General features: G+C 44.8%; 1 protein-coding gene across 3 annotated transcripts; it reads left to right on the forward strand.

Moving 5' to 3' along the window:
• Nucleotides 1-24,358: 24,358 nt before the first annotated feature.
• Nucleotides 24,359-47,278, forward strand: ANXA5 (annexin A5). 3 transcript variants are annotated; one of them, XR_012587138.1, is made up of 13 exons: nt 24,359-24,495; nt 24,578-24,617; nt 31,509-31,593; nt 32,693-32,787; nt 33,604-33,717; nt 36,158-36,248; nt 37,184-37,263; nt 37,704-37,760; nt 40,728-40,821; nt 42,626-42,721; nt 43,269-43,327; nt 43,430-45,540; nt 46,713-47,278. XR_012587138.1 is itself a non-coding variant. In XM_074588395.1 (13 exons), the coding sequence occupies exons 2-12, from the start codon at nt 24,609-24,611 to the stop codon at nt 43,490-43,492; spliced, it is 843 nt and encodes a 280-aa protein (XP_074444496.1). In that variant the 5' UTR covers nt 24,359-24,495; nt 24,578-24,608; the 3' UTR covers nt 43,493-43,511; nt 44,515-44,700. The 3 variants fall into 3 exon arrangements, 2 of the variants coding, with proteins under 2 accessions (XP_074444496.1, XP_074444494.1); XM_074588395.1 differs by lacking the exon at nt 46,713-47,278 and having other exon boundaries at nt 43,430-43,511; nt 44,515-44,700; XM_074588393.1 differs by having other exon boundaries at nt 24,360-24,495; nt 45,418-45,540.
• The last annotated feature ends 23,613 nt before the right edge of the window (nt 47,279-70,891 follow it).

The following is a 70,891-nucleotide window of genomic DNA, read 5'->3' on the forward strand; positions in this document are numbered from 1 at the left end:
ATTATTCCTTCTGCTTATTCAGCTTCCGAGTGTCTGTTACAAACCAGAAATTGATCTTGGCCTCCTGGTTACTTTAAACTTGAACTCTTTTTGTTGTTCTATACGGGCGGCCTCTTTTGAGACTAATAATGTTAATTTCAAATCAGGAGATAAATTTTAGAAAATTAATGCATATGCCTCTTCTAAGTAATTTTTTTGCCATTGCTGTGTAGAGCCTTACTGCCTCCATCTACGAGGAGTAAGGACTGGGGAGGGATTCTAGCATTCCTGCTTATTTAGGTTGCATGTTATACTTTCTTGCTTGGACTATAAGAAGCATCCCTCATTATTTAGTTATAGGATTATAAAACATTTCAATAGTAAAAGAAGGTGAACTATTTCTCTTCCGTACAGCTGTAAGAAATTTCAGAACTCTGTTTTGTTCATAAACCCCCCCCAGATGATGCAGGGGGGGTTGGTTCCAACCAGATGATCTTTAAGGTCCCTTCCAACCCGAACCATTCTGTGATTTTATGACGTATCTGTTGATTCAGCTGATTTTAAATAGAATTTCGTATTTACAACTGCATCTTAAAACGCAGTCACCATTAAAGGTTAAAAGCATGGTTTGGAAGTATCTGCTATCATGTACAACAGCCACTCACAAGGCGCTGTATCACTGGTGACTCTTGCACAAGAGTAGACTGTGTCTCTTACGGAGCTTTGATCAATATTCTGTCCATATCAAATGCAAGCGTTAATCCTGCCACATTTCCCAAAGACCCTAGTTCTTAATTCCTTGCAAAGAAATGCTGATAAGAAAACTGTGCTTTGAGCAGTTCAATTCCTCGCTAACAATACAAGTGAAATGGGGAAAGTGCTAATTATTGTGCCTGAGAGAACAGGGAGCTGGGATGCGTGAGCACGGGAGAATGATGGACGCTGGCCTTTCTTTCTTCCATCAGATAATGTTTTCTACAGACTTGATGAAGACGTCAGAATGAAGTTTTGCTGTTTCGCGAAAAGATGAATGACCATTGTCCCAAATTATTTCAAATTGTTTATTGAGCATTATTATGAAGTATTATTCTAGAGGTCCAACAAGGGTAGAAGATTCAGTGTAAAATGGTAACTCAGTGTGTAGTTGTCTCCTTAGCTCAAACTTGCGGTGACGCTATACTTACGTTAAGAATTTGGGAGGCTTTATGAAGTAGAATTTATTTTTTTGATGTATTTCTTCAGGAAGTAACATTCTTTCTATGGCCCTGACAAAATTTGCAATATATGCAGCAGTGCTTACGTTCACTCTGTGAAATCTCAGTTCTGATGCATATAAATCCACAGAGGCGCTGGGGATATGACTTGAGCCAAGATGAATCATGTGGGCAAGCAGACAGATGGTACCCAAAAAGCGCACATACGGTTTTTCCGTGAGGATAGCAGCAAGCTGACAGCCCTCCACCCCCTTCGCCTCCTTGGCTCTCCTGCAGCCTCGGTGCAGCAGGGGTCTGTGGGGAGCAGGGAGAAGTAGAAGGAGATTAGGTGCAATAGTTTGAGAGTGTGAAATACGTCTGATTTTTTGCATTCCTCAGTAACCTGTTGAGTCTGCACTGAGCAGAGCATTTCCGAAAGTGAGTGCGGGAGCCAGATCTAACCCTGGTGTGTCCCTCGGCTCTAAGCGTAGTGGCTCTGTTACCCGAGCGACAGCCAGGTGTTAGCGATACAGCATGACAAAGGGCATCTGGTATTTTTAACGTGTGATTTTTTTCATCACCTTCAAAGCAGAAATCATGGCGGGTCCACCACAATTATTTCGCTCACCAAAATCTGAGTCAGGTGGCCAAAACTTCGATGAACTTTTCTATTCCCATGGCAATATCTGAGAAGTGTTTTCACTCCTGGCCAAGGTTCTCAAACCTCTTCAAGGAGAGGGATGTTTTCTCATACCGATGAAGTTCTGAGCTGGTTCGCCTGTGCTCGTGGAGCTGTGTGAAATGTGGGGTGGGGAGGTGGGGAGGACGGATGCTGCTGGTGGATACCACTGTGTGGGCCCTCCGCTTTGGATGGGAGGCTTAGTTTCGAAGCAAAGCACCCCAGCGAGCTTCTCTTGGTGGCGACGGCTGCTCTTGGAGCATCCCTGCTGTAAGAGGGGACGTGCGCCCAAGAAGCACGGCCAACGTGTCCCAGCTTGGACCACGGGCCCAAAAGTCGAGGCGGTTGCCACGGTGCGCTCCGCACCCCTGGCCCCGCTGCCCTCCGGCTGCCCGGTGCTGCCCCGAAGTGCGGCAGAGGCGGGAGCTGAAGGCAGGACTGGCTCGGCAGGCTCCCGGCCCTTTCCCCTCCGCCCGGTGCCCCTCTCCGCCCGCCGGTCGCCCTGCCGCAGGGGAGGAGGCTCCGGGCGGCGAGAGGAACGGCACCGGCACCGGCACCGGGCGGTCCGCGGGCAGCCGTGCCGCGCCGCGGGCGGCATGGAGTGGGAGCTCAACCTGCTCCTCTACCTGGCGCTTTTCCTCCTGCTGCTGCTGCTGTTGCTGCTGCTGCTCTGCCTGCTCCTCCGGCAGCTGCGGGGCTCGGCGGGCAGCGCTCCCGCCGTCCCCCCGCGCCGCCGCCCGCCTCCGCGGCAGCCCCGGGTTGCCTGCCGGGAGCCGTGAGTCGCCCGTCGCCGCCGCCGCCTCGGGTCGCCCCGCAGGTGAGTCCGCCGCTTCTCCCGGCGGCAGGAGGCTGGGAAGGACGGGGGGGTGGGGGGGGAGCCGCCCCCCGGAGGGGCCGGCGACGGTTCATCGCGTCCCCCCCTCCCCGCCCCCGCGAAACGTCCTCCGGTCCCCGGCTCTCTCTAGGGCGGCTGCGTTTGCAGCGCAAAATCCAGGGGAAATTTGAAGGTGAGCTCGCCCCGCAGCTTCAACTCTCAAATGAAGCATTACAAAACTCCCCTCTTTGCCGAAGAGATTACGTTGGCTTTACGTTGGCATACAGAGATCTGGATTTGGCCCAATTCGAGCGTTATTAAATTTAGCGTTTTGCAACACAGGAGATGACACTTACCTTTTTACATGGCTTTTTTTGAACTCTAACCACATCTAACCCAGTTCTCCTCCTTTTATTCCACAGGAGTTATTCCCTCATGTGGCTTAAAATGCTAAATAGGCTTCACTCCCCCTAGGTGGGGACAGACCAGGCAACATCACGCAGCTGACCTCTTCCCATCCCTGGTGTCCCCAGGGATCGCTTTGGCCCCAGCACAGCAGCTGCTGTTCCCCAGGTGCTGCCTGGGGCTGATGTCCACAGGGTGCAGTTGGGGAGCCCTGGGGCATGGTGCACCCTCCTGCCGGCTGCCCCCACCCCGTGCCGGGCATCGGGGGGTCACAGAGGGAGCGACTTGGCCGCTGGGCCTTCAGGAAAGTCATGCTTGAGGCAGACCTTTGGTTGTCCTCTCACAGGTTCATTTTTGATAGCTCTCATAGTGGCTTTCAAATGAGAGCTCAAGCAAGTGTGAGTTCTGTGGTTGTGTATGACCTCCGCCTTGACACAAGTTTTGATCCAGTCATTTATTGATGAGAGCCAATTGCCATTCCCACGTTTATCAGTACAAAAGTCCATGAGAGGAGGATTTGGGAATGATGTTTGATGGAGGTAAAGCTCTCCAGTGAGTTTCTGTACCATGGCAAAGGGCGGATGCAGATTTGTCCTTACAGGAGGGACAAGTGGAGAAGTTAAGGACAGATGCTAACAGCTGTGCAATAAGCTCGGCAAAAGGAAAATATTTCACAAGTACTATAGAGATGGTGGTTTTGCTTAAATATGTGGGATTTGGGGGTTCTTTTTTAGGTCGCTATAGATGGCAGCTGTGAGGGGCAGTCTGGCTGTGGAAGTGCAGGCAGCTGAGTCTCCAGCATTGCCGTGGGGTGTATTTTACGGGGCAGAATGCTGCTCATTCAAACAATTGCCTCTTGGTATACGGTCTGCCTTATTCACGCCTGCCGTGCATTTCTCTGTAGCAAGGCAGCATGCCGCAAGGACGAGACCACTGTTAGAGGCAGCAGTGCCCATACGGTATTCTTTGCAGCAGTGAATCTGAGCCCTCTTTTCCTTCTGTTCACTGCTGAGTAACTTGGGATGGGGGGGAAGAACCCCCGGTGAGAGTGCAGGGGTAAAGTTAACAGCACGTGGGAGAGGCCCTCCTCCTCCGGAGGGTGTTGGCATTGCTCTGGCTCTTTTTATGTCTGCCTGGCCCTGGCTTTTCATTGCAAGCCTTTGAAATTGTCACACACTCTGTGCTTTATGTCAGTCTCTCATTTGCATCTTTATGGACCCCGTCATCTCCTTTATGGACTGCCCCAACAGTCCTGCTTGGCAGGGACTTTGCAAGTCATAGGACATTTTATTTGGGCTACTAGTATGAGAGGCTTGGAGCTGATGCCATTCTGCCTCATATCCTTCAGGCCATGAGGATTTGCTGTCTGTAGCCAGCTGGTAGGAGCTGGTGAAGTCAGGACTGCGGCTTCCACTGGCCATGGTGGCCTTTCTGTGGCTCTTGGACCCTGGGGCCATAGCAGGCCACGCAGGCAGGAATGGCAGCGCTCTCCCATGTCCAGTGTGCTCCTGTACCAGGAGGATTTCTGCGCACAGGGTGACAAGGACAAATTCAGCTCGGTTGAAGGAAACTGTATCTGTCAAATTCCCGCAGAGTGGCTTCACGGGGGAGGGCCAGATCCTCGATTCTCTCTAGTCCTGCCATGCCTCCTCGTAGTGCCTGGTGGCCCAGCTGCCCTTCTGCACTTCTGGGTGGGCTTTTTCCAAGTCCAGAGAAATGGTGAGAAAACAGTACTGTGTAGGTTTTCCTGCTTGTGACCAGTCAATCTATACGGTTTTCTTATTCTTCCTCTGTGAAAATGGTGGGGGTGACTTTGGCCTCACATCAGTGATTAGAAAGAAGGCTGGTTAATGGTTTTGCTCAATTAATATAAGTAGCCATAAAACTGTAAAGCGTATTCTGCATGAGAACAAAGAGATTACCTTTATACCCAGCTGACTTTGCAGATAAGAAGCCCTGAAGTATTTCAAACAATGGAAATGGTTGGGGCGCTTTTAATAACTTGATTTGCAGAAGCACTTCGTACTTACTGTATCGCATGAGACAGAGAAGATCTGATTTTTGTAATAACTCTTCACAAAGAGTGAAGACAGGGCGCAGGCTGTTACCTTTATTTGGAAAACAGAAAAACAAGCAGATGACTTTCCTCTGACATAGATGCATTTTACACCAACGCAATGCAACAGAAAAGTTTGGGGAGGTTACTCAGTTAAACACTTAGAAGTTGGAGGATTATCATTCCTTTGTTTTGTCTTGGTTTTGGTACTAGTGCTGCACCCCTAATGTCCTAATTTCACAAATACCTGCAGTGTAGGAATAAATACCCCAAACTTCCAATGCAAGTAAGATGAGTGCTCCTTGGAAGTAATCTCCATGCTTCAATGCTGTCACCTGCAGCATCATTTGAAAAGATAACCAGAGGAGTTGTTTGAGGTCACACACACAAGGGGCATCAAACATCTGCACCATTCAAACGCATTTCCAGTTGTTGATATGGATTTTAGGGCACAGCTGTGGAGGCAACACCTTCCCCTCTGGTGGTGTGATCACAGGGCAGAAAGGTGAATGGAGGGCAAGCTCTTCTGCGTTGATGTTGTATCTGATTATTTTTCCAAATGAAGACTGATGCTGCCGATAGCCCCTTGTCCTTTCGGTCAGAGAGGAGGACGGGCCATCCCACCTGCAAAGAGTGCCTGTCCCACTGTCCATAGCTCTTCTGGGAAGTTTCTAAATTCCCAGCGTCCAACTTCACAATGAAAGACGTGCATCGTTTCGTTTAATTAGTGAGGAGAGTCAGAAGTAAGCCGAAGGCTCTAAAAGATTAGGCAGATGAATCATCTTGGGAAGACGTAAACAAATAAACTGCACGGTGTGAGAAATACCAGATGTGGTCGTTAGTAGTAAATTAATCCTGAGTTTGGAAAGCAACAAAAGTGTCCTGCATGCTGCTGAACTGCACAGGTGTAGGTATCCTGTCCTAGGAGGGGGGAAGGTCTCCTTTCTTTCTGTTCAGCCCTAAGGTGCGGGGTGCTGTCAGGACACCTCATTACTAGACCATCGTTGATGGGAATTCAGATAAGAACAATGAAAAGCCTTTGGGGAATTGAGAAAGAAAGAATGAAGTAGTTAAATATGTATGCTTTTGTTCGCTGGCAGCTATAGGGGAAGGCCACCATCCGCAAATAGTAGAGAGATATAAACAGTGAGGAAAAAGATGACTTATTTAGCATAATCCATATTGACACAGGCATAATGACAGAGAATAGCCATAATGACACCGAATACAGATAGACACCAGTAAAACTGATAGCGGGAGTAAGTACTTGACTCTAAGGTGCGTTAAGTCAAGAAATAATCTCCCAAGGAAAACACACAAAGCTCAATGTTTGTAAAAAAAAAGCTAGACAGCGCACAGAGGGGATAAAGCTGCGCTTTTCTGAAGGGGCGCTGCCTATGTAATCACCTCTTTTCACATCTCGAGATTAAAAGACACAAAGGCTCGGTGAACCGCAGTCGTTTCCGATGAGACCTGAAGAATTATGCCAGAAATGTCCTACTTTGGGCATTTGCAAATACCTTAAAACAAATACAACCACCGAGTTCTTTTTCTCGTGGTTAATCTGGTACGAGTATTTTCACAGTGACACGTAGCGTAGCTCTACTCGCAGCCACAGCTCCGCAAGACCCGCTGAGTGGCTTTAATTTCTTGACAGGGCAGAGAGACTATTTATTCTTTTGCTTCCCTTCAAACGTTGTTGCATCTGTGAAATTTGGCTTTGAAAATCCACCTCTGTGGAGGGCCATCAAAACTCTGACAGTCATTTAAGACCCGTTTTGAGGTGCCTTAGTGGGATGTCAGCCAAACAGGTTTTCCATTCAGGTGTACTGGCACATCTGAGCTGAGCCCTCCACTCCTAGGGCTTGTGTCACGCTCAGAAGACTCGGTGCTGTTGGAGAGTCCCAGCTCGCTCCTGGACTCAGGTGGGCGGATACAAACCCGTTTCCCTTTCCAGAAAGCTCTTGAGATCCCATGATGCAAGGAGGAAGTTTGAAAGAGATGAAGGTTGTCGTCAATCACGGTCTTGTGGTTGCATCTTACCCCTTGTGCAGAAAAGACCGGATCCTTTTTTTCAGATAGCTGGAAAGGACTCTGAACGGACAAAGCTTTCAATAAGGAATATGATGATCTGCCTGATTTGGGCTTACGGAAGAATTTTAATTTCGTTGTTGTTGTTGTTGTTGTTGTTGTTAGATTGATATTTTAGCTTCCCTCGTGGTAATGACTGAAAGTTTTAGAAAATGGGGAATATGTTACATGAGGTAGTTACAAAAATTGAAGTACGATTCAGTTCTATGACAGACCTAGGTTGTTGGAGGAACAATCGGAGGACTTGTTTAAGGAAAGCCTCACAAATCCAAATTTTATTTATTTTCAGGGTGACTTCTAGTGCAATTCAGCAGCACGTGCTTCAGGTGACTTCCCTCCGAAAATACCTGTACTTTCTTTCTGATTTCAGAAAAATAAACTTCTTCAGAACAGAGCATGTCAATAGTAATGGTCTTAAAATTATATTCCATTTTTTCTGGATAATTTTTTTGTTTTAATAATCGAGGATAAAATGTATGTCCTCAGTCTGTTTAGTCTATTGTTTATGTATTTATGAGGGTTTTTTAGAAATTAATTTTGTACTCTTTTACCGAACCTGCCTTGACAGAAACAGCATTCTGCAAAATGAGTTAAAAGACCGAGTCACGGCTTGCTGAAGATAGCAGGAGACAGAGAAAAACAAATTTACTTTTCATTCCGGTCTTTGTACACAAGGCTTTACTTAATCACTGTGTTAGTAAATGGCGCTTCTTCTCTTCCAAGAAGATTCAATATAATGTTTTCAGTATCTTTAAACGCTGAATTAACTGCAAGTCTGCCGTGATCACCAAGGCGTACTCACACCTATTTAACAGGGGGGAACGGGCGTGCGCTAGCATGCATCTCCTGCTGAACGCTAAATCTTGCTTTCCTTGCCATAAATATTTTCCTCGCCATAAATATTTTCCTCGCGCTTATATTTTCTAGAGCAGTTAGTGGAATACTTCCTAACATGACCTCTCCCTCCAGACTGCTGCGACGGGGTGATCACAAGCTTGGCGTGTTCCTGTGCTGGCGAGGCGTGGCTCCAGACCAATGTTTCTGTGAGCTGCTGCTTTGTTGGTGTTATCAAGATGCCAGAATTTAATAATCACTGTGCCTGACAATATGGTACAAGTCCTAATTTTACAATTGCTATAGTACTGATGTTTGCAGAAAGCTTAAAAGCATGTCATCTATATCAAAACTTTTGCACGAAGTGATCCATAACACAAAATGCACCAAGATTAAAAAAAAAAAAAAAGGAAATATAATGCTAAAAATTAATTCCATTGCTTGGCTGCAATGTCCATGTGTTGACCTAAGAAGCACAGAATGACCTAGAGTTTTTTAGTTTTTTTCCTTATCTCCTTATCCTACCAAGTACCTGTAGAAAAAAAAATATCCATTGCTCCTGACCTTAATACTGTCCCCTTTTAATAGTGTTTTCGGTACCCAGTTAATGATTCGAAAAAGCAATTTGGATTGTCTAAGCGACTTTGTAGCAGCCGATGTGAGACAAGTGATTATTAGAAAGAGTGTGATGGATGTAAACTGAAAGCCAGACCCGGAGCCTGCACGCGCGTGCCGCTGTTTCCCCCTCGCGTGATTAGCAGAAGAGTTTTTCAGCAATATCAGGACACAGGAGGTGAAAAGGAGCCATGGAGAATTGTTTCCCTAAAGCTCAGCGGAGTCTGTGAGCTGCACGGCACCGCGTAGCTGGTCGTTTGTGCACACCTGATTAAAATTTATGCCGCGTTAAGGAGACTGTCAAGAGGCAACTCTTTGTCTTAATGAATGGTAATGAAGTTTTCAGAGGTGTCGGTTCTTTCACAAAAGATCGTCTGTCTATCTTTGGAACAGGTTTCGCTGGAGCCTTGATTGATTGCTGAAGACAAGTTTAGCTATTCTGCTTGGCGAGAAAGGACCGCTGGCATATACTTTTCCTCTTTTGTTTTCTCTTTCTTTGGGGTGATTGATGTACTCAAACTGGTCCTTTCTACATGACGTGAATGCCATGTAACATCAGACGTGTGATGAAAACTTGATGTTCCCATGCCGAAACTGATAAAAGCTTCCCAAAACCCAGCTCAGGCCTTTACGTTACGACAGTTTTGCTGGCTTGCTGACTCTTTGGGATAGCGCGGGGCTGCTTCTGTGAGCCCTGCAGGCAGAGGGAGCTGCGTGGAGAGCGAGGGGTGGGCAGGAGGTGGAGGGGACCAGGATGAAACACAGATGTTGCCAGTAGAGAGGGGATCTGGCTTGTTTACTCGCAGGGGAAGGTGGAAACAGAGGTCAAGAGGAGTGGGAGAGGCAGCCGGGTGGGTTTCCTGGTGAGAGGTGAGGGCTGGGGAGGGGTGTCCCAGGTCTTGCCTGCTGATCCGGGCAGTAGTGATGCCCTCTGCAGCGCTTTGGTAGGTAAGGATGGGGGGAGATGGAGGGGCTCCGTGCAGAGGAGATCCAGAAAAAGCAGGTGGCATATACACATATTTTGCTATATTTGGTTTCTGATGTGTAGGAAGGAGCAGAGGCCCTGTATAGTGATGTACCTCTATGGAGGGAAGGGAAGCATGCTTGTGAGTTTTTGGGGGTCTTTTTTTGTCTTCTTCAGCCAACTAATTTCCAGGAAGATAGATTTTACAAAGCGTTAGGTAATGAGACCTCTTATGCTTTGTCAGATGCATGAGACAGACCCTGGGGCTGTGCAGAAGACTCAAAGGGAAACGAGGAGGAATGGGAAGGGAGGCCCTTGACACCCTTGTAGGTGGCGGGGGGACCCCAACCCAGCACATGAAGAGATCTGGAGGTGTCTGTTAGCACGCTCCCCAGCACTGCTCTAGAGCTTTCGGTGCCTGCACAGAGGGTCTTCTGTCTGACGGTGAGCACAGCTTAGCACCCTCCTTCCGGAGAGAGGTGCATCTGACCTTAGAGTGAGGTGCCCTCTTTTACTTTAAAACTGGGGAAAAGAGAGTTTATGGTCTTTTCATAAGCCTCTAATGAATGAAACGATCTCATTAAGAGCCACTTCTGGCAATTTGCCAGTGGTTGAAGTGATGTAGACCTCTTCTGTGTTAAAATGCACCGTTTGGTTAAAATAGAAGTCCCTATATTTTGTAACTCTGATTTACTGAAGTCTGCTTTAACTGAGCTGTTCGTGCCTGTTGCCCCGATTCAAATATGGAATTCCCGGAGGATCTTCACCTGTCAGAAGATTACGGGTGTTTAGCAGAGGAGTTAGCGGTCTGCAATACATTATTGTGCAAAGAATAAGCATGGAGGGAAAGAAAATTCACCACTGCTAATACACCAGCCCTGTATTCACATAACTCGTTTAAACTCAGCTGAATTCCATCACCTTGTACCGGACTAAAAAAGCCGGGAGGGAAATGTGCTGCACCTAGTTTGTGTGTGCACTGCTCATCCTCTCCTGGCTCCCTCCTACCCTAATCCCTCGTATGGGGAAACTGAGGTATAAACTGCCTCTGACCATGCAGAAAGTCAGAACGGCAGGGATACAACTCAAGCCTCTGGTGGGGATCATCAGTGGGGAGCTTGTGTGCCTCCCAAAACCTGAGCGTGGGATGAGGTGACCCCCCTGCCTCAAGCCCCTCGGTGGCTACAGCCAAAATTTTGGGTCCCTGGATCCAAACCTGAATGGGCTCCAAGCTATGCCTGCGTGCGCCTTTATCTGCTGCTTAAACGCCGGTCAGAAACCCAAAAGACTGCCAAAAAGTGTGTCATAATGCCGGGTGAACAAAGCTTGCAATTTGGCCTTTGGTTCAGGGAAAAAAAAAATGCAGCGTTTTTTTTCCCCTTGTGCTGTTGCTGTGTGAAGGGCGGGTGAAACCACTTTAGGGGGAGGGGAGTGTTCACTGTGACGCGGGCTTGTTTTGCCACGTGGGTGGCTGGTTACTAGGAGCCGCGTTGGGGAAACTTGCTTAATGAACCCGCAAAAGTCCACCCCCTTTGATAGCAAGTTGGTGGCTTATACTGATAGCACTAAAACTCCCCACACCCCAAGCAAATTTCCTTTTCAACCTTCGCTTTCTGCTGCCAGCACCCTCAGCGACGGCAGGCTCCGTGGAAAACCTGAAGGTGACAACATTTTAGAAAGTAAAAGACCCCAAGCATCAACAAATGCTTGTGACCAAGCAGAGCAGTTTGATGTGAGAACGCGTGTAACAAACTGATCTGTTTGCTTGTCTCAGCCGGCAGCTCTGAGAAGCAAAATATTACCTGGGAGCTTCTGGAGAAATACTTCAACTTTTAAAGTAAATGCATCACCCCGGAACTGTGCAATGTTATTTTAAAGAGAAATTAAATTAAAAATTGTACTTCTTTTTTTTTTTTTTTTTTAATCTGGTATCTCCAGGTGAGTCCGGTCCTTTGAGCACAGCCGAAGCACGACCAGTTTTCTCCTTCGCCATTTGAAAGCTGTTTTGCTTGACGACCTTTACGAATATCAAATTCAAAAAAAAAGCTTTGCTTGACTGAAATCTGACTCGACTGTACAGACAGCTCACTGTTGGGAAAATCCTTCTCCCTTCAGCTTTCCTTGGAAGGAAGTTATGTGAATGCTAGAAAGTGCTGAAACTCCACTCAGTGGTAGTACACAGGGAGAAATGAAATGCTCGTACGAATTGTGATGGGTTTGGTTGCAGTCTGTACTGAAGTAACCTGACGGATCTACAGGCTTTACTGTTTTTTGCCTTGTTTGTTTATCACTACTGTGGGATTTGCTAGTGCGCGGTTTCTCGGGCACGAAATCCATTTCCTCAATGCGTACGATACGATCCGAACTTAAATGCAAAGTCTTATTAAGGACTGATGACAAAAGAATTGAAAACCTCAGGACTTTTTATATTTTTTTCTCCATTGACCCTACTGCATCTGTGTTGGGCCCGTTTCCAGCTCGGGAATTAGCTTTCCTGTGTTTAAGACAAACTCTTGGCATGAGATTATCTACCAGTACGGAGCGTTTTACATATAGAAACCTGCTCGCAGTTTCATACTGAAAAGAGCAGAGCTAGCAGGGGATCTGCTTATAGCTGCTGGGAATGCTGAATAAACAAAAGGTATTCTGGGATCAAATACTAGGATTTGAAGGGGATAGTGTAGGTAAACAAAGCCTTTCTTTTTCCCCCAAGCCAGAGCACTCTGCTTTAACTTATTACAAATAAGGGCAAAACCGCGGTATTTTGAAGCGTGAATTCATAATCTTGATGCAGCAGGATGGCATCATGTAAACCTCTTGACTGTTTTGGGGGCAGAAAAGGAAGGAAAGTGAGCAAGTGTGCGATAAAATAAAAACCCATCAAGCGGAATACCTGCCTGATCACTTGGTGGTATTTTGGGGTTTTATTTATTTATTTATTTAGAAAGGGAAATTGTTGCATGAACTCCTGGAATAAAACGTTGTCACGTGCCAGGATTTTGGAGGATCCTTATGTGCCGTCACTGTTATTTCTCTACTTTGTCATAGTCTTCACAGAAGAGGGTTCGAGGAGTCGTGGTCTCTCCTCCGTGCCGTGATTCCCGTGTGGTGCCACTAGATGTCCCGTTTTTGATAAGGTTTATGCCGCTTTCAAAATCACTGGTGTTCGTGTTCGAAATACGGGAAGGGATTTCAGCAAGTCAGCGTTTACATTATTCATGTTTTCGCTTCCCCTTGGGCTATTACTGTAGCTGTTTTTGAAAAATTTGCCCCTAAGAGTGCTTTAATGTGGTTCTAACTAAAATTCCGAAGGCAGCTGAGACTGGGAATGTGGGTCTGACAAAACGAATGCATCCTTCTTCTGTCACTGTATTCAGCAGAGTAACTTCTGATAACTTGGTTTTGAATCGCTGTACAGCAGCGCTGCTATGCTGGCCTACACATCTCAACACAATCATTGTGCAAAACCCAAACCCTTGGCTCTGTAGCTACTAACAGGGGGAGGTGTTTGGCATAAAGTACTTTTTTGTGTGTTCCTTCCATTTAGAAATAATTTTGAGGCAAAGGTACGCATGAAATGTGCCGTGTGTCCCGGCTGTGTGCAGGTCTGAGCAGAAGGTTTGTGCCTCTGGGCAGCAGTAGATGAATTATACCGTGAAATACCACCAGGGCATGTTAAGATGGTGACGTTCACCGCCGCCTTCATGCAGATTATATACGCTAGGGCTCCAAAACCCGGCAGGCACAACCAATATGGGTTTCTGGCATCTAGATCCAAGAGGAGTGTTTATCCTCCTGCCGTAAGCCTGTGGAAGTTTGTCCCAAGACCCCTTGGAGCAAGTGCCGAAGTTGCCTCCGTGGCTCTGACCCACGGAGCCGCGGTGTGGGGCAGGAGGGGTGTCGCTTGGCCTTAATGACTGTGCGGATGGAGGCTGGTGTTGCTAGGAAGCTTGTGTGTTTACTGGTTTCCTCCCGCGGTTAGAGGCACAGCAGCTGCTACCCGTTTCCGGGCCGGACGGCTGCTCACTGTGCTCGGCTCAACCTCCCCGCGTTGCCTCTTATTGCAGCAGTTCAGCCAGGTGAACAACAGAGAAAGGCAAGTCCTGATTAGCCATAAATATTTATTTATTTTGGCTGCAGGGGAAAAAAAAAAAAAAAAAGAAGGTAATTTATGCCTGCAGCTGTCTTCAGCAAATAACGTTAACACCAGGAAGCAAACCCGTTAGGTATTAAAAGAATAAAATGCATCTGCTCATGTTTGGTAGCTTGGATGGTACCGAGTGCCATTGCACAGAGATGAATGGTCCACGACAGCCCACAGCTGCCTGCTGCTGACCCTGCCTCTGCCGGTGGGACCACGAGGCCTAAGGATTTGAAGAGCGTTGGAAGGATCAGGGCAGGAATTCCTGCTCTGTTACTTGGTCTCGCCAGTCCAGAGCTGGGAGGTGCGCAGTTATGTAGGAGCAACATTTTGCCATGTTTAGAAAAGCTATGTGTCAAAACTTCAGTGCTCTCTAACCTCAGTTTCACTGAGCCGCTGCTACAAGCGCAGTCAAATATGCAAGGGCGTAGTGAGGTCTGGGTATTTTTCTTTTCTCACTCTGGGAAGGTGATTTGGCTGGCTTCGTCGTGGCATCTCATTCCTTCTTTGCTCCACGAATGTATCTGGGTGTTTGCTTTTTTTTTTTAAGCACTGACCTCCAGACCTGAAATGAAATAGCCATTTTATTTGTAGCCTTTCGATTACCTGGGACGTGGGCAAGTAAGCGGTGTTGCAGGCAACCCACAAGAAGTCATTCAAGCCGCTGATCGGAAAGAGATGCAACAAAAGGAAGAGCTCAAGATATACAAGGAGGAGGCAGGGAATGGCATTTAACATAAGGCAGTCTGTGGTTCCCCTGGCAAATGTGCTCGTTCTGTTGTATCTGAATGCCAAAAACCAGTTTGGTTTGTGGTCTGGTAATGAATCGGGGTACGTGGCAGCAGCTACACGCACACCACAAAAACAACGCTAATCTGTAGTTTAGGATTTAGTGCTTGTTACTAGTTCTCGCGTAGAGATTTTTCACCAAGGCGCTGTTATGAAGAATAAATATTACTTTTAACCGTATCACTCCTGGAGAAGAGAGACTTGGGGTTTCGTTGTAGCCTAATAGAGGATCTTGAAAAGGACTCACAGCCCCTGCCTTCCAATTCATCATTCTACTCTGGAAAAATTAGCTGTCAATATGATCAAGAAAACCAGGTTTGCCCTTAAGAATCCTTTACCTGAATAATAGCTCTATATATATATGTTCTTGCCTGGGGCAGGGAATCTCCTTTAAGTAAACAGCACTGCAGTTTGCATCAGCATGTAATTTGTTGCTTCGTTCCTGGACCCTAACCAATCTCTAAAGCTCTCCTGTGGTTGCTGCTACTGGAAGCTGTTGATGTGCTATATTAATTGTTTTATGCTTGAAAACGCAAATTAAGGTAACAAAAACGCCACCAAAAGTCTCTGAGATGCAGAGGCACCAAGCGTCTTTAGAGCATTCTTACCACGCTCATTTCTCCCAAACTAATAGTTTATTTTCAGGCAAACAGCTAGTTTAGGAAGAACAGAAATACCGCGTCATACAGCCAGATCTTAAAAACGTGATGGGGGTGAGAAGTTTAAAATACTGACAAGGTGGACTACACATACAAATTTGTCGGAAGTCCATTATATTTGCTGCCACGCTTTGCTAAAACTTGGATTCCTTGAACCACATTATCACCTGGAAACCTCACCTTTCATTAAAGCAAAGCAAACAAAAAAACCCCAAATACCCAGCTCTCGTTGCTATAGAGAAAGGGATTGACAATATGATCCAGGGTGTTACAAAAGAAATGCATATCACACTACTGAAAACCTAGTCCTATTTTTGAACAGTAGGGCCAGCAATCCGTGGAGGAAAAAACCCCCTGTGCCTGGCAGTGATCGAAATGGAAACAGGAGAATACTAAGAAACGCTATTTAAAAGTGTCCTTTAATTTTTTCTTGAGGCTTTAGACTGCGGCAGGCCTTTCAACCTTGTATGAGAGTGCACGAGAGAAGGTTTATGGAATTTTGTCCTAGACAAAGTCTTACGTTTGCATGGCTCTGTCTGTGGATAAAACTTTGAGTGACTTGCTCGTCTTTTAAAGTTGCAAAATTAAGTAAAGAAATGGAGCATTTTTATCTAGAGTGCCTGGGTCTGACGTGGAATGGCGATGATTTCTCAGGAGCAATTAAAACAGACTTGACTTACGTGCTGGCAGTTTAGGTAGGTTTGCCCTAGTTCAGGTGTCAAAATGTGTCGTAGAAACCAGGAAAGGGACTTTAGAGGTCTTGAGCTAAGAGCTAAACGTGTTTCTTGTGTTTACAGGACCACTAAACATCCAATGTCAGGGGAATATATGAAAAGTTAATGGAAAGAAGGAATGGAAGTAAGTTCCAGACAAATTATTGAAGCTCTATAAGACACTAATGCTTCCCGATAAAACTGCTGGGTTATCTAGGTGGTGGTGTGGGCTGTGCACAGTCTGCAACTGAAGCCTCTGTTATTCAGGGTGTTGATGAATAGTGGCTTGGAAGATTGAGATCAACGTGTTTTAGAAACGTAATGAAAGGCTGAAGAGAAAAACAAGTCAATGTAGGCTTCGTTCGGTTTTGCCTCCAGACTTATTTCCTCATAATCAAACAAAAATTTGGTGGGCTCTTCCTTGTGGGTGTCAAGGCTTGTGCTGTTTCAGGTGAGAACAACCGTGCAGGATGCAGAGGTGGGCAGGCGCTTCTTCTCCCAGCACCTTTAGAATAATTTATGGATCCTTTTCTTCTTCATCCGTCGATACGTAAACCAAGGAGGTAGTTTTCAGTAACACTGAGGCCCTTCGGCAAAGTAAAGAGAGAAAGAACAGAGCCGTGCAAAGTCAGTAGCTTGTGACTTGAAACCTGGCTTCAGTTACCAGTCACCGGCTGCGACCTTGGGGAAACCACTGAGCCTCAGCTTACCTTTATTCTCCATTTGAAAATGAAGAAAATAGTGTTCCTGTATCTCAAGACTCTCGTGGGGATGCTAATGGTAGGCCCCTTGATGAGAAATAGGTCTTGTTACAAGACCTCAGTTAGAAGTATTTGGGAATAATAAATGCAAAGGCCAAACTTGTTCAGTGACATTATGCCAGTCCTAGCAATCAAGATCAGCACCCAGGGCCTGAGCCGAGTACTGGAATCTGGCTCAAGTGATTTAGCTTTGCTTGAATTGAGGTTATTGCATTGATGACATCCTTGTGATGTGTCTTCCTCTAAAGACAATTTCAAAGAAACCTGCACCTCTTCTGACTACAAGAAAAGAAAATATTTTTCCAGTAAGATGAATTCAGCTGCCTGATGCTGCAACTGGTATGAATGCTCTTAGCTCCTATTAACCTTTTCACATTGTGCTGGTGCCCCAAGAGAAATCAAGAATCTGACAGAGCATTGTTCTGTAATGAGTTGTGGATTAGAAGGAATGAATCACTCAGAGGAAGTTGTCTTTGCTGGAATATAAGCCAATCTTTAGTTTCCGAAGCAAGTCTCAAAGTGCTTTTAAAAAAAAACCAAAACAATCATCTTCTACTTTGTACTCTTAGCCTATCCTTCAGCAGCCTCCTGATGCTGGCGCATACTGCATGGAAAGAATTTGATAAACTTTTTGTCGGTATTAAAATCTGAACTTTTTACCCTCCCTGTAAACCGGTAGCAGCCTCCCCTCCTCTCCGTTATTTTAATAGCGTTACTGCTTAGCGCCCGCCTTGTACCTTCCACCTAAGGTGCAGCACAAAGCTCCCTTCGTTTCTGCTAACAGATGAACCGTTTCCCTCTGCCTTACACAAGGACAGCAAACGAGGCACTGAGACATTTCCATTCATTGGCACCCGGTCTGGAACAGAACTGATTTCTTCTCTGTCAGTATTAATCAAAGCATGAACTTGAAATTGCTCTTTTTTTTTTTTTTTTCTTTTTTTCCTCCCTCGCCTTCACTTCTGAATTCTGGTTCATCGAGCAGTTTTGACTGTTTCGCTTCCAAAGAGACGTGAAAGGGTTGAAAAGCATTTAAGATTGGTCTTCAATTAGAATTTCATAAGGAAACTGCCTGCTCCCTGAAATTTCCCCAGCCTGAAAATCTCCCTTGGTAAGCCTATTGCACTTCAGTGCTTCTTCAATAGGCTTTTAATATATTTTGTAATGGGTTGGTTTTTTTTTTTTAAGGGAAAATACTTTAACTGGGACACTAACTGTCCTTGGCCTTTCTGTATCATGTGGAAAGGGCTCTAATGTGATTACTGTACTCCAACTCTGTTAGATAAAGCGAAGGACCTTTCTCTTTTCAGCAACCATTGGATACACAGAGGAAGCAAACTTTCCTTTAATATGGGCCTTGCTCTTTTTTTCTCTTTGGTGATGCCCACAAAGGTAGCTACGCAGTGTCATGTAATAGCTCAGGAATATTATTGGTAGCGAAATGATGTATGCTGCTTTGGGGCAGGAGATGAGGATACCCACTGGAAGACTGTCTTGATACAGCGAACCATCCATCTTTCTGCTTGTTTGGTTTTTTTAAAATTGAAGTTATTGGTCTTTCTGTGATCTAGCAGTCTCCCCTGGACAGCAACTGCAAGAGGGCATGCTTTTGAAATTAACTGCTTTTGTGCTAACTTTTCATCCTCTAAGACTTTTACATTGTTCCTGGAAAAATGTGCAGATGCATTTTAGTGCTACAACCAGACTTTGAAAATATTTTTCCACCCCCTTATTAGAAACGCCGTACCAAATTAATTATTTCCCATATCTGATGATTCTTGTACGCAATCTTTGCCTCCCTTCTACAGTTGTAACGGCTCTGTTGCGTAACCGTGGCGTGATGGCAATTTTGGGGCTTTATACTTTGATCAGTGCTCACGAAAAATTTGCTTGCTTATTTATTTTAAATAAATATGCCTAGACCTACTTGCATATCCGAATTTCATACAGAAGTGACAAGGTTTATTGAGACCACGCTTCTTTGAGTAGCATGTGCATACTAGTTTTGTCCTATGTAATTTGCAATCCTGCCTACAGGCTCTTGAACCTAGGCCAAGAGGTGCAAGTTATACTGAGGTTCTGGATTTATTTTTTTTTTTTTTTTAAAGGAAAACAATATACAGGGCAATAACTTTGAAGAACAAAAGGTGGCTTTTGAAGCACTTATTTGGGAGGCAACAAAAACTGTGTTCTCCCAAAAGTAGAGAAGCGTTTGACAAAGGAAGGTGGGTCCCCATGATAACCTTCCGCTCTTCTCTCCTGTCGCTTCCTCTGCAGGAAGACGCTGTGAAGTCCCATAAAGCGGGGTTTCAGGCTGACCACTTGTCTCCCAGGGCCTCACCTGGTCGGGAGGAACAAAAACACACAACGAGCAAGCCCTGATGGATATTAATCATCTAATTTTCTCTTTTTTTTTTTGTCGTGATGCAGTTTTGGATTAATGTGTAGCTTTTAAAATCCCTTTTCAAGATCTTAAGTCAGGGAAATGGTAAGCTGTGACACAACAGCACTAGCTCATGTATCTCTAGAGCAAAAAACTGACCCCAGAGTGTATCCCCAAGTGGATGCAATCTCATCTTTGTCTCCTGAGGAAGTGCAAGTTTGCTAATGATACTTGTGCTTCTGAGGTTACTTTGGCTTTCTGGCTGCTGAACGCTTCCTAGTTGCTTAATCAAGGCATGTTTGGTCTCAAGGTGATATTTGGGCACTTGGTTTGCTTTTGAAAGTGCGACTTTGAGACCAACCTCAGAATTTCACTCTTTGTGGAAAAGTCGCGCGCCTTGAAGCGGATTGGAAACCGACAGGGGTCTGGTTGCAAAGTCCGAATGCGTGCCGGAGCTAAATGCATCATTAAGGCACTGCCACTTTGTTTCTCATGATATTTTATTGCTTTTTATTGTTCCAGGTGTTTGCAGCTCTGTGTTAAGGAAGGATTGGAAGCGCACTGTGCCGGCAGCAGCACTGGGAAGAAGCAGACTTACATCCTGGTACGATTCTGTTAATATTTGAAGATGCAAAGAGCAGGGAGGGGCTTGGAGTTTTTTCCTTGTGTAAGAATTTGGCTTCATTTGAAAAAAAAAAAAAAAAAGAATTATACTAAATCTAGAAAGGTTATTTGTGGCTTGTGGGTGAACACTGTTGAATACTAGAGCTGCTGTCAGGTTAAATACTTGTCCATGGTGACCGTGAAGGTCCCACATGTGATGCTTGTGAGTCTCCATATGCAACTGTTTTAGCCCAACTTAAATTGTCTCCACTGAAGGCAGTCAGTGCGATATGCATTTCCTCCGGTTGTATGCTCGTATCTTCAGGTTCATTGCGGATTTGCTGGTATAGCTATTTCTGCCTCTTCCCTTTGCATTCAAATCGATGCAAAGACTGAAATTCTGTGATGATCAGGAGATTTTTTTTTTTTTTTTCCCAAATATCTGCTCTTGCCAAATGGACTGGCAAATCTTTCACATGGTTTTACTCTAACATTTACCCTGCTCCCCCAGGCCTCCTTGCTCCATGAAGTTATGCAAATATTTGCTTGCTTAAACAAATATTGATAACATTTTAGACTGACTAGAGGAGATTTTACTCCTAACTTCATCTGTTGGCAAGAAGATCGTTCTCTTCTCTGATGTTTAACCTTTTCCTACTGTTGTGGTTCGTCATCACCAGAGTTGTGGTGAATGGAGTTAAATCCAGCTGACGGCTGGTCACGAGTGGTGTTCCCCGGGGCTCAGTAGTGGGGCCTCTTCTTGTTTAATATCTTTATCAACGATCTGGACAAGGGAATCAAGTGAACCCTCAGTAAGTTTGCACACAACACCAAGTTGGGCGGGAGTGTTGATCTGCTTGGTGCTAGGAAGGCTCTGCAGAGGGATCTGGACAGGCTGGATCGATGGGCTGAGGCCAACGGTATGAGGTTCAACAAGGCCAAGTGCCTGGTCCTGCACCTGGGTCACAACAACCCCATGCAGCGCTACAGGCTTGGGGAAGAGAAGCCGGAGGGCTGCCTGACGGAAAATGACCTGGGGGTGCTGGTTGACAGCTGGTTGAATATGAGCCAGCAGTGTGCCCAAGTGGCCAAGGCGGCCAACAGCATCCTGGCCTATATCAGGAATAGCGTGGCCAGCAAGACTAGGGAAGTGATTGTCCAGCTGTACTTGGCACTGGTGAGGCCCCACCTCGAGTGCTGTGTTCAGTTTTGGGCCCCTCACTACAAGACACTGAGGTGCTGGAACATGTCCAGAGAAGGGCAACGGAGCTGGTGAGGGGTCTGGAGCACAAGTCCTCTGAGGAGCGGCTGAGGGAGCTGGAGGTATTCAGCCTGGAGAAAAGGAGTCTGAAGGGAGACCTTATTGCTGAGTCACCATCCCTGGAGGTATTCAAAAGATGGGTAGATGTGGTGCTGAGGGACATGGTTTAGTGATGAACTTGGCAGTGTTAGAGGAACAGCTGGAATCGAGGACCTCAAAGGTCTTTTCCAGTGTAAACGATTCTATGATTCTACATATTTCAGACCCTCTCCAGAGCAGGAAAATATTCTGTGTTCTCACATCCAAGATTCTTTTCCCTGTCCTTCACTGATTAGAAATCCAGAGGTTAGCTTCGGTTGACTGAACATTACCTCATGTTTGGCTGAGGGTAAGACTGTGTACAGAGATTAGAATAACAAGCTATCATGTGTAAGCTGCTCAAAGGCAGAAGAGTGGGAAACCATTTCCAATACCTTGAAATGAAAGAAAGTAGACATCCTCCACTAGAAATGAGAAGCAAAGTGAACGCAGAGACACTTAGTGCGGAGCAAAAGGCATGCGTTAATTTGATTCCAAATCCACAACCTCCAACAAGAGAAAAATGGAAATTAAAGACATCTGTCAAAATTTCCTTAAACTTGAGAGTTGCATAGGAGTGGCATAGGAAACAAAAATCCTGTAATCCAGAAAACTCCATCCTCACAAATCAGAAGGTTGCAGACGAGGTGGGGAGGAAACAATCTTCCCCCCCCGCCTCCTAATGTGCTATTATACACGTGACATACTTGCAATGTTTTCATTGAGCTAGCAGAAATTGTGTGTCGCATTGCCTGGTTTAAACTATCCTTGCCATTACGAGAAGCTGAGAACGCAAAGCTCGTCTTGCAGCCCCGGGTGCCGGGGGGGGTGGGGTTTGCTGCAGCGGAGGGGAGGAGAGGGAAGGGGCAACTGCTGTCTTACTGAGGCAGTGCGGTTGCATTCCAGGTGGGCAGATGGCTAACTGCTAAATAATTTGTTAGACAAACGCACACCTTTTTCCAAATTATTCAAGGGATTGTTTTATTTGTGAAGTTTAATAGATACATTTGTATCAGTAAAGGTAAGGTACCAATCTTTGTGTATGCCACTTGCTATAGTAGAGTGATTCTATTATCATATTTCAAAGTGATGAGGGCGACAGCTTTATTGGTTTCTAGACACCTTATTAGTTCTTCACATGGTACTGATAGAGCCTTTTTTAAAATTTTCATGTTACCCAGTAACTTCTTCTTATCATACTCCTGAGTCACCGATGAGGTTTGAATTCCATTTGGCTGTGCTCACAACTGTGTTATTTGGCGCTCGGTGTGTGGTTACTGCCATGTTTATGTGCCTCAACCTGATGGACAGAATTTTGGAGTGCGTTAAAGAGGGCAGATTTAGATCCCGCTGCATTTCTTTGTGTGTGTATGTGTGTGCGCTGTCTGGATAGTAAAGCTTGATACATGATCGCAGCACAGCCTGTATCTGCTCTGCATATAACGTGTAAGGAGAAAAAGACTTACTTTTGCAGGAAGAGGTGGGTGTGTGCAAGCAAGTTTGTGCTTAAATTAAAGCAACCCATTTGAATGTCAACCACTATTTTTTTTAAAAACATTTCATAATCCATAATGTTTTCTTAAATATCATTATTCTACATCTAATCCGTATGTGCATTTCCACATGTATTATGAGCAGCTCACTATTCCCTTCATGCATCTTTGAGCATGTGTGGAATGCCGCTTCAATGGATTAGATCCAAATTAGACTTTAATATGTAAATCAGGCCATTTTAGTAAATGATTTGATCCTCAGTCCTGCAAAGGAAGCCAGCAGGGTGGATCTCGTGTTTTTGCTGAACTGTATGTGCACTTCTGGGGCAACAAGAAATGATGAACAAAATATTTAAATTTACATCATAATCTGCATTTCTGTTGGTGTTTTCTGAGGTAAATGCAACTCACTTTAAGACAGAAGTGACCGTTACATGTTAAAATGCTCACGTAGCAAGAGTATGTTCACGTCTTATTTTGGCAAAGTCGTTAAATTCCATTTGCGTTGCAGTCTCTTTTCCTTCTTTCATCTGGCGCACATCTGGATTGCATTTGTATGGGTGAGGGAGCAAGTCTCCAGCTCTAGATGAAAATGTTCACTGAATAGCCATGCAGACTGCATCCTCATTGCTCTCCCAAACTGGATGTATCTTCTCTATACCTGGGTCCGTGAAATGGCCCCGCTGTAAGATGTTGAGAAGTAAAAAGTATCATCACCCAAAATGCTTACTGTACCAATAGTCCAGAACTATAGCCCTGACTTTCGGTTCCAACATATGCTTATGTCGCGAACCTAGCTTACTTGGAAGCTAACCTAGGTCAGCTAGAAAAATGGATTGAGAGCAGCCCTAAGGAGAAGGACTTGGGGGTGTTGGTTGATGAGAAGCTCAACACGAGCCGGCAATGTGCGCTCGCAGCCCAGAAGGCCAACCACATCCTGGGCTGCATCAAAACAAACGTGGTCAGCAGGTCAAGGGAGGGGATTCTGCCCCTCTGCTCCGCTTTGGTGAGGCCCCATCTGCAGTGCTGTGTCCAGCTCGGGGGCCCCCCAGCATAAGGAGGACATGGACCTGTTGGAGTGAGCCCAGAGGAGGGCCATGAAGATGCTCAGAGGGCTGGAGCCCCTCTGCTGTGAGGACAGGCTGAGAGAGTTGGGGTTGCTCAGACCTGTAGAAGACAAGGCTCCGGGGAGACCTTAGAGCAGCCTTCCAGTGCCTAAAGGGGGCCTACAGGAGAGCTGGGGAGGGACTCTTGATCAGGGAGTGGAGCGATAGGACGAGGGGTAATGGTTGTAAACTGAAAGAGGGGGAGATTTAGATGAGATCTCAGGAAGAAATTCTTTGCTGTGAGGGTGGTCAGCCCCTGGCCCAGGTTGCCCAGAGAAGCTGTGGCTGCCCCATCCCTGGAGGGGTTCAAGGCCCGGTTGGACAGGGCTTGGAGCAACCTGGGCTGGTGGGAGGTGTCCCTGCCCAGGGCAGGGGGGTTGGAACTAGATGGTCTTTAAGGTCCCTTCCAACTCTAACCATTCCGTGAATGCCTGCTTTAAAATTCAGTACAGCCTTGCCTTTTAGCAATGGGACATGATCCTCTGCAGATTACCGGCAACTGACTTTTTAAACTGATTTCTTGAGGAGGGGGCTTGAGGCAAAGGGCTACCCCTCCAGTAAGCCCAGCGAGGAGGAGCTCGGGCCGGTTACTGCCAAGGCTCTTCCGAGCCCCGTGGCCCCGCGGGGTGGCACCGCAGGCGGCCCGGGGGAGGCGGCCCGGGGGAGGCGGCCCGGGGGAGGTGGCCCGGGGGAGGCGGCCCGGGGGAGGCGGCCCGGGGGAGGCGGCCCGGGGGAGGCGGCCCGGGCTGGCCGCCCGCCCGGGGTGGGGCCTGGCCCGGCCCCCGGCTGAGGCAAGCGGCGGCGGGGCCCCCTCCCTCCTGCCTTACTCAGTGCTCTCGGTGGCTCTGGGCGGCGGAGGCTCGGCGGACCAGCTTGCGGTGAGGGGAGCCGGGAAGGGAGGCGAGGGACGGTGGCCGGACGGGAGGGGACGGGCGCTGACTGTCGCATCTCTCTTTGCAGACTCGAACCCGGAGCGGCGGATCCCAGAGAGATGGCGAAGGTGAGGGGGGCGAACGGCCGCCGATGGCGGGCCGAAGGCTGCCGCGGCCCCTCGGCGGGCTCGCCCCTGCCCGGCCGCAGCCGGTTCCGGGACATCCTTCTCTTATCTGTTGCCTTACTTTTACTCCTCACCGATTTATTTTCCGTCTGCCTTAAATCAACCCATCCCCGAGGCTGGGGAGACGCGGAGGGGAGGGGGACAGGGAAAGCAGCTGATCATGTGAGGCCCGCGTCAGGCACAACTTTTTTTTTTTTTTTTCCTCCGCCAGTTTCCACTAATTTGGCCAAGTTTTCGGTACCGTGTGTTTATATTATGCCTGGGTGGAGGCTACTTCCACTGGAGGAGGAAGGAAAAAAAAAAAAAAAATAGCGCCGTGTCTGTGTCCTGTGGAGTCTCGGCCTTGGTACTCCTGTCCCCAGCTTTCCCGTTTCCAACTTAATTTTTCTGAACATCTTGCAGCTATCGCACAGTACTTTGGTATTATTTATTTTTTTTTTTTGGTCCTTTGCAGCCCTTGTGTTGCTGCTGTTACGTTTGAGCCCGGGAAAATGGGGCGGGTTCCCAGGTTTGTTTTTATAGTGGTGTGAAACGCATACGCTCTAGAAAGTAAAATAAGGGTTTAATGGCATAGTTACGGGTTTGGCATGCTGTAGGAAGTGAAAGCCATCAAGTTGTACGAGTGTCTTCGCAAAGGTTAGGGTAATTGCACGGTAATGTATTAGTAGTTTCATTATTTTAACTTGATGAGTAGAATGGTTAGTGGTGTTTTAACACTCCTGTGAATATTTACTCTTGTCTCAGTTTTAAAAGAAAGAAAGGATTCTTCACTTTAAAAAAAAAAAAATATATACTAGCATTCCACTAAATCCTTGAAGTTCTGGGTTTGTTGGGGTTTTTTTTGAGGGACAAAGAGGGGATTTTTCTTTCTTTAAACATCAATCCTGGTTTGTAGGATGCATCTTAATACAGGGACCATGCTAGCGCAGGGCATCTGACCAGACATATTTGCTTGGACAGCCTATTATTATGGTACCTGTAGCATGGCTCATAGGCTTGAGGCTAACTTCTTTTTTAGTAAAAGCATGGAAATTTGCCATTCTCTTGTCTATGCCACAGAGACACAAACTTTAATCCTTAATCTTTGTAAAAGGAGTATTTCGTTCTTCGATAGCGCAAACCGGTTACTCTTGGCTTCATGTAGTAGAATTTTGTACAGCCTGAGGTGACGCTTGGGGCAGGGTTACTCACTGTGGTGAATGGTGGCAGGTTGAAGACATTGGAACAATGAGATCTTGTACTTGGTAGGCCTTGTCCTCCGGTTTACGTGTTCAGAGGGCTGCCTTCCAGTTCAGTGGTAGTCTTTGTGCGATTATGCAGCCGTGAAAGACTGTGAGTGTTAGAGCTTGGTAGCCTGTAATTCAGTTTATAATCATAAAAAACAAGTTGAAGAGTAAGCTCTGCTCCTGATGGCAGGTGGCTGTTCTAAGTTTTGTTGCGCCACGAGGTAAGGGTAAGAAATGAAGATGCCTATCAGTTGTGAAATGTCAAGTGTCAATTGACAGTACTTATTTATACACACAACTAAAGGTTTAGAGTTCAAAAAGGCTGCACAGCACAGTGCACTGAAGTCCAATTTAGTCCGGGTACATCACTGAAGAATAAATCCTTTGAAGAAGGTAAGTTATCTTTGGAGTCTTGGCCACTGAAGTATTTGCTCAGTCATGGGAAGATTTTTTTTTTAATTTTTTTTAATTTTTTTTTTCCAAAGACCTGAGAGATTTTGTGTGTTCCACGTCCAGGACAAAAAGGTTCATTCATTTCGTGGGGAAAACTACAGCATGCCGTAATACGCTCTGCAGACTGGTCTCTCCATGCCTGTGTTTATCTGCTTTCTTTGGAGCAACGCCGCTGTCCTAACAAGCTGCCTTTTCTCACACGTCTGTATGTGTAGTAGTCTTTGTTTAATGGATGCACAAGGTACGATCTGTCCCTGCTTCATGAACTAGCTGCCTGGGAAATGCTACCCCGCGTTTGCTAATTCAGAAATCTGTAAAGAAAGCAACAGCTTTTTGCTTGCGTGCTGCAGGCTGGACTGTTTTGGTCTGCTAGTCCCAAATTATTCCCAGAATGTGAAGTCGGGAGCATTTCGTGTATCCGTTTGCACGCTGCCAGGGAAGGATTGCTTGCTGCTGGTGAAAGTGCGGCTGCTGTGCGCTGTATCTGGAGTTCCTGTTCTGCCAGCGTGCACGTGTGACTTCGGAGCACAGCGATAGTATCACCAACTCCGGTAGCACTTCAGAGGACGGTGGCTCACATGTCAGAGTACAAACTTTTTCAGAATCAGGTCCTAAGCAGCTCTTTGGCTTTGTTGAGGTTACTTGGGAGGACAGTGTTTTTGCAAAGGTCCCTGCGTTGATTCCTACGTTCCTATTGCTTGCTCTTCTCTTTCTCTCCCACCCCCTCTCTTTCCTTTTTTTTTTTTCTTTCTCTCCTCCCTATCTTTGGTATCGCCATGGTGCACTGACTCAGAGTTCAACACAGTTGTTGGGTAATTCCGGTTTTTGTCAGGAGTTTAAATTTAGTGGGGCAGATGTGAATATAGTCTGCTGACCAGAGTTTGCTCCTTCCATGTAAGTGTACAACCTGAAGCATTACTAAACTTAGAGAGGTGTTTTGTAGAGGCATCTTTATAGCTGTGCAGTTGCATCAGCTCTGTGTGTACGTTCACCCACCCACAATGTAATTTACATCCTACTGACCTTGAAATTTTGGTAAGGATGCCGTGAAGTAATTATACATTTCAAGGCGTTTCAAGAAACGAGATGTTTGTTTCAAAGCACAATTTGAACTGGGATCTGTGTGGTCTTCAATGGCTGTAAAGGCTTTTGATTTACTGGTGAACACTCAGTTGTGCTTTATCTGCAAGATGCCTATTTTTGCGTAAGAAATCTTGAGGCAGTCTTTCATTTAGGCTAGCACGTGACCTTCTAGGCTCTCTTCTGTCTTCTGAAAATAGCATACCTTCTCTGTTTGTCAACCTGTGTGCTGGAAAACATTCTCCGTTTCCCTTCTTACCACTCCACAGTTTTCCTGGGCCATCTTGTAAACAGATGGCTGCTTTCAAAAAAGAAAAATCACATACCACCTTTTCTGCACTAGACACCGGGTTTTTCCAGTGGCAGATTGATGAGACCCTACTTTTGTTGCTGCAGAGCAGCGTTGTGAAAGGGGGTAGCTTTTCATCGATGGGAAATCTGGTGGGTAAGAGCTTGCTGTGAGTGGGCACAGAGGAAGGGTAGCGGGGAAGAAGTCTGAGTCAGTTCAAGTATGGTCTTTTGTTTGCTGAAAACAAATGCTTTGTGTTTAACGGCGGCTAAACATGGGATCTTGTGGGTGGAGATTTTTTTGTGTGCTTGGTGGGAGAAGTTAAAAGGAACCTTCTCAAGTGGCTATTGTTGAGTTTACGGATAATGCGGTTGCCAGGCTATGTGGCCACGTGACACCAAATTGTGAAGCCAAAGTTGTCTCTTGAGAGAAGCTAATGTAGCTCTGAGGTGCTGGTTAGAAACATCTCCCCTGATAAGATCGTATCTTCTCCTTCTGCAAACTTTTTGCTAGAGCAGGATAAACAAAAATATGCAAGAACGTGAATTTCCTCATTTGGAGGGGCATAAGTTCTAAAGCAAGATCATCTCTTGCTTTGAAGTGTCTCTTATTTTTTTTTCCCCCCCCTTTTTTTTTTTTTTTTTTTTTTTACTCTGCCTTTCCTCTTCATGCTAACTTTGTGTAACTAGGGGTTTTGTTGGTCTCATTGGTAGATGTCTGGAATGGAAGCTGCTGTTTAGTATAGAATCACAAATTGCACTTGCGCTACACATGATTGCTTAACAACAGTCGGCATATTGGGAATGTAGAAAGAAAAGAACGTGGGTAGGTTTTGAGTGTTATAATCTTGTGATATTCTTTCTGTTAAGGTCTTGCGTGTTGTGTTTCTCTTTGTGTTTTACTGGCCAGTGTGGGATATTGCTGTTTTCTCATTTCCATTGGTGTGCTTTAGGTTCTACTGAGTGGGAAACTTAGGAACCAAAATATAAAGGACCCGTGAGCTTGTAACGTTATTTCGTATCTGTTTACATAAATGGCCAGGAACGCTCTTAGAAGTACTAAAAGTAAGAATTTATCTACCTCTGTAAGAAGTCGTGAAGTTTGTAAATAAAAGTTCAATAGTTGTCTTTCAGTTCACCATTTTTCATATTAGGTCAGGATGGCATAGCGGTTGTGATGCTGTGACCTGCAAGATCCGCGAGAACAGGTTTGTTTCAGTAAAGTTTAAACTCTACTTAACGTTGAAACTGTAGTTGAGTTGTCTGATAAGTGAGCGTCTGGCTTCTGTCAGAAACTCTTTCCTACGAGTCTATTACTTTGTTAGAAATGTCTGGTTCGTAGCTCCTATTTCACATTCTCCGTGACTGAAAGTCGACTTCAGTGGTTCAGGCGGCGATGGTGGTTTAGAACAGTTAGACTGTAGGTTGGACTCGGGCCCGCAAAGCTGTATCCGAGCTTGTCTTACACTAACAGCCCCTGCTGTGGTTGTGCTCCGTTGGGACCAGCGTATAGTCAAGGGCAGTAGATGTAGCTGGAGATTCTGCTATTATAGCTGCTGTCTTTGTGGTACCCAGGTGACGTGCGTTTTTGTTACGCTGGATGGCGGAGCTGCAGCGATATTTCTGGTTTACAAGCTAGCTGCAGCTCAAGTGCTGATCGAGGGCGATTGTGGCAGGTAGGTAGCCAAAATCCAGTAAACGCTGTGCGTCAGAAGGGAACGTCTGGAATGCAAATGGTGCCCAGACACCAAGAAAGCTCTTTGGGACTACAGCTGCACCAGAAGGATTTCAGGAACTGTTCATCGAGCTTAGCGTATGCTGAGGCTTTCCGTGCTGTGCTTTGGAAAAAAGAGTTATGGAAGGATTCTTCTTAGTTAATAAAAATGAGAAGGATGATGCAGAGATAGATTTAACCTAGCACTTAGTGTTCACACGTATGTTGTCTAAAACAGCCCCAGAGGAATGTTGGGCCCTCGTCACAAGACTTAGGAATTGTGAAGGAGAATTCCGCTTGCGTATAACAAGATAAGCAAAGGAAAACTTTAACTTAAAGATCAATAACTGTTTCCTCTGAGACCTGTTAGACGGTTAGTCGTGTCCAAAAGGAGAATTGTGGTAGTTCAATAACATTAGTTATGTTAAGATGATATTTGCAGGAAAGTACAATTTTAAATAACCCCGTGCTGGCTGTCAGGGTAATAAGGGAGGAGGAGGAAAACAAAGGCTTTTCAGCCTTCATCTGTTTTACCAAATTAAATTTGATTTATGAAGTTCAGTCACAGCTGAATTCCGAATTCAGCTTCGGAATTGGCTAGGAAAATGACAGTACGTACGTATTGCTGTGCCTAAATTTGAACTACTGCCGAAAAACTTGCTTGTGATTGGAAAAGCTGAATGCACCAGGGGAATTTGTCATGCCCCAGAAGTATGCCGGATATTGGAAAGCATCTACCAGAAAGAAGTTTGTTGTTGCTACTAAACGCCATGAGACTTTGTGTTCTGATTTGCCGAAATACGGCAGAGGTAAACCGAAGTCATTACTGCTCCCACAGTGAGCAGCAGGGGGGTGGCAGTAAAAGCGCAGGCGGCCTGAGAGGCAGCAGTGTTTCGGGGCAGTTTCTGGTTAACGCTCGCCTGCTCTTTTCTCTCTGTGCTCTTCTGGCTGACCTGGCTTGGATGAGCACATTGACTTGAAACCAAAGCCCTGTGTGGCTGAAATTGCTAACTTGAGGGAAAGGCTGTGTCGCAGAGGCCAGATGGCTGTGCTGCCCGTGAAACGATCTGGTGCCAGTCTCAGCAGGTGTCTTGGCGCTTCCTTTCATCCTCTTTTCTTGAGAGTGGAAAAATGCCCTGCCAGTAGTGATTACTACTTTTATGCAACGATGCTTACGAGAAATTTCGCTGTTAGAAAAACCTTCCTATTCCCCAAACCCAGCTGTTTCCCCTTTTGGCCATCGCTCGACTCTTATAGTTTATAAATTAACTACTCTTCTGTACATATGTAGGTTCTTGAACTGTCATGTTAAACAAAGGCAAGATTTTTCTGTAAGGGTGATGAATATCCCTTTGTGTTTGACCCCGAGAGAAAGTCCCTGAAGAGCCATGTTCCATGGAAACCTAGTGGAATTATTTTTGTGTTTGGATGGGCTGATCTTTTACCCTTATGTCTGAACTGTCATTTCTTTTTAGCTGTAAACTACTAAGAGAAATGTAGCTGAATCACTTGAGGGAAAAGTTGCGTATGCCAAAAGAAACATGATGAAACATTGAAAGTCATTGCAGAGTTCAGGAGGCCTCGTCTGCAATGCGATGGGGAAAAAAATCCGTGATAAAACCAGTGATACTGGTTGAGAGCTCCAGTAGGTTTTTCTTGAGGAGAGAAATTGCTTATTTCCAAATGTGTCTGGGATCTCTGTGCAGTTTTTCTAGCATACGTGATTTGTGCAAGTAATTTCCCAAATTGCTTTAACAAATTGATAATTTTGTAGTCATTTTCCTGCATTCGGGCTCTGGTGTTGTCAATACCGATCCTGCCAACTACCATTATGTAAATATACCTGAACTTAGCTGGTGTACTGCTGAGTAAAGCCATCATAGTACCTTTTGAGTTAGAGCTGTGTTTAAATGCCCACAGGCTGCAGTTTAGTCAGACAATTGCAAGAAAAATGCTATAATCTTTCGGATTGTGGATTCAAATTCAGTCTGAGCTCATGTATGGAGAACTGAAAGATGCTATCTTCTATTTCATGGATTTTTCCCTTTCCTCCCCCCCCCCTACCCCGTCTAGTACACGAGAGGCACCGTGACAGCCTTCTCTCCTTTCGATGCCAGAGCTGATGCAGAAGCTCTTCGTAAAGCCATGAAGGGACTGGGTAAGAATAATTTATTTTACAAAAAGGAAAGGGCTCTCTCTCCTTTGAAAATATCCTTGCTGAACTCATTCTTTTGTATTAGCAGATAAGGGTGGGGCATGCATCTACATGCCATGGAATGACAGCCCCAGGACTGCAGGAGCCTGGGCGTGTCCTGGTTTTGACTGTGCTGCTCAAGGATGTTTATTTTTGGGTTAGCATAAGGGAAAAAAGAAGGTGGTTTGCACATTCCCTGTTAAAAATTGATACTCCACAGGCTTCTCTGCGCACAGGGTTTTACCGCACAGTAAGCTAGACGGTGGATTTACAAGCGACAACCGTAGAGAGTTATGTCAGTGTGGTAGAAGCTCAGTGCTTGGAAAACGCGCGACGGCCCCCTCAGTCTGGAAGTGCGTAAGCGCGTTAAAGTTACCGTGAACAAAGAATACAAGCACACAGCATGAATGTAGACTAACCAAGTGGTCTGTAAACTCACATTGTAGCTTTCTGCCCCCAGATTTCCCTGTGGGAACAAATCCTAATTTGCTGCTTTCTTTGAAGCTGCCCGTGGGAGAAAGCAGAAGGAAGGGAAGAAGGGAAACATGATACACCTCAGCCTGTTGGCAAATTCAGGAAGGCTAGTTGAGACGCTGTGCTCTGAGGGCTATCTTGCAAACTACCGTATATAAGATGGATAATAGCTCTGTGTTTCTGTACTCTGGGGTGTTCGGGGTTACCGGAGTGAGTTTTGCTGGGGGTTGGCAGATTGTTTATTCTAAAGTAAATCCCTTGGTGATGAGCCGGAAGGCAAGGCACCTATGTAGAATACAGACTGTGGCTGAGTGTTCTAGCTGATGCCTGGGGTTCTCCGAGCAGTGTCTGGAACAGAGCACTGATGGAGAACAAACACCACGTGGGTCCTCCAGTCATATTTTTGCAACAGCAGAACGCCAAACCTGGCAGCTCAGCTTGGGCTAGAGTGACATTTGTTATTTAAATGCGTCTGCTGTTTGTCAGTAGACTGTTCTTTTCAAAGAATCTTTCATTGCCTTTTGAGTTTGTGCCACTGCTGTTTGTTTTTTAGAGTGTGTTTGTAACTCTCTGTTCTTTCTAACTTCAGGGACTGATGAAGAAACTGTTCTGAAGATCCTTACCGGCAGAAACAATGCCCAGCGTCAAGAAATTGCATCTGCCTTTAAAACCTTATTTGGCAGGGTGAGAAGAAAAATACCTCTAGAAATTAGCGGAATGTGGCCTATGATGACCACTTAAAACAGTGAGGCACATTCATCATGCTCCCTGTAAACGGTTCCTTCAAAGAAGATCTGGTTTTGCATCCGAGTCCCCCTCTCCCCCACCCTGCTGTATCCTTCATTGCTGGCTGGGTTAGAATATTCCTTTTAGGTTAGCACAGAGAAGTTAGTTACTTTTTTCTGTATTTTGGTCCAATGTGTCTTAGATGTGTTTTGTGTAAAAGCTCCTGTAGTTTCCTGTTAGTATGCTTCTCATTCCTGGTACAGAAGGAGTTGTCAAATATTATGTCACGAGGTCTGGAATGTAAGGTGTAAAAGCAGGAAAAAGAATTTTCCAGAGGTAGAAAACGTGTCAGAAATAAAGCAGCCTAATACCAGAGGAGAGAACAAAACCAAATACAGTGGCAGATAAAGCCGTTAAGTGAGTTTAAAGTGAAGACAGCTTGTTTTTTTTCTTCCAGCATTTCTGGATCCTTTAGTATTCTGGCTTGGGTAACTTATGTTTCAAAGAGCAAGTGCAGCAAACAACTAGCGTTTAAAGAATTTCTATATTGGAAAAAGAAATAATCACAATATGTTTCCGGTTTTCCAAATGCCCTTGTATCCTCCTGCCTTATTTGGTTACGTTTGTTTCAGTTCAGGTACCAATTAAAACAAAAGGAGCCCTGTCCTTTAGGCTTTTTGAGGTGTCTCCAGGGTGTTCTAGCTTGCAGACACACATGCAGCCGTCTAAAACGGTTGGTCCTCGTTCATTACAGCACTCTTTGTTCTGCATTAGGATCTTGTGGATGACCTGAAATCAGAACTTACCGGCAAATTTGAAACGTTGATGGTGTCTTTGATGCGACCAACTTATATTTTTGATGCCCATGCACTGAAGCATGCCATCAAGGTAAGAGGAGTGTGGGAAAGCAATTAATACATTGTATGAAATGTTTGCTGCTCTTTTGTTTGGTTTTTAGGAATGAACTTTTGCGTGGTAAAGGGAACACTAATAGAAGTCTTTTTTCCTTTTTTTTTTTTTTTTTTTTTTGTCCCCCTCTCTTAGGAATGTTATGCTAGCACCTGCTACTATTCCTAATGCCATGGTTTTGCCTGGTTTCTTATTCATCCTGATAACTCCTTAGAAATAGTTTAGAATTGTAGTCTTTAGAATGTTTTACGTGGAATTATTTTCATGAGAAACCATGTCGTCTTAAGAGAACGGCGTCACTGCAGATGCAGATTAAAATCTATGTGGCACAAGACTTGTTGCTTCTGCTTTAAATATGAGTAGATGTGCAGGTTGCTTTTAAATTCTTTTTGCTGCTAAAGTACGGTGCCAAAGTCCAGCGGACACTAGATTTTTCTGCTGTGAGCAGCCTAGGTTTTACAGCTATACGGCTGTATGCATAGGCTACTAGTTAGTTCAAGGCATTTCATTAAAGTGGGATGCTATTTGTATATCTCTTCTTGAGTGTTATTTAAACTGGAGAGTGTTTTGCCCCTGATGGATTACAGTGCAACTCCAAAATTGACGGCCCGGTGTACTTGTGTAAACTGGTGTCCCCCAAAATTACGGGCGGGTATTATCTATATTATTGAATGTGTTCTAAAAGCTGCCTCCAGTAGTAGAGTGGGAAGAGTTTCCAGCCCCATCGGTGCTACCTTTCCAACATTTCTCTTCAGCTGAATGCATTTAAACAATTTACAATCTGTATGTGTAGATGTTTTAGTATGTTTTCTTCCGTGTGATCTTATTTATTTCTTTTCCCTCTGTCACACTCGTCTGATATTATCAGTCTGTGGAAATCCAGGAACCGGATGTCCCTGGGTTACTCACAGAACCTGTCGATTAATGTAGAGGACACTGAACTTGTCCAGTGTCACATAGTGCTTGGTTGGGTGACACTTACACGTAAACTCCCAAGATCCTCGATGACTAGTTAATATGTAGGCTTTAGTCAACCGTGCAAACTAGTGTTCATGAACCCACGACCCAGCAAATAGTATCTCAGACAACAGAAACTTTAATCCTGGAAATTTTCTGTAATGTCTTTATATGTAGTGGGGGAAGGGGAGACGGCACCTGACAAAGAAACTGATAAAGGCCTTGTTGACTAAAAGGGAAAAAATGCGTTCCCAAGCTGCTCTTGTTGATTTAGGAGTCAAAGACCGACAGGGAAATGACAGAACAGATGGGTGTAGGAGGGAAAATAGAGATAGTGAAACAAGAGCGGTTTTGTTCTTGTCACTTACAAAAAATGATATTAAACATAATATCAGAGGATTTCAGCGAATGTTTCTGCCCAGGAAAAGGTGTTGATACTAGCTGCGGTTCAACTAAGGTGCGTAACAACAGCAAAGAAGATGTGATAGCAGAGACTTCAGTGCAAGATAACAACTCCGCTAAGAGCGTTAAGTCTGTGCTGCGGATTGTCCTATCAGTTTTCACTGCTGCTACTTAAATTAGAACGAATAAAACTGTGCCTGCTGCACTTGTTGGGTAGGCATGTTCACGAAACAATCTGTATTTTGAAAAGGATTACCTGTAACCTGGCAGATTTGTATTTTGGGTATCTTTGTATGCAGTTAGTATACAGGTTTTCCATACAGGAAAGGCTGTAAATAACACGCCAAAGCAAAAAGTACAGAGTATTGTATTTCGGCATTGCTTTTGTGAAAGGACTCCTTTGGAAACATAAAGAGCAATGGCTTATTCTTACAGGCGAAGTAGAGTCAGACTTGTGGAGACAGGGTATTGGCTTGACTTCTGTAAATTTTATCCTTGTAAAAGTGGAGAGTGCCTGTTGTGCCGGCTGTAATTAGAGGGCAGCAGCTTAAACTATCTGGGTTAGCAGTTCTGTTGTAAAATGTGTGCGTTTGCAGTGGAAGAGAGGGTGGGTTTAACATCGCGCATTCATAGAAGGGTAAATATCATTGCGGTGTGGCTCTATGTTTATCTGTGTACTAGTTGATGAAAGGCGGTATGTGAACTAGAGCTAAGACGAAAACCGTTACGACGTTCATTCACTTACCTCGATGTCGTTGACTGTACTAGTGGAGAACGGAGGCATATCTGGATGTGCTTGAATGTGGAAGGGCTCATCTGAATCCCGCAGAAGTCAGCCTTTATTAAGCGTTGGGTTGGTTTTGAAAACCATCAAGCCAGAACTGGAAAAAAATCTTTCCAAAACCCCCACAATGTACGAGAAAGAAGAAATTATTACTTCTTTTTTTTTTTTTTTAATTTGATCCAAGTGTGTAAGCTGATGCTTGCTTTTGATTGTCAAAGGGCATTTCTGTTTTCCTTTTGTTACTCCATCAACTGACTTCTGCTTGCACCCCTGCAGGGAGCAGGAACCAATGAGAAAGTGTTGACTGAAATTCTTGCTTCCAGAACACCCGAGGAAATGCAGAATATTAAACAGGTTTATCTGCAAGGTAAAGTTCTGCATAAAATAAAATCCTAGGGGGTCTGCGTTCAGTTCTCTAAATATGGTTTTAGCTCATCTTTCGAATAAGGTCTATCTGTGAACCGATGGATGTGTCCGATAAGTGGATTTCATTCTGTTGTGTTGCAAAAATTCACACTGAAGGAAACTAGAGTTTGGGCTGTAAATTAAAATAGTTTTTATTTTGGGGCTATGACTGCAGGTCATGGTGGTTTGTGCTTTATAGTTAGAATTCATTCAAATGCATTTCCCATTATTTTCATCGCTTTGACTGAGAGAGGCTTTTTAGTAATTGGAAACTAGAAAACTGGTATCACAGAAAAAAACAGAAGTGATTTTTTGCTTTTTGCTCACTGTTCTGTTCAAATACATTCGCACTAAAGCGGGTGCAGCTTTTTGGTTGTTCGCAGGAGCTTTTACCCTGTGATTGTGGGATTGTTTGGTTTTTTTTAAGGCAGCGTTTAGTTCAACATTTCTTTTACCTCTATGTGGATTCCTGCCACACAAGAACTTCTCATGTCTTAGTAAAGTTTGAGGCAAAACTTAGAGTCTCCAAGGGCAAAATTTATTAGTACTAGAATTTTCTGGGCTCACAGTTGTTGTTCAGTTGTGAGACTGCGATATTTTAGAGTAACTCCAAACCTGTATGCTCTTCATTTCTGTAAAGAGCTGAATCTGTGCGTGTCACCTTGTATTTCAAAATATTTTGAGTATTGGTACGATGCGCGAGACGCTGTCTTTTCACATCTTTCACAATAATGCTAGATTATAAGTGACAGCAGAATCTGTCCTAGTTGTTAAAGCTGTTCCTGATTAAATGATTCTACAAGCAGCGAGTCAGATTAACTTTTTGCTTTTCCTTGCTTTCTCCTCGAAATCGTGAAGAACTTTGTAAGTTGGTGAATGGGTATTGCTCTTTTGCAGAGTACGAGGCCAACTTGGAGGATAAGATCACAGGAGAAACATCAGGCTACTTTCAGCGGATGCTAGTGGTCCTGCTGCAGGTCAGTGTCTCTTTGTGTACGATTTTCACTTCCGTTTTCCTGTACGATGTACCCTTGTCGTCTTCTGCTAAGCTGGGGTTTTAGATAGACCTGGTGATAGGCAGGTTTGGTTCCGAACCTGAATCACTTCCCCTGACTTGCAGGGTCAGTCTTGAGCTCTGTTATGGGTCATTTCCACATCAATGAATTGAAAAACTTCTGTGGTGCTTGTGGGTGTAGCAGAATGCCTGCTACATGCAGTTTTGAAGGCAAGAGGAGAAGAGAACATTTATTCCATAAAGATAGACGCAAGCAAAAGGGAAAAACAAGGGGAATTGGGAGAAGATGCATTAGGGGTTGACTTCTCACGGTACCTCCTACGGGCTTGATATAACAGATAAATTGTTTTTTGATTCAACTTTTGATTCTCCAGTTTAACAACTTTTAAAAATTCTCTCTAGGCGAATAGAGATCCTGATGGCAGAGTTGATGACGCTCTTGTTGAGCAGGATGCTCAGGTGGGTGAATGACTTGGGGTTTGGGACATTTCTACAGGTTATCTTGCAATATACAGCTGGAATACAAATGTGAGAGAGAAATTGTTATGGTGCTCTGTGTGTGTTTCTTAATACATTTTTCTGTGCTTTTATACATTCTGGATGAAAGAAGTGTCAAAACTTGAAACACTGAGATCGAGATTTTTGACACTTTCACGTTTCAGTGTTAAGCGTGTCTTGTTTGTTTATTACTCAATGAGGTGCCTGAACGGAACAGTGATTAGATCGCTGGAAGGGAGAGTTATGACTGCTGAAGCTTTGTGATGCCGAGAGACGCGCTGCTGGAAAACTGACACATGTGAACAGTTCATTCCTTAATACCTGACTTGAACTTCTCTCTTCTTACACATCATGTGTCATATACATGATACAGTGAAACGTTAAAGCTATTCGATGAGGGATGCCCCCACAGAGGGTGAAATACTAAAAGGAGGAAATGTACCGAATATTCTGCTTTACTGTAACCAGATGGCAGTCCAAGAATTGCCTCTAAAGGGTTTCTAGGAGTTCACGTATTTGCCCTTTGCGAGTATTGTCCACGGTGTTGTCACTGATCACTAAACCTGTGCTCTAGAAGCAGGAGTACCAGCAGTTAATTGGTATCCTTGATGCAGTCTCTTGCTGGGTGCTGTTGGCTTTGTTGTGGTGGTGGTCATCAATATTTCAGCGATTTGATTACAGAACACATTTAATGCATGTTTCTTCTCGGTTATTTCAGGTAACTCTGGGCTAGACCTCTTCCTCTCGTAAATTGTCAGTTGAGATGAAAGAAAATAACAGATTGTTCAAGGTGACAAGGAGGAAAAGCAGAATGCCAGATCAATAAAAGGCTCTCCTGATAGCAGGGCAAGATGGAGAGACAGACTGGCAAAATGTATTTTACTGGCACAGGCCAATCCTTTGTTATGTAAATTCAGAAAGCATTTGTTCTTCTGCTATTAAAATTAATCCTGTGGAAATTGGAGCTTGAAAATTAGTGAGGTCAATACTTGAATCATGAACTAGACTGTTTCATGAAATTGTGTCCGTCTTGCCTTTAGCTGGGCTTACGTAATTGAGGATACCCATGAACCACAGGCTTTGGTGGGTAGATAGATTCCTTTTTGGCCTCTTTAATTGAGTTTAAATGAGCATCTATATTTAGGAGGCATCATACCTAAATGCTGAAAAGGTCCTGATTTTCTAAATGGTCTCTGTGGTTTGTTATGTATGTTTGGCTTGAGCTGGGACCCAAACAGAGAAGCGTTCTGTCACATTTCTCTTTATCGATATCTTTACATTCCGCTCCCTGGAAGAGATTCAGAGAGTTTTTTAATTATTATTGCCAGCTACAAGATGGTCAGAATTGAGGTACATGACTGTGCAAAAATAAGACTGTTTTTGGCTTCCCAGTGTTTCTCTTGATTAATATGTTATTCTGGGAAGGATTTTATACAGGAGAGGGCAAGCTTTTTGCTCAGTGGTGATTTTTAGGTTTGTTGGGGTCTAGGATTACTAAACATTGGTTCAAAGCAGTTGGGGAATGGGCATTCATACTACGAGACAGCACAAATACGAAGGGAACTTGCAAGACTTTTCTGATGCCCGAAGGAGAAAGTTTAACTTTTTGGAAGAGATTTTTGCGAGTATCACTTTTTAAAAGTCAACGCAATTGACGTACATTTTGGGGATTGCACAGCGGCAGGGCAGACGAGAACGTAGAGCTCACGTAAAATGCCATTCACAACTTCGAGTATCTCTAAAGAAAGGCGTTCCTGGTGTTTCTAAATGCGGTGCTGAGACCTCCCGTTTGCTACTGGATGGAGAGTGCTGGTATTCATTTGAAGAGCTTAGCATGCATTATTTGAACTAAATATCCTTGCAGTGCCTTAATAGCTTTTTTATTTTTAAAACCCCCCTCCCGCCTTTTGTTGTCTGAATTATTTAATATTACGAAGAGCATGCAGCAGTCACAACTATGCTTTCAATAGGATTCTGGTACAAACACAGCTAGGAAGATCCATAACATGCCAGTTCAGGTTTTACAGTGCGGACAGCCAGGTGGCCAATGTGGACAGACAGACGGTCAACAGCGTTGCTGTGCCGCAGATTTGGTTGTGGGGATTTTTCTAAGAAATACTTGATTGCCTGGATATAGGCGGTAACCTGTTTGCCTGTCCTCTGCTCACTGAGGAGGGAGAAAGAATACTATATACTACAATACGTACAAGCCTTTCTCCTTACGTGATGCTTAGCGCACAATTTGGAAAAAAAGCTTCTGAGTGTCAGGAAAAAGAGCTAATGTCATTTTCTGATTATTTTTTTTTTCTTTCTCGTTTTCCCCCTCCTGTTGCTTATTCTTCCCTGAATGCTGCTAATGGCCCAGTGATTGTCTGTATGGAAGAAAGCCTTGCCCGAAGAGCAGTGAATGTGCTAAAACGATTAAATGATTAAAATCTCTAGCAGCCTGCGGATACTGTTTCTGAGAGCTTCTACATCCATCTTTCCCTCCTTTTTGGAAAAGTTCCTCCTGGGCCAAGTTAGCATGGTTATCCCCTTGATATGAGTCATCATGTCATAAAGTTTTGCTAGTCTGATTTGAAAAAGGGGGGGGAAAAAAAAAAAGCAGTGTTTGAAATGGATTTTATCTCCTGTATTATCACAGTTTCAGAAAACTTCAGGCTTATGAAAGGGCCTATATGCACAGTCAATTTTAGGGCCTTAAGCAGTATTACTCATGCGAGTGCTTTCACAGTTGATTTCAGAATTTATCATTTATTTCTTTCTAAAGTCAGTTCAGTACTTGGCAATTTAATTTCATTTTTTTCCCTCCAGCTATAGCTTGTTAGTAAGTTTAACGCTCCTTAGAGTGAGACAAACGGACCTTTTCGACAGGGTGTGTGGACACGTAACAAATGCTGTTGTTTTGATCTCTTGAATTTGCAACAGGTTTTGTTTAGAGCTGGGGAGCTGAAATGGGGAACAGATGAAGAAAAGTTCATCACCATCTTGGGAACCCGAAGCGTTTCCCATTTGAGAAGGGGTAGGTGGTAAGGTTCATGTATGCTTGAAAACCTCTGCCTGAAGTCTCAGTGTTAGTCAGCTGGTGGTAGAGATGGTAGAAAAGTCGTTTCTAGTACCACATTTGTCAAGCCCAGAAATCTTTAATCACCTCTTTCCTCTGCTTAATATATTTAATTTTGTTTCCTGTAATTCAGTTTTCCCCTAGCCGTGGTAATTTTCCGCTTGAAGGAGCGGTGCAGTAGATCTGAGGGACAGATGGGGTGTTTCTTTCTGGGTGCTTGTTTATTTTTTTTTTTTTTTTCCCCTTTTGAAAGAGGTCGTGGCAGTAGAAGCGATGCTGAGTATCTGTTATGAGTCATAAAAATCTGATGGAGATCCAGCCCTGAAAAGATCAACCCTTTTATAGGTTCATACTTTATTAGCTGTTAATAGAGAGACAATGATTTTTTTTCCCTGCTCCTTACCCATTCATGAGTCTGTTTTACTAAGCTGGTTAGGACGTTTGAAATAGTGATCAGTAAGTTTTGCTTTGATTCTCCAATCTTTTTGGTTTCGTTTTTGAATCTTTGGATTCATTTGGATTTTCAAAAGTAATTTGATTTGCGTTTTTACTGTTTAGCTTTTTTACCATTATTTGCATTAAAGTAATCCTAAAGTTTGCTTTGATGCACCCAACATTTACTTAGCATGATAGAAACGTAAGATTTCGTAGAAAACTCGGGTCTTACGGATATTCATGAGCACAGACTTGAACAGACTGCAATAGGCCAGTTTGTTTGTGTGAAGTTAATTTGATGCAGTAGCCCCGTGTAGGCAAGATCTTAGATTCAGGCTAAATGATGGCTGCACCCTGGGAAAAATGCTTATAATTTGCTAACGCTTCTCTTTTTTTCCCTTTCCCGCTTCTCCCTGCACCCTTTCACTGGGTGCATTCACAGAATCACAGAATGCTTGAGATTGGAAGGGACCTCTGGAGGTCATCTTGTCTAACCCTGCTTGAGCAGGTCTACCTAGACCATGTCCAAGATGACTTTTGCACATCTCCAAGGACTCCACAACCTCCTGGGGCAACCTGTGCCAGTACAAACGCACAGGAAAAAAGGGTTTCCTGATGTTCAGACAGAACCTCCTGTGCCCATTGCATCTTGTCCTGGCACTGGGCACCACTGAAAAGAGCCTGGGTCCGTCTTCTTCACACCCTCCCTTCACATACTTGTACACGTTGATGAAATTCCCCCTTAAGCTTTTTCTTCTCCAGGCTGAACGGTCCCAGCTCTCCCAGCCTTTCCTCATAGGAGAGATGCGCCAGTCTTTTGATGATCTCAGTGGCCCTTCACTAGTCTTGCTTCAGTTGCTCCATAACTTTTTCGTATTGGGGAGCCCAGAACTGGACCTCACGTTCCAGGTGTGGCCTCACCAGCGCTGAGCAGATGGGAAAGGATCACCTCCTCCACCTGCTGGCAACATTCCTCCCAATGCAGCCCAGGATATACCATTTGCCGCCTTTCCTAGAAGGCATATTGCTGCCTCATGTTCAACTTGGTGTCCGCCGGGACCCCCAGCTCCTTTTCTGCAAAGCTGCTTTCCAGCTGGTTGACCCCTAGCGTTTGCTGGCGCAGGAGATTCTTCCTCCCCAGGTACAGGAACGTGTTGTATAGTAGCAATCTGGTAGGAAAGAGGTATTTAAAACAGGACAGAGGAAAGAATGAGCGGACGATAGCACGTGGAGATAATGAGATGCAGATGGCATTAACCTGTACTGAGGAGGATGCTGGGAGAAATGCTGGCTAGATACCTGACCGAGCACACTTTCTGTTTTGCAGTGTTTGACAAATACATGACTATTTCTGGCTTTCAAATTGAAGAGACCATTGACCGTGAAACCTCTGGTGATTTGGAGAAGCTGCTTTTGGCAGTTGGTAATTAAGTCTTAATACATCTGGGAACTGGCTGTCTTCGTTTCTTCTCAGGCCTCCTTAAATGGCAGTTGTTATGGGAAGTGGCATGAAAACATGATTCCTTTGTACAGTTAATCAGCTGGGATCTATTTTTGGTATTTAGAGAATAGGCCTTTATTCTTCCTTTAATAGATGGGGGGCTGGGGGGAAGCGGGGCAGAGCGTGGTAGTGAACTACACTGTGTTCGGTCGTGTAGTGAGTAGAAGGTGAGACAAAATTCTGCCTTCGTTTGTATTCCCAGCATCTCACCTAGGACAATGTCATAGCAGATTTGTAACCGGGAGTAGAATTTGATCAGCAAAGTCTCTTTTCTATTAGAAATAGACGGTGCATTCTAACTCCTGGAACCCAAAGCCGTGGTGTAGCCGAGGAACAGACTAGCTGGCAGCTGCGTACTTAGTTGTCCACGCTGGAGAGAATGAGCCAGTAACACACACCTTGCCTTGACATTGAAAGATTGTCCTGTATTGAATAACTATCAGTAACTTAATCCTGTGCCTTTTTTCAGTGAAATGCATCCGAAGCGTGCCTGCGTATTTTGCCGAGACTCTGTATTATTCCATGAAGGTATGTGTGTGTTTTCCAGACGTCACTTCCCGTCTTCCCCCAGCTACACTTCTCTTCCTTCCGCTTGTTCGTCATTTCTTCTTTCGCTGTAAATGCCAACAGGATGCTGTATCACTAAGCATCTGCAAAGGTTTGGGGAATGCAGATCTGGGAGAGGATTCATAAGCTTTACTTCGAGTTCATTGTAAGTTTTTCAGACCCTAAATCCTTTACAGGAAGCATCAGTTTCATCAGCTGGTTTTGGACTTGGTGTTGTCATATTGAAAAATGTCTGGCTAGATCCACTGGGCCCCTTCAGCTAAATAAAGACTACAGCGTCATTAGGTGGTGGATATATTGAGGAAGTAAAGATGACTGAAACCTAAACTGTAGATTGGTGCAGATTTAGTGCTCTTTGGTTTGGAGGTGAGTATTTACAGACTGAAGGTGTAGTTAGCTTTGAAACACAGCGTGACAATTATCCATCCGGTTTTGAGAAGGAAAAGGAACTCGTCGGGGCAAAAGGAAAGAGGCTTGAACAGCTACGAAAGGCTCTGCAGGGGAATCCCATCAGCGACACAGCTGTGGTTGCGTTGGCTTCGCCTTCTCTTGGATGGGAGGTGATAAGCAGGGAAAACTGTATTTTTAACTCACAGTGGCTAATATTAATTAAAACCGAGGTAGGTAGCCTATGGGTTTCAGGCAAGTTATCAGCTTCCCTGAAGAATTCCTCCCTCCCCCTTGCTGAAAAGCACCGAGGTATGTTTGTCACCGGATCCGTGTGTTGATGAGGCGTCAGCGTGAGAATTAGCGAAAAGAGATTAAATGATAGCTTAATTCTTAAAAGCTGCTTTACAGTTTATATAAACATCACCGTAAAATCAGGTTCGGGTGGAAAATACAAAATTTTATATAAGTATGCTGAGAGCTGTATGAGGAGGATTACTTTTTTCTTATTTATCTGTTTGGTTTTTTTAAAGAATGCAGTAGAAAAGCGTTTCCTATAGGTTTTGGAATCTTTTACGTTTCTATTATGAGGGGCCTGATTAATGTCTGCTGGTGACATCCGCCATCAGTTGAATACAAATAAAAATCATTAGGGACTTCAGATAAGAAAGATGATAATTTATTACTTTGGCAGCGAGTTTGTACTCCCAATTAATCAGTTTGGCGTGACAAAGTTCTACCATGTTCTACCATGTTACCAGATTTTACTGTCAGATCCTACCCAGAAAGCACCGGACTCATGGCATAACTTTTGAGTAGCTTTAGGACGTTTTTAGATGTAATCCAAGAACGTTACACCCAGTGGAAGGATTGAGTGACCCTGGCCGTTAGGCTGAAGATGATGGTTGGGGGGCTCTGCCAAGTCCTTCCTCGAGGTGCATCAGCAGGTCGGCACGTGAAATTTGTATTGCTTCAGCTTGTGGAGTCTGACTTGTCTGTGCAGGAGCGGGGTCGGGACGTCAGTCTGGCACAGCCTGCCGGCAGAGGAACTTCAAATGTTTAAAGCAATAAAGATGAATAAAAAGAGCGGGAGCGTGTTTCCGTGGCTGGAAAAGCTTTATGAAGTTGGCCTTCATAATAAACAGCGGGATGATCCGTGGGAGGAGTTGCTCTGCCTGTGTCTTGGCTGTATGACGTTATGTGCTTTGTGTTAGTCATCGTTAGGATTTACGTGCCCAGTTCCAGAACCGACTGCAATTCCGCAGTCTCAGACGACATTGAAAAGGTGATTTGCGTGGGATTCTGATCACGGCGATCAGATATACTACTGTGTAGTCCTGGAACTGGGTTATTTAAAATTTATATCGGCGTTCACGGTTGAAACCTGTGAGATGAAACATGAAATAAGAGGTCTGACCGTATGGCCCTTCGTAGAAATCCAGGGATTAGAGCGCCTTGTGTGATCAGCCCTCTGTTCTCCGCGTTGCAGTGTGAACGTCTCGTGACAATGTCCCAAATGTTGTCTCTTTGGGGGTGTTTTGAGACACCGCTTGTTGCGCTTCCCGCTTTCATGTTGCGCTCCGGTTGTTTGTATTCGTTATTTTGCTACAGCATCTGTAGAGGAAAAACTTATATTTTAATATTATTTACATTTTTCTCTTTAGGGGGCTGGCACTGATGATGATACCTTGATCAGAGTCATGGTTTCAAGAAGCGAAATCGATCTGTTGGATATTAGAAAAGAATTGAGAAAGAATTTTGCAAAATCATTGCATCAAATGATTCAGGTAACGTTGCTGTTCTGCTGTCAGGGAAAAGAGGGGTGACCGAGATGTCATTGTTTCCACTGTTTCTTTTCATGGAAGGGGGGCGGATGGGAGTAGAGCTGGACAACACAGCGAGGTCTCGGAGCAGCGGTGGTTGGGCTGCAGTTTTGTGAAGCCGTTTAAGTGGGGGGGAGACGCTTCCTACGAAAAGCTAAAGGTTTCTTCCCAGTGTTCACCAGGGAAGCAGATGCGGTTTTCTGAAACGACAATTACTCATATACCATTTTTAGCTACTGCTTCATTTCCTTTTTCTTGTCTGGGTTCCTTCTAATTTTCAGTGCCTCAGAGAGGGTGCTGGCTCTAGAGAAATAATACCGGGGTTGGGAGTCCCGGTTACCACGAGGTCGAAGTTTAAATCTTGGATTGTGGTGTGGAACCTTTTGCGCCATTGCAAAGGGGAAAGAATTTCACTGTGGAATCGGTCTGAATCATAGCCTCCTTTGAGTGGATGGGAAGGAACAGGAAGGGAAAGAGCCAGCAAGAAATCCGGAGCCAGCTGTCGGCTGCAGAGTTGAAGCCAAAATCTTTTTCTTTTTTTTTTTTTTCCCCCCTAGGAATTTTTTTTTGGGGGGGGGGGGGGTATTTTGTTTTATTTTGAATATTTCGATGCTGCTTTTTACGATTTTCTGTTATCGGTTCTAACATTAGGCTGTCTCAATTAGGCTGGGCGGGGTTGCTTTTGACGCTGTCAGTCGGGCCCATCCTGCTGTCCTGCGGAATTAGTAGCAGAGCTTCCCGTTAATTACGGGGAGCCGGGCTGGGGCCTTTCTAAGTGATACCAGGTGCACTTGGCACATCTAAAGGGCGTTGCTTTTGGCGCTGCTTTGGGCTTCTCCTTTCTTTGGGCTTTCTCGCTTGCAGACAAACGCGTTCTAGCATGCAGTGGGTTAGCTCAGTTCTAGTACAGCTTCTGGAAGCTTTTTGCGTTTCTGAAAGTCTTGTCTGTGTAAGTAGAGCTCTAACATAAAGAGACACAGAATTTCCTGGCGGCGTTCCTGAGCGGAGAGTCATCCAAGTGGCTTTCCTGTGGGTGGGACAAATGTATAATCTGTTGGGAGTCCTCCTTGGCTGCTGCTTTTCTTCTTCACATTTCTGCGGTTGTGACTCATGTGACTGGTCTGTTGTATCAACAGAAAGATACATCTGGGGACTACAGGAAAGCACTCCTGCTCCTCTGTGGCGGAGATGACGAGTAATGGTGACAGTGACACAAAGGATCTGTTGTACTCCAGCTTGGCAGCCCTGTAGTTAGCACATCTAGCTAAGTTTTTGTATCTCAATGCTTTGTGGCTGTTTGAATTTATACTAGTAGAGCACTTATTAAAAACGAGCATATTGTTATCCAAGCGATAGCCGGTCCCTCCTCTTCCTGACATCCCAACTTCCAGGAATTTCAAGTGCCTTCTGTGAGTATGCAAGAGTCGTCTTCATGGAAGATGCGTGCTGAGCCCAGAACCCGGTTCTTTGCAAGTGTTTTGCTGAAATAGGAAAAAATAATCATGTATTGCACTAATAATTTGAGGATTTTTTTTTTAATTTTTGCTTTTATTCCTTACATTTCCACTGAATGTTAAGCTAGCTCTAACATTGCAAACAAAGAAAAGATATCCTCTGTATGTAATATTTGAATGGATTTGCTGAGCGTAATACAAGCAATCATTGGAAATCTAAAGGACCAATAAATTTTTTTCCCCTCTCAGCACAGTCATATGTGGTTTTTAACGGGCAAAGATCTATTTTCCCTTTCTTTCGATTCCCCTGCTTTGAAGTGTTGGTATATTTTTTCCTACTGTTACGCAGACTTCTGAGTATATATGATGTTTTGTAGCTGTAAATCCGATGTCTAGTTAGTATCTGGGTGCTGTGGTGGTGATGCTGGTGTTTAGTATAGCTGGAATACCAAACTACTGGTGCTCGCTGGGCATCGCGTTCTCATTTTGTGCCGCTTTGTCTTTTTCTTCCCCTCTAAAGCTGGGGGAAGGAAGGAGAGCTGTTTGCGCGGTGCCGAAGTGGAGCAGATAATGCTGCACTTGTAGGACCAATGGAAGACTGCTGGGATGGAAGCAGGCGAAGCAGAGATGGGAAGACAGTGATCCGTGCTTTGGGGATTTGGGGTGAGAAGAGGATGGTTGCAGCACCGCTCTCTCATCAGGTTAGCAGGGAGCAAAGCACAGTGCGAGGAAAGCACCAGTCTGTTAAATGGGCTGCCTTAAATTCACTGCTTTAGTTCATCATTTGTGACTGGCGCTGAGAATTAAATTGACGTGTGTGAAGGAGAATAAAGAGACTTCTGCTTCACGCATTATAAGGTCTAAACGCCATGGTTCTAAACGTAGCTTATCGGTTAGTCGCATACATCCGCTGTAGAAACTGCACGTTTTAATAGTCCTGTTGAAATTGATTCTTCACAGATTATTAAGAGCTTTAAAACTTTCATATTGAATAAATGTAAAGTTTCAATTTTTTTTTTATATTGTAATTCTGAATTATTACTGTCGTGATCTCTTGCTAAGAAGTACTTGGTTTCCAATGTAATATATGAAAGCTCTTTTGGTAAGTAAATACGTTAACTAAAGCCTAATCCACTCTAAAATCTTCTTTGTTTTCCGTTCTTCCGCACACGTGTGCTCACTCTTTCCTGCTCGTGCACTTGCACTGTCTTTCTCTTCCCTGTTTATTTTTGTCCAAATTTAGGACTTACAGACTTAAAACCAGCGCAACTGATTTATTTTGAAATGAGACAGTTAAATGCTTTCCTGTGCTCTTCCCGGGCAGTTTATGGAATTCTCCGTGTTATTGCTGGGTGTGTGGATGGCTGTGGGGGTGGTTTGCATCTCCACCATAGTTTAGACTCATGTAAATGGTGCTGCCGTAATCCTGCCCTGCCCTTTTCTTCAGGCTATGCGTTCCCATCTCTCCTGCGTGCTGGCACTGAAGCTCTTCTGACCCTTTTGGTGACCTGACCCAGGGCCGTGACCTGGCAGAATCCAACCAGCTACAGCCTGATGCCCCCAGTTGACTCATGGAGGCGGCCGGTGAGGGCTGCTGCTGGTGGAGGGAAGGGCTAGGAAGACGTGCAGGGGGAGAAGGAATTTTGTGGAAGGGGAGATGGGACTGAAGCTGGGTTGCTCTGGTTTGGTGTCTGCTGTCACAAACTGCACCTCACAAGAGCCTCACAATATTAACAAAGGGATTCCTTCAAATGGCTTTCTGGAGGGACAGGCCCAAATTAAGAAATTTAGGTTGAATGCGAAGTCAAAGGTGGTGCTGGAAATCCCATTGCGTGAATCTCCTGACTGTGCCTTAGCCGTAGTGTTCCCCTCTTCCACTTTTGCTCAGCCGTGAGGGAGACCGGGGCGGAAGCCAGATGTCGAGAAGCCACTTAAACAAAACGTACGTAAAATATATTTGAGACTTTATGCATAAAGACTTAAACACAGTCAGGCTAGATATAACTAAGCTGTTACTGTGGTTTGTTACTGTGCCAGTTACGAACCTTGTCTGTCTATATTGTGTTTCCCAGCTTGTCAAGAGCGATACAGTAAGTGTTTTGGAACATGATCAAATGTTTTCCAAATAATATGGCATAAAGGTAACATAAATAAATAACATAAATTCAAGCAGTAGTATTTTTATTTTGATCTTTAGGTGTTTGGCAGAAAAAAAAACCAACAAACAACAAAACAAACCCTATATTATGCATTCGGATTTTGTTTTCTTTTCTTTTCTGGGATTAATATTAAGCGTTTGTTAAGTTTTCGCTTTTTGTCGAGTCTTTACAAAAACGCCGTAGCAAGGAGTGCTAATTTGCAGTCCGCCGCCCGCGAATAACATGGCCAGCTGCACGCGCTACGAGCTTACCATCACCACTGCCTAGAAATCTTGTGACAACAGAAAGTTTTTTGGGTTTGTTTTTTTTTTTTTTTTTTGTGAGCTGTGAAAACGGCTGCGTGGGATCAGACGTACCTAGAGCTAGTTCTCTTCCTTGATTGCTTACTGACTTTCTTCCCCCCCCACCACCCGAAGCTGTGCTGGCTCTTCTGCGACGTATCACATTTATCATCCTCGCTCCTGCTATTCATTAGTACGGGGGGGTTTTTTAATCCTTTTTTTCAGACCGCTCTGTTGCTTCAGCCCAGTAGATCCCTCTACGATCTTTGCAAAGTTGCCCCATTTTCTGCTTTCTAACTGCTCCGGAGATCAGACACGATGTTTAATTTTTCAGCCTTTTTCAGTTCCTTTAGAATTCTTAGGAAAATAGCGTCTGATCTTCCTGATTTGTGACCTCGTCCTTTCGTAGGTTGTGTTGCGTGTTTTCTGTTGGCACTGGAAGTGCATCCTTCAGCACGTGCTGTGTAAAGGCGGCTCCTCTTGTGCTTCCTTCACCGAAGGCAGAAGAATCTGTGATGGTGGGGTCGCACATGGAGCTATTCCAGCAAAGGTTGACCATTGTTCAAACCTGATACTTATGGCTTGAATTGAACGATCTAAATTGCTGTCAGAATTTATAAATAGCAACTCTGCACAGGCGTTGTGCTAGGGGTCGTTACAGTATCAGTCATCTACAGATAGTTTTAAGATGCAAAGGGTGCAGAAGCGTTTGACATTCCCTTTTGAAGTAATTAAACAGAGAAAACGAGTTCTGACAACCTGTGCTTTCTCTAAGAAGCCTGGTTAAAATGGAAAGTAGTTCATTGATTTGTAATATTTCCAGTACTTGGGATGTAACGTCCCTTCAGGAATACAAAATATGGAATCTCCAGTTCAGAGCAATGCGAAGGTAACTTTAAAACGACAGCTGCCTATGAATTAATTACTTTCTTTGTGGCAATAGTTAATCATTGGCGTGTCTTGTTTTTCTTCTCTCCGCCTTCTGATTTTGATTTACGAAAATTAGTGTTAATTTCTGACACGGTTCTGAAGTGTGGGTAAGTCCCGTCAAGAGCAAATCGTAACACGAGCAGTAGAATCGAGCCTCGTACCTATGGAGAATCTATTTTAAAGCAAACGTCAAGAAATCAAATATCGTTGGTTTCACCTGAAGACCCTCCTCACCCTCCTGTTTCTCTCTCTCCCCCACAGAAAAGTGTTTTAGGAGATACTATTTTACTACTAGAAAGATGATACTCGTTATCTATTTTTCTTTTCATCACACTGTTACGTACAGTGTATTCAACGAAAGAAAGTGGAATTTAGTAGCTTATTTACTTGATTCATTTTTCCTCGATTTTTTTGTTGTTGTTGATGCATATAAAAACACAATTTTCTTTTATTTGGATTCACGATAAATGCTTGTTAAACAAAACCGAGCTCCGTCTTTTCTTGTGAGATCGTCCGGCCATTTAGAGAAAATATCCTGGTTGAGGCCTTTAAATCTAAAACAGAAAAAAAAAAAAAAAAGACTTGTGCTGAAGCGTAGAGTTAATTTTAAGAATTAAATGGGATTTTGTGGACGCGTATTGCTGCATCACCCAGTGCGGTGCTGTTCATATTGTTACTTTATCTCATGTCAACTCTGACAGCTGGAATTGCTCTGGGCATTTATTTACTCAAATCTGTCTTGAAAGCAGTAATTTCTGAATAAGGCAATACCATGCGTGATGAGCCTAAGGAATAATAACTGGGGGTTTTTTTCTCCTTTTTGATTTAGCGAGCCAAGCATTTACAAGTCACAGATCAGTGTCCAGTGTATTGGTGGGTGAGTCATTACGCTGAAGAGCGCGGATGATAGCTTTTGCGTTCTGAATAGCTATTTTTGGCGCCTTTTAGAAACACAACTCAGTAGCAGTCAAAAGCTGATGTTTTCTCCCCCTCTCCCCCTCCCGAAGAGGGAAGGGGCTGGGGAGAGGTGGGGCTGCTGGACCAGGGACGGGATGCAAGCCGTTCCACTGCGTTTTTCATTTCAAGCTTGTTGGAGAGTGACTGAATTATGGAGAAATGAGATTAGATCAGTCCTTACCTCATTCAGAGGCCGGTTTCTCTGCTGAAGCCTTTAATAGAGATGCTGACTTAGAGGATGGGTTTTGTCTTGTCAGAAGTATAACGAAGTGCCTCGGAAATGGGACCCTTTTCAGAGCTCGGTTCATTTCTTTTTTTTCTCATTTCGTCGCTCTGACCAGAGCTATACATTTGTCTGTTCTTTAAAGAAATGAATTACCCCTCGTGTTAAAAAAGGACAGGTGGAGCGGGCGGGCTCTTCTCTTCCTCCATTTGGCATTCAGGGAGAGGTGAGGTGGCTGGGGCAAAACACGCAGCTGCTCCGGGTTGCTTTCATCAGAAATAGAAACTTTCTCCCCTGAAATGAATCTTTTCTGCATCTCGCAAGTTTTAAATGGAAAAAAAAAAAAAAAAAAAAAGTAAAAAATTCAAAAACAGCGTGTCACAAATGATCTTGTCGTCAAAAAGAACCCAGAGCCTGGAATAGGTACGTGGAATGTGAGTAAAAAGCACTTTGGAGGTAACTTAGGTGTCAAGTATCTGTAGTTCATTGCTGCCGACTTGCATTTCTGACTTGTTAATGAAGGGCTTGCACCTCTTTGACTCGGTAAAGCTTTTAACCGTATGGTTACTTTTGTCCCTGTTCAGCAAAGCATCGACGGAAATGTTGTCCCCTTGTGGAGGGGTCTCTGGGCTAGGTGTCTCGTCACGAGGGGTGCTGTGAGCCTTCCAGTCGCAACCAGTGAGTAGTAACCAGTGCGAGCAGGGCTTTGGGAGACGGTGAGGACCCAGCTGGTGCCTGCCGGAGAGGGCTGGGTGAGCATCCCGCATTCAGGGACACGTCTGACGGCACGGACTTGTTCTCTCTGCGCGTTTTTTTTTTTTCAATTCACTAATTATTTTCCGTGAACGCAACGGCTGGAATGTGCCGTGAGGCCCAAGTTGAATCCCCAGCATTAATGACTGCGACGCTCGCGTCTTCGGCGTGGAGGGGGGGGTGTCGGTGCTCCTGGGTCTCCCCCTCACAGCCATGCCTGGCGCCTAAGGGAGGGCACCCAGTGCCTCCTCCCAGTCTGGCCAGCAAGAGTCTCCCCCCCTCCCCGGTCCGGCAGCGCGCTTACCTCATAAACCATAAAAAGGTTTTTCCCTTGTCGTGTCTTCAAGAAATATTTCCTGCAAGAATCGGCAAAAGGAGCCGATTGGAAAGGCTTGTTTCTCGCCTTTTAGTGCCTGGAGGGAAAGCAGAAGCTCCTCTGCTGGGGGGAGTTCAATTCCCATTCCCCATATGGGACAGGAGGCCGCTTTTCTCCAGGGGGTGCCTGGGCCGTTCATCATGCGGGCAGTGGATGGTGCTGTTGTTCCAAGGAATCTCGCGCAGACGATGGCGGCGCTCAAAATGATTTCATTCGCTCGCAAATCACTCGCTTAATGTTTGTTTGGGTTTTGGTTTTTTGGTTTTGGTTTTGGTTTTTTTTGTACTTTTTTTTTTTTTTTCAGATTGCTTTCTCTGGTTTCCTCAACCTCTACAGCATAGGTCAGGCAATTCAATATTTTTTGTTGTTATATTTTCAGACTCCTCAAATATAATCCTGTTTTCAGTGTACAATGAGAGCGCGCTGTTGTGTGGGGAATAATAAACTATATACTTTATTAGGAGTAGAAGCTGGGATTATGTACATGACATCTTAACATCGAACGTTTACCTTCTACAGCCTGAACATCCACAACGTCCGCTATTCCTCCCCGGTCGCAGTTGTGAGAAGTTAGAAAATAAATTTTTGTCAAACTTAACGCATTTAAAACTTGGGAGTTTAGCGGAACAGATTTTTTTTATTTTTTTTTTTTCTGTGCGGTATTGTTTTCTGTACAGAGGTTTCTAACTTCCAGCCCCTGGATTCTCTACCGTGTTGGAGTCGGCCTGTGACATTCTTTCATACCTTGCAGGCACCAGCGTAACTGCCCTGCGCTGTGCAGAGGAACCGAAAGGCCATGGAGGATCCGAGATTTTAGAAAGTTACCGTATAATTAGCAGGAAAAACTCATTGCTCTCGGGGAGTGGAAATCAGTGGGAAGATGAGGGTTGGAATTTATTTTTTTTTTTATTTTATTTTTTACATTTCAAGCAGCTGTGGTCACGGAGGTGACAATTGTACAACGCGAAGAAGATTCTCCGAGCAGGAAAGAGGAAGGGTGCTGTAAGACACGGGACTAATCCAGTCTGCTGCCACAAGAAAACTTTGGCCGTTTTTTTCTTACAGGTTCCGTTAGTCTGAGGATTCATGCGGCTGGCTCCTTTCTGTCAGATCTAGCTGCTAATCGGCAAGCGCAGAGCTGCTGATCCGTGCCCCAGCGTAACTGCTGGAGAGCTTTTGACGCCCAGAGGAAAAGCATCTGTCTCCTGCCAGAAGGAACAGTAAAATAAAGATGCTCAGGTTTTTCTGCAGTTTCATAGCAGATGTTCTAGATTCGAGGGCTTAAATGCTGCGGTATTCTGGGTATGCAAAAGTTTCAGCCCAGGTCCACAAAAATAGTATTTAGCATTTATTTTCTATTGATATCTCTGGGGAACGGGCTCCTAAACCCTCTTGGATCTACAGCATGTGCTAATGGAATTTCACCCACAGAATACTCTAATAGCTCTAACTTTTTGGCTACTTCTAGCCTTAATTTTAAATAGGTAGCAGTGTTGTGGGACAAGAGGTCCACGTCTCGGTCATTCATTTACAAGCATCTATGAAGTGTGTCACGACGGTAAGGAAGAAAAGAAAGCCAGCCTGTGGAGGTGAGTATTTCCACACACCTTGGTATAAATGTGCTTTCCTCTTACCCTTCCTGTTCTCAAAGCCGCCTTCGGTAATAACAAGCTACAGGCTGCATATAATGAGGCCTAAAAGGCACAACAGCGTCTCTGAAATCTAGCAAAAATGTCATTGGAAGTCTTATTATCTGCCAACTGTTCGTCCCAGCTTATGTTCTGTCACGCTGACTGCTTTGTCTTTGTGGGGGGAAATATTAAATCAGTGAAGTTACTCTGTGGATGCCTGGAGAGCTCCATTAACTATGTTTTACCATTTTATCTGTGCTCGCCCTTCTGACATTTTATATTTACTTTGAAAAAAAACCAGTCCTCTGATGACAAAGATGGATGGAGGAAATTATGAGTTCATAAATCCTGACTATACTGGCACCACAAAGTGAATACGAATACTTAAAAAAAAAAAAAAAAAAGCAATAATTTTTAGTGTGTTTCAACAACGGCAGCTTAGAAGTGGAACTGATTTGACGGTGTTGCCGTCCACTGCTGCTAAGAAATAAACTCAGTAAGCCAGTGTTTAATTACAACTTACGCTTTTATTGTAATCACCACCTCAGTAGCCGCGTTCACATTGCGTGCAGACCCAGATTGCGGGCTTTACTTGGAACGGCCTCTCTCAGGTCGTTCCTTACTAGACACAGCCAAAATTTTCCTTAGCAGTGCTACAGACGTCGTTGACGTGACTTGTTGAAGAGAAGAATCGGGCTGGGTTTTTGGTTCCCTCCTCCCCGCCCCCTCCTTTCCTCCTGCTCCACGTTAAGATTTGTAAACATTTGATGGATCCTGTTGTCTTCAGGTAATCTAACTTGCTGCTTCGTGAAGAGCATGTGCAGTGGTTCTCCCAGCTGGGTATAAAACATCTGTTAACCTTAAGGATATAATATAACAGCCACCTCGTAATGCCATTTACAGTGAGCTGAAAGATACTGACGTCCATCAAAGCCATCCTCTGGCTAGAGGAAATGAAAGACAGTCAAAATGACGGCTTGATTATTTAACCTGTTTACATAATGTTTTGCCTCAGCTCAGAACCCGCTGTGTCACCTTCACTCAAGGCTGAGGGATCTTCGTCTGTATTTATTTGGAGTCTCCGTCTGCCTGATCTATCTTACTAGGCTCTTCTCTTGCGGAGCCCTCCCGGCACGCGTGGTTCAAGGTAACGCTGCATTTCCACAGGAGATAACTTGTCACGGTTCGCTTCAGTCCACGTGCAGGTCGAGCCCTGATGTTATCGTGGCCTATAAGCTGTATCTGCTGCTTAGGGACCGAAAGGGCGTAGGGACAGCTGCTGAGAAGAAAAATGACTGGCGGGGAGTAGGGATGGGAGAAGACTGCCAACTGCGAAATGACCAGGAGAGGACGAGTCGTCATTTACTGCCGGGGTGGGGGGCGCCCCCAGCACCTTGCCAGGTAGTTAAGTTTAGAAACAAAAGGGAAGGAGGGGGAAAAAAAATACACACGACACGATTAAATTACGGAACTTGCTGTTACATGGGGCTACGGAGACCGTGACTATAAACAACACTCGTAACATAGAAAGACAAGTTCACGCAGACAGGACCGCTGGTAGGTTTTAAACCAGATAGAGCTTCTCGTTCACGCTGTTCCCAGCTGCTTTTTCTGGAGGTAGCAGGGAGCTCTGTACTTGTGCTGTTTCCGATGCTCTTTCATGACCGTTGCCGCTGGCAACCAGTTACTGGATTAACTGGCCCATCCTCTGAGCCAGGGGCCAGGTTTACATTCCGCCCCCCCCCAACCTTCCTCCTTGGCTAGCAGTTTGCCTTCCCCAGGACTGCCTGCTAAACCGCTTGTTAAAAAAGCAAAATATTCTCCTAAGACTTTCTCCACGCAAGGAAGTGCTGCATTTGTCAGGAAGGTGTTAATGAACAGCCCCTTGGGAGTGACCTTGACGGATGCCTGGAGGAGCTGAAGTGATTCGGCTCTGTCAGGAGCGTTGCAGATGTGGCTGGCCCTGCCTTTGGGAGGGGAGAAGACAGGACAGCTTTTCTCAACCGATTTTAGTTGAAAACTCACCTAAACCTATTTGGGAGGTGGGGAATAATCAATGACAACGAAGGAAAGCTTTGACTATGCATCCATTTCTCCCCCCGGACCCCTTCCCATTTTATTTGTTTGCACGGGGGCGTGCGTGCGTGTAGATGAATGAGACCTTTCTAATAGGCGCTCGCAGTGGTTTGTTACGCTGTATTCTGGGATCGGTAAAAGAGCCCCAACGGCTCGAGGTGCCTACCTCTTCTGCGGTGGGAAGGGGGGAGAAGAACATCCAGCGGCCCGTCTTTTGCGGGGCGAGGGTGGTGGTGAGGAGGTCCAGGCATGTGTCAGTCTCGCCCGAGCACCTACAGGGTTTGGGCACTGGCTCCCAGCCCTTCCATCCGCGTCTCCCCCGAGCTCGCTCACTCACAGGGCTGGATGCAGCGTTGTGGTTTCCTTACTGTTCACAAAAACGCACTAACCAGAGTTTCACTACTAGTTTTTTTTTCACAACCACACCAAACCGAAAGAGGTTAAGTGGCGCGACTGCCTTCTCTGTTATTTCTTTTGTGGATATGGCAGGAGACGCCTCAGTTCTGCAGGAGTTTGGGTTGAAGCAGACTCCTGCCGGTTGTTGGTCGCAGAAGCAACAGGCGAGGAGAGGTGTCCCACCGCGCCGCGCTCTCGTCCGGGGCTTGCGCTTGTCTGCAGCAATGCCAAATACTGATAGACGGTCAAGACCTGACATCAGCAGAAGCAGGTCTGTCTCTTTCTTTTTCCCATTTACACATTTCAGAATGCCCACAGCTCTCTTTGCAGGACACTGAACTTGCCCGGCATCTTACAGACAGGCCTGTGACGACCACCCAAGGGGATAAATGACTAAATGCTACTTATAACAGCCAGTGGGAACAGCCACGTTTATTTTTTGACCATGTACGCACTAAAAGCTGTAACTGTTCCTCTCCAGCTGCATTCCCTTCTTTCTCCACAGGCTGATTGCTCAAGGACATACTTATTGTTGAAGGCCTGACGGTTTGGTTTTTGAGCGCACTTCTATGAGTTTGTGAACGCAGCTCCCCCAGTAACAGCGAGGTTAAGGTCAAATTGTCGGCAGCGTAGAGCTTTCAAAGCCTCCTGAGACAGTGGACTTGTTCTTTTTTTAAAATGAGAACATTAAACTGATAGATGCGAGAGTTATAGTGTAAGAGGAGCGATATTCGTGTAGCCAAGTGTCGGTTTGGCTGTAGGGTATTTGTCATGGTCAGTATTGGCAACACCTAAAGTTTTCATGGCAGCAGGTTGGTTTTAATAGAGTCAAGTTTATATTTCTGGGGTTTTTTGTTCACGTTGTAACGGCTGCTTCGAAGACACAATCTACATTTTGAGTCTGAGATAGTAAATGCTTAGAAAGGACAGAGACATCATTTTGTTGTAGAGCCCGGTCTTACTGTGCTGGAGTAATACGAGCTCCTGACAGGGATTGTCCTCCAGTCGCAGCGTTCTGCTCCCTCAAATTTTCTTTTTCCTTTATAAAACCTGCTCTCTGGAGCAAGGGGGTTTTGCTGTATGACATGATCGAGCTCAACAGGTGTCTATTTCCCCAAAGAGGTTCTCCAGACGGGGACTCCCCTGGTATCTCTTGGATGTTTTGAAGGTCATTTCTGTTCCCAGTGGTGGGAAACCAATCTTTTCAAAGAGCGGGATCCGCTCCATTTCCCTGCGGACTCGGTGGCCAGTAGCTGCTTGGCGACACCGTGGCCTTGGCAAGGAAGGGGCAGGAAGGGACGACCTGCCTGAGTGTGTTGGGCCAGTGGCTACTGGCACTGCCTGGCACAGGAGGGACCTGCACAGTTCACCTTAAATATTTGAGAATCTTGTGTATGTTGATTGCAACACTTCAGAAACGTTCACAAAACCTGAACTTACTCTGTTTGACTCGTGGATTTAAGCGCACAAGAACAACACTGGAAGATTCTGATGCGGTTTAGGCTTTAAGACACCTTGTTACAGAGTCCCACATCGGAAGGAGTAGTTGGGTGGCGACATGCATTCGAGATACAGGGTTAAAATTTGAAATTCGAACAGAACCACCTGGTATGGAGGCTCCGAGGACTCCATGGGTGAGTGCAACTGGAATTGACTGACAACTAGAAACTGTCTGGACCGTAATTGTTAACGTTCATTCCATTTGAAAAAGCTCTGGATGTTCTTTTCCCTGGGAGCCGTAAGCTCTGCCTTCCCTAAAGTACAAGCGCGGCTTTCACAGGAAGAGGCAAGCTTGAAAATAAGTGGCTTGCTGGTTTGCTGGTCGGAAGTTCTTTTTTTCCTTTGCTCCTCTGAAAATAGCAAAGTCGAAGCGTACCTCGCCTGCAGATTCAAAATTAACCTTCGTCCCTAAAAGGACCTTTGAGCATGCTTAATTGTGCACCTCTTTCTTTCACCTAAGATTTGCTGGAAGATTGTGAGGTTTTGTAGACAAAAAGAATGTCCGTGGCAATACTGTAAGTACCCCGTCCACTATTAGTGAGAATTTGAGTGAGGAGAACAATCTACAGCAAAGGATTATCCCTGTCTAAAGTCTGGAGGTACGATTTGACTTCGGCCTTAGATCAGAGCAATTAAGGTATTCAGGGTATTATGCTTCCCCGACGTTATCCTGGGAAACACTGACTTGGGGACATTTCGTTCCTTCCCTGATGTCTCTTTGCTCCAAGGAGGGATGTGATGTGTGTGTTTGCCGGCTTGCACGGACACCTGGGATACGGACAAGGAACGGTGGGTTTGGATTTCAGAAACGTGCCGTTAGCCCTGGAGAATGCAGCGTGGCAAAGTGGTTAGAGGGAGAGCACCGGGATTTCAGGTTAAATTGTGTCAAGTTCACAATGACAGAAAACTGTAGTGTTGGCAAGTTTCATGAGAATGGGGCGATGGAACAAATTAAGACTTTACGGCACCGCAAGATCAGTTTTTGATCGCCTTTCATTCTCGTTCGATCCTCAGGTAATGGAAACCTCACAGAACACCGTGGCTGGCCTGAAAAAATTTGCTGTGGGCGTCAGACTGAGCGAGCTTACTTTTTTTTTTACTCCTCTTTCTCTAGCAAGAGTTCCACTGACAGAGCCGATGTTATAGAAACTCACAGAAAGGAACAGAGAGAAATAACATCCGTTTTGAACTGTCAAGTCATTCAGAAAAGTGCCAGGTTACTGTTTAGTACTTACGAAAGAGAACCGAATGCAGCACCCTGCCAGTACGTATGTACGTATCTATGCCTAGGAGTACGTAGGTAGCCTTAAGCAGCACAGGTGCAGTCCACTGTTTCTCGTTGGCCTGGCCGGGGGCTCCGTGGCTCTCCCTGAGCTTGTCGCTTCAGAAACCAAAATGAGCGGGAAGGGGGACTGTGCTAAAAGTCCGGGCGGGAGGCGTTTGTGCGACAATCGCGACTTCTAGTGCAATAAAGAAAAATAGTTGCTGTAAATAAGACACGATCGTATCTACGCCTCAGGCTGACTTTGGATTTTGAAATCAAAGCAGGTAATGATTTTAAGAATTAGTGAACTAAAGGAGTGACTGGGATCCTGGTAACCGATGTAAATGCGGGATTCTTCTTTAACCTTTGTGTTTCCTTCTGAAGGTGTGGCTACCCGCATCTTGGTCCTTTCCACCAGATTTGTGCTTTCTCTGTTGCTAGTTGGGGTTTGGCATTGACTGTGTTTACTAAGAAGAAACACACAATTGGTTCGAACAGGTCGGAGGAGCAAAGACAACACTTTTAACATTGTGTATCATTAACGGAACTTTTAATAGCTGTGCTCATAATTGCTTTAGAGATGCACTGCCAGCTTCAGAACGTGATGCCACTGAAGGGAACCTTCAAGTTACAGATAGTTAAGTTCAGAAAACGTCAGTGATTCTTAGGCAGAGGCAGAAAAAAAAGTAAATACTGAAAATCTACAGTGAAGCTGCTTAAATGCTTAATATCTGGTCTGGGGCGTGCCCAGAAATGCGCCACTCCTGTCATAGCTCAGTCAGCTCTCCCCCGGAAACCCAAACAGACCTGGCAACAAAGGTGTAACCCATGAGAGCCTTTCCCCGAGCAAAAATGGAATTTTGTCCTTTTTGTGGTTGAGAAACGGAAGCAAAAGCCTAAGTATCTTGTCCGAGTTCAACACAGCGAATCAGTGATGGTCTCCCCCTTTCTGGCATTGCGGGTTATTAAACCAACAAAATGCCCGGAACGCTACAGAGGTGGTAACTGATGACTCGTGGGGTGTCAATGTTGTATGACGCGAACTGCTAATGGTCGTGTGGCATGTGGGAACTCTGCCTGGAAGTCAGGAAGATGTAGAGTTTTGTTGTCTTATCCATCATTTCAATGGCAATACTGTTATGCACAGAGGAGGAAAAAAAAAAAACCTGCTGAGCTGGAAAATATACTCAACGGATACTTTTTCCGCATGAGGTCTTATTCAGCTGTTGACTCACTTTTGGCATTGGCTCATCTGACTTTATTAGGATATGTAATTTAGTTCCTTCTGTGTAATATACTTAATAGAGCTTGATAAAGCTAAATGGATAGTCTACTTTATGGATCTCCGCTGTGTACAACTGGAGAGAGATCTTAGGTAAGTGTTGAACAAACTCATAAATCAGCGGCAAATTTTGAAAATTCTTATCTCTTGTCAGGCTTTTCCCAGCGGAGGGGGGGTCTTGAAAAGAGGGCGTAAGGACAGAGTTCCCTTAGAAAATTACTGATGGGTAGAAGTCACTCGGTGCTAAATGTGGGGGAAATAGCAGAGAAGCGAAGAAGAGCTTTCTTCATACTCTCCGACAGGGACCTGCGCCCTCGGAGTCGGTATCGCCGCCCGCGTGGAGGAGAAAAGTTCCTGGGCTTGATATTAATGGTGAGCTGTGAAGACAGATGGAGCTGCTCTAAGGAGAAACAGCTCCTCGATTAAGTAATTCAGGCGTCATAATTTGCCAGAATATCTTCCAGGAGATTTCAATAGCACATCGATGGGCAGAAATCGGACCTTAAGAGAGTACCGTAAGTGTTACACAGATACCGTGTATTGCGCAGGTACCGTTTCAGGGGTGGACCGCCATAGAGCACGTCTAACAAGATGCTACAACCTTTTAATGACATGAAGACCCCTGAGAACTTGGGATCGTGTGGGATAAACGCGTGGCTTCTAGCGCGCTTGAAGAGGCTGTTTTCAGTAAAATCTTTTTTGCAAGCTGTCTTAGAATTACTCTTTCCTTAGATACCGTTACCACTTGGGCATCCATTTTCTTACAAAATTGAAGTTAACCTGCTGCTTTTCTTCTGCTTCCTCTGGGCAGGAGGAGCAGGGCCGTGGTGGTGCCTCCCGCCTTGGGGCTCCGCGGTGGGCGGTGGGGCCCAATCTGCCAGCCCCCCCAAGGCACCCCCCCCCCCCCCCGCCTCTTGCCTCCCTCTGTCAGGGCTGCGGGTTTTTTCCTGCAGTGAAGCTGCCAGCCTTGTCCTTCCCACCCGGGAGCCGTCTCTTCTCTGTGGCGGTTTTCTGGGCCGTGCAGATACTTGGGACTCTCCTCTCTGCCCCAAAACCGCATCCTGTATTTTACTTCACTCCCGGCGAGTCCAGTGCTTTCTGCCTCGTCTGGTTATTGGCATCGGAGTGCTGAGCAGCCGGGCAAAACGGTCTCACGTGTGATGATGACTTTTAAAATGCGTGAGAATCCGTGGCTGTGCTATAGCAGCAACTTCCTCCCAGTAACCGAGAGCAGAAATTTAGCCTGCAACAGCTGCAGTTCCTCAAGGCTTTGCTCCGGTGGGGGGTCCCTCAGGCAAATTCCTATTTAAATAATTACCTGAAACGCAAAGGTGACTTTTCCTGAAAAGATAAATGTAGATATCAATAAGGCCTTTCCTGGTTGATGGTTGATTTCAATTTCTTTGCTAGGACTTCTAACATGCGGTCACAATTTATATTTTAAAGAGATTTTGGGGCTGTAATGCAGTGTACTTACTCAAATATGGGACTATTTCCAGGAGCTGCAGAGAAGAAAGAGGGAAGGAAATGAGAGAAGAGACGGGAAGTCATGAAAACAGCGGAAGAAAAGAGACCTGGAAGATGTTAACTTTTTTGTATTTCCGGTGGAACAAGAAAGCTGCTTTATTTTGAGAGGAGAGGCGAAAAGTTTTCCGGGCAGAGGGCAGAAAGAAACGAATGTATGCATTTACACGATGCTCTGAAAAATGAGGTGGAATAATGAATCAAAATCGTCTTTTTTTTTTTTTTTTTATTGTTTTGCTATTGTAATGTGTATTTCACTCTAGTGATCTCTGTGAGTTCCGGTACACAAGGCTGTACGGTGGTACCACAAGAGATTTTTATTCTTTAGCTTCCAACCTTCTGGAACGTTGAAACAGAAATCATTTAATGGGTGGCAGATATTTTGCCTGCTCGGTGAAACTCGGCTCAATAAATAAGCGCAGAGAAAAACCACGAGGGAGACTTCACTGGAGACTGAGGAAATGTGGTATTGTTTTGTATGAAAAGTGTTAGAAAAACGCAAGGAGATATTGGATTTTCTAGATCGTTGTATAAAAACAGCTGAAACAAACACTCAGAAAATGAAATGCCGGTACAATGCATAATAAGGGAGATTAAATGAGGTTTTATGATTAAATTTACATGAATTGATACCGTGTATATTAAGAAAGCTCTTGGAAATCAAGGACTGAAGTTTGACTTCATAATGTGAAAAAAAAAAAAACAAAAAACCAACCCAAAACACAGAACATGGTACCCTTGGGGTATTTATTGTCTTCCATACACCAAGGTTGGGGAAAAGACCTTTTTTTTTTGCATTTTTTTAGTCTGTCTTAATTTCTATTCCTTCAAAAAGGTTTTTTGGTGGTTTTTTTTTTTTCAGGGGGGAAGGACTGGGGGGGGAGGTGTTGTTTTTCTCTTTCCAGAATTTAGATGAGGCAAATGGAAGCCTCATGGAAACAAAACCAAAAGGCTGAGAGATTTGTTGCTGGCTCAAATTAGTCTGAACCAGAACGTAACTGGTGTATTAGTCGCTCAGTAGAGCAGAGAAAATTAGTTTGTTAATTTGGATGTATCTGAACAGACGATTCATAGAATTCTTGGCCTGGTTTTATGGTAAGCGTATGCAGAGTTAATTAATTGTTGTCGTTTATCGAAGAAGTGAGCTCACGATCTCTGTGAGAGAAGGCTTGAAGCAATGACTTTGCACAGTCAAAACTTGCAAACGCAAAACGGCTTTATGATCTTTAGCGGAGTTATCGAATGCCAGCTGATTCGCAAGATTACAATTTGAGAATCTGAAAGGCTGAAAATGGAACAATTAAACCGAAAAGCAACGCGAAAATGCGTGTAAAATGGCGGGAGCCGTGTCTTGCCGCTGAAGGCAGGCCAATTTGAATCTTGGAGCTAATCGGCACCCAGGAGCTCTGCTCCCTGCAGGGTGCCTCGGTGGCAGCATGCCGTGTTGAGTGGTCACCGTAACAACAGATCGATGGGTAAAGTTGAAGTCTTGTTGGACAGAGGGGTCTGTAGCTGTGCCTTTGCTCTGTTCCTGTGTTAAACGGCGACACCTATTGATTCGCTTAATGGATCTGATGAGTTAGAGCGAAGTTCACAAAGAAACCCAAGGGAAGTGGATGGTAGCCAAATCTGCAAACCTCCCTACGCACCTACACGTGGGGAAGGTCGGTTCGTGCTCCTCAGCTGAGAGCGTGCTGAGCGGGAGCCGGCTGACTGGTGGGAGGGAATGCCGGAGAGCGGGGCTGAGAGCGTCCGAAATCTTGCAGCATTGAGAGCCTTTGGCCCCTGAGGCTGGGCTGGAGCCTAGTGCCTTTTGGAGAACAGATTGAGATGTATAACCTGGATCATCCCTCTCTTCCAAGTGGGGACCCGAGTCGTTCTTTTGTTGAAAACCAGATGAATCTCCATGCTAAAGAATATGTCACGTTTACATGACCTCAACGTAGTTAAAATTTTGCGCAGCAGAGGGAAAACCTGATTAGTTTCTTCTTTGTGCAGACGTATCTGTGTTTGTAACACTGAACTCGGAAGCATCTCTCTTCTCGACAGCAGTGAAATTGATCTCGCTATTTGATTTATATGAGACTTTCTTGTTTACCGTGGAAAGCCGTATGTAGAAGCGGAAAAACGGCTTCCTGCAGGTAAACCGGGGCTAGAGCTTTTGCATTTTGCCAGTATATTCTGTAAAATATTGTTTGTCAGACACAACACAAGAAGCACTTTAGATTTCTGGAGCTTTAAAAGGAAAGGCACAGTAAATACCTCTTACCGGTATTCCTTGCTTCTCTAATATGATACACTTCTGATCTGCTTTTCAATTACTTTTTCTAATTTGGCTGGCGGGCCCCTATCAGTGAATTAGTTTCTCACGAAACAGCGGGAACCTTAAAGGTTTTCTCCGAGACGTCTCGTTTAAAATACCATTTCCGTCTGCAATACAGACGACACCAAAAAAAAAAAAAAAAAAAAAATCAGGGAAAGCTGCATACTCGCCTAGCATACCGTCTGTGCTGCTGTCACCCTCCTGGTAATGACATGGGGCCTTTCCTGCTGAGAGTTCCTACGTGTGTCGCAGTGCTATTGGTTTTTCTTATTCTACTCGGCAAAACTTTCTGAAGTGGGTTGTTTTTTTTTTTCTGTTTTGTAAAATATTAGGCATTTACCAAGACATAGGAAGATGTAAGGGAAGTTGACGTGCGAGGAGACAAAGCAGCACACACGCACGGACTAAATCCGCATTCTTCTGCCCAATTTTTTTTTTTTTTTGGACTCCTTTGACCCCTCTCAGGTACATTCTTATCCTCTTTGCCTTACGTCTTGCCTCAGCGTTGCAGCCAACCTGCCCTGCCAGGCCTTTCGTGCCTGCTTTTCGGGCAGGAAGACAGGAACGTTGTAAAACGTTTAATGGCAGAGCCCCAGCTGCGCCGCCCCACATCCACCATGGCATTTCAGGGCACAGCAGGGTTTGGCACGCGGTCAGCGGCCCCTGGAGTTTGCGATGGCCACGGCTGCCGTCTGCGCAGTGGAGAGGAGATGGCACACCACCTTCCTGTTTCAAACAGAAGCTCTTACTTGGCCCATTTGTTCCCTCCCATTAAGTCTTCATGCGGCAGTTGTGGATTCATTGCTTTTTTCATTTGCTCTTTTCAACTGGATCTCAATAAAACTCCGCTCTGCAGAGTTTCAGCCTTCCCCTTTGCTGTCCCTCCTACCTGTAGGTACATGGCTTAATTCTTAAAGATCTAATATACGCTTCCTTTCTCACCTGCCCAATTCCCCTGTGGGAAGAATGACTCGGACGCCGCGGGCCATGTGCTGATCAGCTGAATTTCGATGTCTCCTGTATGGAAGGAAGATTCATTTTCATCCCTCTATTGCAGGCTTCTTGCACTGTCCTCTGAATCACCTGCTACTCGTTTGGTAAGACAAAATAGACAGAAATACCAAGGCATTCCATGAACAGTAGACTGAAGTCAAGTTTCATGTGAACTTGTACTCTTGTCCCTAGGAGAAACTCCTGCTCTTTATATTCCCGATGGCTGCACCGCTGTCTCAACAGCGTCTTATGTTCGCCTTCATGCTCTCATGGTACCTCTGCTGTCTTCCATCTACTAGCTGGGCAAGGGGCACCATGTGCTCTGGTCGTTTCCAACTGTGTTGACTGCTCAGTGTGCGTGAGTGTTTACATATATTTTGAAACACTTAGAAATACGATTAGCTTGGAGACCTCTCTCTGTCCAATCTGTTGGCTCAATTGTTTCATAAGTTATTGTTGGTTTGGGAGCTGGTGGCAAGGAGTAATAGGCAAAGAAATGACATTGCGTTGCATGATTTGTGCCTCATTTCCACAGGGTTAGCAATGAAACTACTCTCGGGTATACATCTACAAAGATGCGTAGGCACACGAGCTTACAATATTTACCTGGTCTTTGATCTCATATTAAATTTACATAGAAAGGGAGCTTTGGAGGTCACATAGTCCAACCCAGGACTAGTTTTAAAGTTAGGGCAGGTTGTTCAGGGACTTGCCCAGCTGAGTTTTGAATACGTCCAAGAATATCCCCCAGCTCTGCTGAACAGTCTGTTCCAATGCGTAACTGCTGTCGCTGTAAATATATATTTTTTTTATTTTTTTTTATTACGGCTAGTCAGAATTTTCCTTGCTGCAGCGTGTGCCCATTTGTCTTAATCTCTGCTTTTAAATTTCTTTTGCTCCAGAATCAGTGATTACATCTGTCTTCTGTTAACGGGGACAATTTTTGAGCACCGTTTATGGGATTAGGCATATCCGCAATGCACAGCCTCGGTGGAAAGCCTAGGACATGACATCTTCACGTGGGTCCCACCAGATGCTTCTGTATCAAAGCCGATGTGCGCTAAACAGCTAGAGACTGAGTAGGCTCACCGGTCCTGCCGTTCAGATTAAAGAAGTGGTTATAGCTACTCCTTCGCTTCTCGTCCTGGATCTCTTTCCTAGGAAGCCAACACAGAGGAACAGGCTTTCACACTGATGTCATGTGGGACTAGGACACAGCTGGATCCGGGGGCAATCAGTAGAGGGCAGGAGCAGGGACCAACAGAGTCTGGCAGCTGCGTGGTGACCCAACTCGTGAGCTTGAAGTCCCAGCCCTTTCTCTAGCGTGTTGAAGAGCAGCGAGAGGCAGAGCTTTACGAGGAGACTGAGGTAGGGGAGGAGATACTGAAGTGCTCCCAGGCCAGTGGCAGAAGGGAGCTGGAATCCTCTTGTCGCCCTTCTGGGGGCAACGTGTTACCCTTAGGAAAGGGGGAGGAAATTCTTCTGGAGAGGAAAGGAAAGAGCAGGAGTTGAAAAAGGTGGTAAGAGAAAGTGGTTACAAAAAGTGGTAATGGTTAAAGGATGAGAGAATGAGAACAGGATTCTACAAAGCACAGGCAGAGTGGAGAAAGGAAGACAAAGGGGGAGAGAAAGTCACTAAATATTAAAAAGCATGCAAAAACTATCAAGAGCAGGAGAGCAAACTCTAACTTTGGGTTCTTTATTATGCTATTACAAATAAAAATGTACAAACACTTCATCGTCTGTAAGCAAATGCTGTGAAAAAAAATGGCTTGTTTCTGGTGAAAAGCAAAACAATAAAACGGTTTTCCTTAAAAAATGAGTAAGCAGATAGATTTGATTAAGGAAAACGAAATCCATACAACAGAAGTAGGGAATGCAGCTGTAAAACTGGGGTGAGATCCGTAAGGTATCATCTTGTGCTCACATTTGCACGCTCTGTCTCTCTTGCTCTCACCTTGGGCCCTTCAGGTTGGGTTATGATGCCATAGTCTTTACATAAATCCCTTTAAATGCTAGCTTTGACTTGTCTTCAAGGCATTTTTGACTCTGGGCTTTCTGAAACAGAATGAATTCCGGCAAAATTTTGAAAGAGAGTCACACTAGCTAACTCTGGATTTTGAACCAGGGAAAACTTAACGCTAAAGCAAAAGGAATCAATCAATCCCATTTCTCCAGTCTCCCCCCTGCTGCTGCGGGGGGACCTAATTCAGGATTTTGTATATGAGCTTGCAACTGCTTAGAGGAAGAAAAAGTAGCTCATGCTTTTTACTGGAAGAAATGAATGCCGGCTTTCTTAGCTGTCACAGTTTTATGGATGCCACATAAAGGTGTGAGTAATATTGTAATAACGGCGCAGCAGGAGAAGGTGGCGCGTAGTAAGGTGGTGACAATTTCATGTGTATTCCGAAAATGTTCTTACTGTAAGAAGGGGAAAAGAAGGGGAAAAAAAGCTGGTTGTCTGGGGTTTTTTTACCCCCACATCAAAGTGTCTGACGTCTTCAAAAAGGTCTGGCCGAGTCTTTGTTTCTCTTTGTGTGAACAAAGGTGTCAAATGCAAAAATGTCAATAAGTTCTTTCTGTTGCCTCATATTGGCTGACTAATAAGCCAAGCTTCAGTAAGCATTATTAATGAATAGAGAGAAATGACTTCCTGCTTGGTGCGTATCCAAAGCGGATCGCAAATAATGCCGCACGTTTTCTCTTATTTTCTCCCCTTGAATTTCATTAAATGACTTTTCACAAAGTTGTGCAGATGCCTGTAATGAAACTGAACGCAAATGACGCAAATTGCTAATCACCATAACGCGGGATGCTAATCTGGATGGTGACTCTATAAAGGGAAGTAACCAACATACGGCTCTAAATGGTAGACACTGTGCCCTAATTTTAATATTTATTTTTTTTTAATTCGAGGGTATTTCTTGAGCTGTCTGTTTAAACCTGACTGTACCAAGCAAGTTCCTAGGGTAGCTGCAAAAGAGCTACTTGCTGTTTTTCTCTTCTGTAGGTTCCCCCCAACTCCGTGTTACGCCGTGCACAGCTCTCTTGCTGTTGGTGTGCTGTTGGCAATTCCTGCCTGAGTCGTAATGAATAATCCAAAATTAAATTCCGGATAAAGAAATCTGTTTATTCGGGCTGTGGGTAAAGGCAGCTGTTGCGGTGGTTCGTTTTAGACAGACACTGTAGGCAATTTATTTTGGAATTTGCTGGCTGGCATAGAACAGGAGTAAAAGGATGAGGATGGAAGAGGTCTTGGGGAATCTGCAGGATTTACCGGTGCTGCTCTGAAAGGATGTCACGCGAACTCCCAGCGTTTCATAGAGAAGCGAGCAGCCTGACCGGCTGTCTGCTTCCTTACAGCTGCTGTGAAAAGTGCAGGCTCTCCCTTGTGCAGGCTTTGTGTAGAAACTCCTTCAGTTTTGCAAAAAACGAACGTTGACTTCAGTCCTGCACTTCTGGTTGTGTATGTTTCTTTGGTTCTTAATCAACAAAACCTTATCTACGTGTTGTTTTTCTTTACCCTGGCTTTTCTATTCTGGTGCATAATTCGGCATTCATATTCTGGGGCATAATTTTAAGGAAAGATGATCCAGAAGTTGTTTATTGAAGTAAAGCCACTGAAGAGAGCACGTTCTGTTACACTTGCTGACTTACTGGAAATGTCATCCCAGCTGGTGTGAAAAGTCCTGTGGCTTCAACACCCTCTTGCTATTTTAGATGCTTGCTGTATCCTGCGCCTTTCAAAGCAGAAAAGAAGAGACTCTCAGATCTGCGGCAGGTCTCTGTTTTTCAAATGGCTTAAAATAAGACTGCAATAAATTATTTGGTGGCTGGATTCTTTGTGTGTGCGCTGAGTTCGGGTTTTGTTTGTTTACTAAAGTGAGGCTATTTCCTGAGACTTTAGAAAGCTGTGATCAAATATTCAAAGCCAGCGCTACAGAAGGAAAGGAGAACGGCTCCATTGTTTATAATTAGCCCCTGGAGTTTGCATCGGAGCCCTCCTGATCTCGTTCTGTAATTCAAGAAATGACTTACACATTTCAATTACCTCCCGTAATATTGGGAGTAAAACTACGTCTGCGAAGGAGAGCAGGATATTGGAAACAGCCAGACGTCTGTAGGAGGGAACTGTTGCTTTACGAAGGGATAAGCGCTGTGCTGTCTTCAGGGAGGTGGAATTCAGCAGCCTGAGCTTCCCTGCAGGTAAATACCTGGGGGCTGGCAAAAATGGGCTGTTTAACCCCAATCTGCCCTTGGGGACGCTGGCTGTAAGGGTCCCTCTTTAACCTGGCAGGGACTGAGGGGGCGGGGGAAAGTGACTGCTGTAGAGAAATGGGGTATTTGGAGGGATTAAGAACAAGTAAAAGTTTGAATGAAGGCCATCAAAATGAAGAAATTATTTGTACTATAAATTGTATCGTACTACAGAGGTCTAGTATAGCGATTCTCAAATACTGTCTACCTTAGACTGCAGACCAGTAGCGATGAAATAACGTGTTGCGGAGAAGAACTGTCATCACTACACGTGTTTTGGGAGACCATATCCCGGCTGAGATCCCTTTCCCAGTGCGACCAGTATGGTGGAGATTCATGGGCTAACGAGGACAAAGTCACAGGGTTACTTACAAGATTGCTTGATTGAAAACACTCCAAGGATAAAACTTGGAAAATTAGGATGAAACTTGGGCTCTTGAGATGTCAACCTAGTGGAAAGTCGGAACATTGGAATATTTTGAGCGGTCATTACTCCTTAAAGGCACTTGGGAGTGAAATAATGGAATTAGAGGCCAAATTCAGGCTCATGTATATAAACTCTTATGCCTTCAAGAAACAATTATAAGGTGGAAAAAATAGGCATCAACTTTATTGCTTAAACGTCTTTCCAGGAGTTTTCAAACTATTTTCCCCGAAACATCTGTCAGAGCAACATTCAAAATCCTAATGATCGTGCAAATCACTCATCCCCTGGGTGTCATTTAAGCTGTAGACGTTTTGCAGAGTAAACAACGTTTTTTGCCTTACCCGGTGGCTCTAATTATCTCCTGTGATGCATAATGTAGCACGCAGTTCCTAACTTTTCTGTTTGCAGCAAGATTTAAGTAGCACGACTTCTCGCCCGTAGAAGAAGCATATGAATCGCTGGCCAAGAAGGAAGGGTTTGCTTGCTGTCGAGTTGTTTACTAACCATTT

The sequence above is a fragment of the Larus michahellis genome, chromosome 5 (assembly GCF_964199755.1).
Source record: "Larus michahellis chromosome 5, bLarMic1.1, whole genome shotgun sequence".
NCBI lineage: Eukaryota > Metazoa > Chordata > Aves > Charadriiformes > Laridae > Larus > Larus michahellis.

Excerpts from the sequence above, each read along its gene's own strand:
- ANXA5 (XM_074588393.1), top strand. Across the intron at positions 31,594-32,692 it reads TAAAGCCATGAAGGGACTGG|GGACTGATGAAGAAACTGTT; the intron begins GTAAGAATAATT and ends TTCTAACTTCAG. Across the intron at positions 37,264-37,703 it reads TGCTAGTGGTCCTGCTGCAG|GCGAATAGAGATCCTGATGG; the intron begins GTCAGTGTCTCT and ends AATTCTCTCTAG.